The sequence below is a fragment of the Parasteatoda tepidariorum genome, chromosome 5, assembly GCF_982258835.1.
Source record: "Parasteatoda tepidariorum strain Cologne lab strain chromosome 5, Ptep-v5.0, whole genome shotgun sequence".
NCBI classification, from domain to species: Eukaryota; Metazoa; Arthropoda; class Arachnida; order Araneae; family Theridiidae; genus Parasteatoda; species Parasteatoda tepidariorum.
The window spans coordinates 107,420,654-107,481,601 of NC_141759.1; the positions used below are offsets into that span (position 1 = coordinate 107,420,654).

The following is a 60,948-nucleotide window of genomic DNA, read 5'->3' on the forward strand; positions in this document are numbered from 1 at the left end:
CTTTGAAGAGTTAATATGAGAAGGTATCTCTGGCCGGCCATCCGTAATCATTACCTACAGAAGCTGTCAAAAGGGAAGTTGCGTAATCAATATAAATATGCCATTTGAGGGGGGGAATCCATAATTTCTATTAACTTTATGCTCAGGGACCATCTTTTAGACATTAATTAAACGGCTTGAGAAAGGTAAGGACGGAAAGTAATTGAGATAAATGGACATTTGGGTTTTGTTGGGAAACCATAATGAAAACGCATTCGGCCTGTCTTTCTCGTAGAGAAGAATATCCAATTTTATACAGAAAAATAAAATTGATTTTAATTTGTATTTCAATGCGGTAAAATAAATCAATCCTTTAAATAAGATCCAAAGATATTTAAAAAAAATTTCTAGAATGATTTTTTTGCGTGTTATAATGCACATAAATTGTGTCATAACTCTTTTTCATTAAAGTGAGAAAAAAAATTTCGAAGAAAATTTTCAACAAATAAGTAAATCAAATCAATCCAACATAATTTTGACAAATTATTTTAGATTGAACAAATGAATGTATACAGGTCCAGGCCAAATTATTTGACGTACTCTAAGATTCTATATAAAATCTTAATTATCACGTGATACTCTATACAGCTGTATTGTTTATACGAGACTGTTTGCACTTACTCACATTCGTGTATCGTATTAGTTAAATGAAACGATATAGAATCTAAATTCGATCATTGGATATATTAGATGATATATTATATAAATAGAGAACATATATTATGTCAGGTTTTATATTAGTATATAATAATAATTAGATCAAATGATTATACTCATCCTAGTGCATGAGTCGCCAAACTTTTTCGATCATAGACCCCTATATAATTTTTCGAAATCTCCATCGACCCCCATAAAAGTAATTTTCTGTTAATTAAAATAAAACTATTAGATACTGTGTTTGTAATTCTTTTTTTTTTATGATTTTAAACATTTATTAAAGTAATAGTACATTGTGTAACAATAGTTTTATGAAAAATATACTAATGTTGAAATTTAATGTCTTTAATATTTATTAAATAATAAGCAATTATAAGTAAGTAGAAATAATAAGTAAAGTAACTACAGATTTATTGCTTCTTAATCAATGAGATATGTGTGCCTGGTGTTTTATTTACAAGATTTGCTATATTGGGTTCAAAATTTGTCAATTTTAATCTCAAATCCCCTCGAAACTCCACATTTAATTTATTTCTGTTCTTAGTTAAGATTGAATTTACGTGACTGAAACCGGCTTCAACCATATCGGAACTTGGAAATGCTATCATAAATGGCTGAGCTATTTCGTAAAGTTTACATATTTTTGCATTACATTTATATTTGTCCAAAATTTGCTTATTGTTAAATTTTTAAAAAGCGTCTTTGCTTCAAGATCCGATAATAAAATTTAGCAAGCTCGGATCGACCCCCGGGGGTCTATATAGACCACTTTGGCGACCTCTGCCCTAGTGCTTTAATAATAGCATGTAATGCACGAGTTTATATACAATACTTTTATATTTACATTCACATGAATGGGTTTTTATTCAAGAGAGATTTTTCATATACTTCCTATTTCTATTTAACGTATTGCATTATAATATTAGCCAACTGATGCAGGATAATTTTACGTAGAATCTTATAGTGCGCCTAATAATATAGCTTTATATTTATGAGCTCTTTTTTCAACATGCAATTTAAACAGAGGGTAACTAACTGTTATTTTAAACAAATCCTCTCTTTTTCCCCCTGTTACGAAATCATTCTGCTGAAATTGGAAATGTTTCACCAACATAGGATGCGCATTTCGTAAATATGAAGAAAAATATAAACACACAAATAAGAACGCACTTCGTAAATCTTAATGGTTTACTAAGGGAGAGTTGGATAATACCTGTGGCATGTTTGACTTCACTACTGCTGCTATTTTTCTGAATTCTCATGACACCAACTCCCTTCTATTTAGTGTTAAATGAAGAACAGAATTTGTTTATCGAATAGCCCTTTTTTTGTTGTTAAATGGTGCTATTGAATAAAACTGAAATCGTTTCAGTCGAACACAATACTTTAAGTTAAAATTCTTGGAAGGTTTGCGTGTCTCAACATGAATCTTGTAGCATTGATCGGAGTTTTATTTGCGATTTCTAGCCTTAAATCTCCTCAACAAACTTAAATATTCCTCTTTAATAGCTCACCTAATTCAAAGAATGACTTTATTTCATTAAAGGGCATAAGAATAATGTAAGTTAAGTTTGCGATGGTTTCTGAAGTAAACTCAACTTTTGAGAAGGTTTTGAGTGCTTTTTCAGTTTTTGTTTAATGACATCTAAAAGATGAACATAAGTAAAATTTAATATAAGCTGTCTTAAGATCTATTCTGAATCGAATTCAATCTTTAACCCTTTCGAGCCGACTGACACAAATACGTGCTATTATAAAACCGTATCAACCAGGGAAAAAATATAAAACTGGTAATCAAAGTAATTCTTTAGCAGTTTATTTGTGGGCGGAGTTATAATTGTTTGATTTATTTAATTCACCATTACTTTGTTCAAAATAAAACTATTTAGTTATACTTTGAATTCACATTGATTATATATATGATTAAACTAACAATAATTAAAGTAAAAGCAAAGTAAGTCTGTCAAATTAGAAACGACTACATTTAAGTTATCGTTTTTTATTTAATGCTACAGTAATATAATATTATATCATATCTGATACTCACAGCCTTTTTCGCAAAATAACACACTCTCGCTCACAAACTCCCTCACACACTCACCTGATCAGTATATATTTTTCACACATTATTATTATCTTGATCCTGATTTTATACGAATGCTTTTCTGAATCACCCGTTCCCAAGGGGTTAAGTCCCGCAGTGCATACTTGCACTTATTCATTATAAAATGGTCCCGCAGTGGACTGATCGTTAAGACACGGTTCCAGCAGATCACCGAAGTCAAGCATCACTGACTGCGGTCAGTGTGCGGGTGGGTGACCACTTGGATCAGTCTGTGTAGGGACCGAGGTTGTGCGGTATTGGTCCTCGTTAAACTGTTCTACCGTAAAGTGCTCGACTTCGCATGCAGGTCGTCGGGCTACCGAAGCGGAGGTGCCATCCCCTCTGCAGAGGATCAAAATTGTGATGGCATGTCTTCGGATCATCCTCAGGGATGTTTCCCAGACCGTCGCCAATAGCCCATTGTGCAGCTCTAGTGCGACGTAAATGAACAAATCAAATCAATCAACCAAGGGGTTAAACATTTCATTTGCTTCAAAGGTTTGGTCGAAATCAATTCGTTACAGATGAGCAAAATTGTTCCTTTCCCCTGAAATAAAGCGTTACATCCATTCTCAAATGTTTGTGATCCACAGAAACTATTAAAAAAATTGTAGGTTTGAACGTTTCTACCATTTTTTCAGAAAAAAAAATTACAATAGTACAGAACTTAAGAAAAAATTTAATTCTGCCTTCAGGGAGGACCCGATTTTACATTTTTGTTCGTTCCTGAAAGATAAAAAAAAAGAGATTCTTTTCCACAATGGGGGAATGGTATTGCTGTCAATTTGGTTCTTTACTTTAGATATGGGAAAACTATACACATTCACAGTATTGTTTGATTGGGGACAATTTTCATTTTATATACAGTTGAGCTAATCAACAATTATAAAACAATCTTGTTTCCGTTTCGCTGTGTATCATAGACGAACTTCTCCCGTTAAAAGATATGGTGGACAATCCCAGACTAATAATTGTTCCGGAATTCTAAGAGATATCTGAGGAGTGCATAGCCAAATGATTTTAACAAAAAATAAGCACCTTTTAAGCACTATATACATCATCAAAATGCAAAATAATTTTCAAAGACTTTACATGATCATGATAAAATAACTAGTTTCAGACAAAGAATTTTTTTCTTGATTATATTAGCCATTATAAAAAGGTCAAGAGATGTTTCGGTTCGATATCAGAGGGTGGAAAATGAAGCTCGGCAATAATCTCACCGAACCCAACTCAGTAGACGGACATGCGAACTATCAAGTATTTCATTCAACATGTAAAATGATCGGCACTTTCATACGCTATATTAACCGACGGCACGCCGAAATGGATTGCGCTTGAATGAATTGTTAAAACATTGAATAGAACAAAGTGAAAAGGACGCTTTTGCTTAATACGTGGCGAAAATCGAAACGTAAGTGACGACGTGGTAAAATAAAAATAAAAACCTCATTTTTGAAAAGGGAAAATGAAGCACTTTTTAAAAACACCCAATAAAAAAAGCACCTTTAAGGGCTTTTAAAAAACGAAACTAAGCACTTTTTAAAAAAGCTACACATCGATGTTTGGGAGGAGGGAAATTTTATTGAATGAAATTTCTCATTTGATGTCGATGTAGTTCATTTATGTAGCACGACAGCTGCACAATGGGAGCCGCGATAGCTTAGGGGATAAATCGTTCGCCTTCCAATGAGGTGGCTCGTCGATACGAATTCGGCATCCGGTTCGCACCACAGTGCTGACGTGAAATATCCTCAGTGGTAGACGGATCATGGGTAGGAGCAGAGGTCGCCAAAGTGGTCTATATAGAGCCCCAGGGGTCTATTTAACATAAGCAGGGGTCGATCTGAGCCAGGGGGTCGATTAGTCGAAGGATTATCAGTATTTTTCAGATATGTGACAATTAGAAATACAAGAAGAAGACTTGGAAATATATACAGGTAATCTTAAAAAAATTGAGCGACGATTTTAAACTGCGTTTTGTTGATTTGTAAAACATTGACATCCCTGATTGGATTATTGTGCCATTTTCTGCTCAAATTGAAAACGTGGACATCAACCTGCAAGATGAGCTTGCTGAATTATTGTGGGGATTTGAAGCAAAGACGCTTTTTAAAGATTTAACAATAAGCAAATTTTGGACAAATATAAATATAATGCAAAAATAAGTAAGACTTTACGAAATAGCTCAGCCATTTATAATAAATAGCTCAGCCATAAGCTATAATTAAATAGCTCAGCCATTTCCAAGTTCCTATAGGGTTGAAGCCGGTTTCAGTCACGTAAATTCAATCTTAACTAAGAACAGAAATAAATTAAATGTGGAGTTTCGAGGGGATTTAAGATTAAAATTGACCAATTTTAAACCCAATATAACTAACCTTGCAAAAAAAAAAAAAACACCAGGCACACCCATGTCATTGATTAAGAAGCAATAAATCCGTAGTTACTTTACTTATTATTTCTACTTACTTATAATTACTTATTATTTCATAAATATTAAGGTATTTATATTTCAACATTAATATATTTTTAAAAAAAACTATTGTTATACTATGTACTATTACTTTTATAAATGTTCAAAATCATAAAATAAATGTACAAACACAGTATCTAATAGAGTTTTATTTTAATTAACAGAAAATTACTTTTATGGGGGTCGATGGAGATTTCGAAAAATTATGTAGGGGTCGATGATCGGGTCTGGCAACCCCTGGGTTAGACTCTTCTTATCGTCAGGCAAACTGTGGGAGGTTCTCATAGTCTTCCTCTCCATGTAACGCTAATGCGGGTAATTTCTATCCAAAAGTCCTCCACGAAGGCAAATTTCTCCCAATACTTGATCCAGGAGTTCCCTTGTCTTCTGGATTGGGTTCAAAATGACAAGGCTACAGAGTTGAACAATGGTAGTCATAAATCCAAACATTGGGTCGGCTGTTCAACGACGGTTATAATGGGCTATTGGCGACGGTCTGGGAAACATCCCTGTGGATGATCCGAAGACATCCCATCATAATTTCGATACTCTGAAGAGGGAATAGCACCCTCTCTTCGGTAGCCTGACGACCTGCACGCGAAGTCAAGCACTTTACAGAAGAGCAGTTTAACGAGGACCCATACCGCACACCCTCGATCCCTACGCAGACTAATCCATGTAGTCACCCACTCACAGACTGGCCGCAGCCAGTGATGCTTTACTTCGGTAATCTGCGGGGAGCCGTGTCTTAACGATCAGTCCACTGCGGGACATTTCTCATTTGACGAAAGCAGAAACAATAATCCTTCCATAAAATGGTGATTACATTTCTGACTTTATACGTGCTTAGAAATATATACATATTGTTGGCCACCTAATTAGTTCACAATTATTTCCTTTGTAGTATATTATAATATGAAATCTCACAGAGTTTCAAAATTAGATATATAATAATATTATAACCGTCGTTGAACAGCCGACCCAATTTTGGGTTTACGACCATTAATGTTAAACTCCGTAGCCTTGTCATTTTGAAACAATCCAGAAGACAAGGAAACTCCTCGATCAGAACCCCCAGAGGTATTGATTAGGGATGTAACGAATATTCGGCCTAGCAGAATATTGAAGTTATTCGGCCGAATAATGAAGTATATGCTATTATTAATTATGCTGCTATTATTAATTATTTAGATTTGTGAAAGCCTTATTGTTGGCATCAAAATATTTAAAATATCACAAAAAATACATCAAGCTGTTAAATTTTTTTTAAAATATAGAAAGTTTAAAAAAGAAATTTGTTAATATTTATTTCATTTTTAATTTAAAATTTGAAAATTATTTAATTACAAAATAAAAATTTCAAAAGTGAAACTTTTTAAAAAGTTCTTAATTTTCTGAGTTTTAATAATTTTTCTGACAAAAAAGAAAGTTAAGAATACATTTAACAGTAGTAAGTAATGAGTTCTTATCTTAAATAAAATAGCATATAAATTACAAGTATAGCTATAACTAAAATATGCTATTATTAATTATTTAGATTTATAAAAGCCATATTGCCTTGTTATTGGCATCAAGATATTTAAATTATTACAAAAAATAAATCAAGTTGTTAAATTTTTTTTAAATATACAAAGATTAAAAAAGCAATTTTGTTAATATTTATTTCATTTTCAATTTAAAAATTACTTTAATTACAATCAAAAGAGAAATTTTTAAAAAGTAAGTATTAGGCCACCGAATATTCGGTATTCGGCCTAAAATTTGGCCGAATATTCGGTATTCGGCCCCATCACTATTCGTTACATCACTAGTATTGATTTGTTATGGGAACATGGAGGACTTTGTGACTCGACAGATTTACTGTGTATAAATCGCCATTTACTACAAGGGGAGTCTTCGGCCGATGGGGATTAAACACATAATCTCTTGGACATGGGCCCAGCGCCCTACCAATCAGTCTATCCTGGCCCTAAGGAGAGATATAGACAGGGTCGAACTGGCCGTAAACCTGAAAAAGCGATCAACTTCTGGGCCCCAGCCAAAGTGGTGGGCCTTCCTTAAAGGTGTGGCCATCTGACCCTATGTCCTTAGAAACAAAATAAATCACTGTGGCACAATATTTGATTTATATTATAAATCACATAAAAATGTCGCCAAAATTATTGAAACTACGAATTGTTTTTTCTAATGGTAATTTTAATTCTTTAAAGCCTATATTATAACTATTCGATTTATATTGTGGGTAATAACAATGAGTTGTTTATTATTATCAATCTAAATATTGATTTCGCTTTTTTTATGTTACAATTTAGACAATTTTTTTAGATTAAGTAAAATTTAAGTCTTCGCCAAAAATTACCCGATCTCAGCATATAGTTTTTTTGATTCTCAATATTGGTTGTTATTAATTGCATCAAGCAGCTTTGGGCATAATTTTGTTGCACGCAAAAAAAAAAAAAAAAAAAAAACCTACAAAGTGTTTGCTAAAAAATGTCTCGCTTTGCAAATATTTTTCGTGTTAAAAAAAGACATAGTCAATTCCTGTGCTTAAATATTTGAATTCCTTAAGTTAACAAGTGGAACCTTAAATATAAATTATTACTATTTCAATATACTTTGATTCCCATTATTTAATAAAATATATGCTCGTTAGTTCAAAAACTGTGTAAAATCGAATAACAATTTTTCTTATATAAACTTAATATTCAAAATATTATTATACAGAAAGAAGGCGCTTCTTTTCTTCGCTGGCAACAGTTTTCATTTTTAATTGATTGGATTCGGCGCGCAAGTGAGCAACCAGATAACAATAACCAGAGTGAGCATTATCAGGTTGTTCAATTCAGATTCATGCACTAAAAACATGACAATATTTAATTTAAACTCAATTAGGAATAAATTAATTAATTGAAGTGAGAATGCTTTAAAAGGCCGCTGTTTAATTGATATTTTTCTACTGGGAGCTACCTAAACGTCTAAAAAACGTTTAAGTGTTTGTATTGAATGCATTGAATTTTTTTATATTTCGCGTTTATTTATGCATTGAATTTTCACGCTTTAAAATGCAGAATATTAGTGAAGCAATATTTGATAATTTATTTTGCTAATATGTTTCTTATTTAGCTAATGTTTTGATTTTTTCACCATGTACAATCTAAATAGCTAATATACTTTTTTAAAAGCCAATAAAAACATTGGTAGAATTCATCTACATAAGTACAATACTATGTCTTTGATGATAAATACTATGTCTTTGATGATAATATATTATGTTTTTGTGCTAGAACATTGTGTTCATTGGCGAGCGAACGCAGCGAGCCATGGTTCACGGCGTGAACCACATAGGATTGCGTAGCAATTCTCGGTGGTTGGCGAGCGTTAACGAGCAGGGGGCGGAGCCTTCTAGTATTATAAAAAACGCTAATACGTACGTATGTATCAATAAAACCGATGATATTTCCTTTCTCGCGCTGGCAACAGTTTTCATTTTTAATTGATTGAATTCGGCGCGCAAGAGCACGTAGTGAGCATGGCTAATCTATATTATATAAAACGCTAATACGTTTTAATTGATAGGCTTCGGCGCGCAAGAGCACGTAGTGAGCATCATATGTCTAATCGGGTGAATTCTCACCGAATTATCAAAAAAATTCTCACAAAATTATCTTCATTGAAGCCGTGCTTTACATCCGGCGTTCAGTACAATCATTGGCGGATGGTGAATTTGTGGGGTCCGGGGCTGAAACTACTAAGGGGCCCTAATAGCCATTTTATCAAAAAACTATTTTCTATAGTGATGTAGATAAGTATATAGAAAAAAATAGGACAATAAAATAATTTTATGTCACTGTAGTCTATTCCCACACTAGTACTTAATTTTTTAGCTTTCTCTTCGTATTCCTTTAGCGTCTGATCTGATTGGTGCCTTATGTTGTTCACGAAGTCTTTTAATGACACAATTAACTTGTTACCTTCACAAATATCTAAACAAGGGCTCTGTATTTTTTTTATTAACTAAATTAAATCTCCCCAATATTTCTTCCCAAAAAATAATCAAAATTGCACTATTGAGTTTCGCCATTTTATGAATAAATTTCGTACCTCTTTCCGCAAATCAACTTTCTCATCCTCATTTTCGCTGAAACTTTCGAAAATTTTCATAATGTCATCATAATTATTTTTCAAAGCTTTGACAGCATCATAGTGACAAGACCATCTGGTCTGGCTTAAACTTTTTAACGTAAATTTGAGTTTTGCTTCACGATTTAACAGTTTCCACCTACGAGTCGAAGTAGAAAAGAAAACGTATATTTTTTGCACTACAATAATGAGTGCAGTAATTCACAAATTATCATTAAAAATCTATTAAAAAGTTCATTTATAATTGAAAAAATATATTAAAAACAAAAAAAAAACATGATTTACAATTCTTATTACTTACCAACTAAGAGAGGGAAATCTTTTCTTATACTGATTATGTACTTTCAATTATAAGTAATATAAGAGAAAGGTTCAGTCTTTATAACTTTTAAGTTATCATTTATTAGTAAACTGAACAAGTTTGTCACTTTGACGACGAGAACAGAAGTGCGGGGGAAAAAACAAAATTACGATGGGAGTTAAACGGCGCGGCGGGAAGTCCCCAGTAATAGACGCGAAAAAATACACTGATCAAAAAGCAAGCGAAGGGGAAATCCCCGTTCCGTTCGATAGACGAGCAGGGTTGATTGATCTCAGAGTTGCCAACCTTATAATATTTTTTGTTTTTTTTAATATTAGATATTTTTTTAAACTTAAAATATCACCTATTGTTTTCATTGGGGACTGGGGCCCTGGGCTGCAGCCCAAAAAGCCCTTAAGTAGATCCGCCCCTGAGTACAATTAAGAAAAATTTGTGAACGGTTTGCAATTTCAAATTAATATTGAAATGCACAGGTTTAGAATTTTCTATAGTTAAAGTTTTCGGAACTTCAGTGTTCAAAAAAGTATACAAAAGCTAGACGTTAGGAACGTATCCAATGAGAGAGCAAAGCGAGCATCGGATTGCGAAGCAATCCGAAATGAACTGCGAAAGCAGTTTCGGAGGTTGGCGAGCGCCAGCGAGCAGGGGGCGAAGCCTCCTAGTATTATATAAAACGCTAATACGTACGTATGTATCAATAAAACCGATATTTCGTTTCTCGCGTTGGCAACGGTTTTCATTTTTAATTTATAGGCTTCGGCGCGCAAGAGCACGTAGTGAGCATCATATGGCTAATCTATATTATATAAAACGTTAATACGTTTTAATTGATAGGCTTCGGCGCGCAAGAGCACATAGTAAGCATATCATATGTCTAATCGGGTGAATTCTCATATCAAAAAAATTCTCACAAAATTATCTTCATCGAAGCCGATGCTTTACATCCGGCGTTCAGTACTATTTCATATTGTTTTACAACACATGGTTTCAGCCCTCTGGTGGGAAAGACTTTAAAACAAAACTTACAAAAGTTACTTTTCTCAACAACTGAAATTTAGAATAGTGTGATTAAGAAAAATATGTGAAGTGTTTGCAATTTCAAATTAATATTGAAATGCACAGGTTTAGAATTTTCTATAGTTAAAGTTTTCGGAACTTCAGTGTTCAAAAAAGTATACAAAAGCTAGACGTTAGGAACGTATCAAATGCGCGAGCAAAGTGAGCATCGGATTGCGATGCAATCCGAAATGAACTGCGAAAGCAGTTCCGGGGGTTGGCGAGCGCCAGCGATCAGGGGGGAAGCCTCCTAGTAATAGATAATCCTTACAACAAAATTTTCGATTTTTGACAATTTTAAAAAAGGTTTTTTTTTGCATGACAGATAAAACTAAGGTTAAAACCGGATAAAACCATCATAGTCAAAAACTTGCCAACACTGGACATAATTTTAAATCAAAATTAATTACTTCCTCTTTTAAGGCATGTTTTTAGTTTGCTTGATAGATATATGTAGTTAGTTTCATTGAATTTTTCTTTTTCGCTTGCCTATTTTCCTCCATTCACTACAAAAGATTTCACTAGGCCGGGATAGCCTCATTGGTAGGGCACCGGGCCCATATCCAAGAGTTCGTAGGTTCAATCCCAGGCCGGGCGAAGACTCCCTGTGTGACTGATGCATGTAAAATCTGTCGAGTCGCAAAGTCCTCCATGTTACCATAACAAATCAAAACCTCTGGGAGTTTCCTTGTCTTTTGGATTGGTTCAAAATTTCAAGGCTACGGAGTTGAACATAAATACAGTCGTAAACCCGAAATTGGGTCGACTGTTCAACGACGGATATAAAATAGCTTGCACTAGAGCCCTGATGGCTCAGGGGATTGAGCGTTGTCTTCCAATGAGGTGAACCGGTTTGGAATCCCGCTTGCACCGACCACAGGGCTGACATAAAATATTCTCAGTGTTAGGCGGAGTCTCTTTGACGTCACCGTGGGATGTTTGTAGCTCCATGTGACGCAAATGCGGGTTAGCTCAATCTAAAAAACCTCCATTATGGGAAATTTCACCCATTACTTGATCCAGGAGTTCCCTTGCATTCTGGATCACGTTCTAAATGACAAGGCCATGTGAACATTAGTAGCTGTAAACTCAAAATCGAGTCGTCTGTTCAATGACGCTTTTAAAAAAAAAAAAGCTTGCACTCATTCATTTCTTTTGATTTTATCCAAAGGTTATCTCAGTTACTCACCTAACTCCAGTAACTCAATAAAAGATAACACAACATATCCACACACTCACCATAGATATTTATTAAAAAAATATTGAGAAAAAAAAAGGAAAATAATAAAGATTAAAAAGTAGAAGTAAAATTAAGTAGAAGAAAAATTATTAAACTAAAATTATTTAAATTTTTTTTATTTAGCTAAAAAAAAAATTATAAATCCGGAAAACAAAATAAAGAAAAGATATAATCGCTTCATCAGCTCACATTATTATATCCTCAAAAAAGAGTGCTTTCTGATATTGTATCAATATAGCCAAAGCAAAATATATCAACATAATAGTGTGAGGAGCACTCAAAAAAATTTGTTTACTTTTCAGTGCTCCCCACACTATTGTATTTATATATTTTGCTTTGGTTTTATTGATACAATATTAGAAAGCACTCTTTTTTGAGGATATATTAATGTGAGCTGATGAAGCGATTATATCTTTTCTTTATTTTGTTTTCCGGATTTTTAATAAGTTTTTCTTAAATTAATAAAAAAAAATATTTTTTAAAAATAATTTTATTTTAATAATTTTCTTCTCCTCTTGTTGTTAATCTTTATTATTTTCTATATTTTCTCAATATTTTAACTTGTTTTATGAGTTCCATATACTTACGACTAATGCGCAGCTAAGTGGTAGAGCTTCGCGCTCCCGTGCCACAGGTCCTGGGTTTGATCCTCGGGCCAGGCAAGATTGACTCCTCCCTTCAGTGGGTCGATAAATGAGTACCAAGCATGCTTGGGAACTAAACACTGGGGATTCCGCGTTCGGCTGACCACCTGACCGGAACATCTACTCCTGCACCCCAGAGCCCAAAAAAACTGAGATTGGCAAAGTAGGCCTTGGCCCTCTATAGGCTGTCGCGCTACTGAGTTTAGTTTAGTATAGATATATATTGTTCATATTATTTTTAGTTAAAAAAAAAAAGAATGTAAATGAATTAATAAAGCATGATTTTTTTTGCTTTTATTAAATTATTAAAATTGTTTGCAAAATTTCGGATACAGACATGCATATTTTTTTAAACTACCAAGTTTTTTTTTCTTGAATATTTCTAGACTTTACTAGTCCTAGTCCTCTCTTGCACTTCCTTATGAAAATATCTGTGAGCACTCTCTTGTATAGTTATATATTTTTTTTTTATATAACATATGATTCCTAAAAAATCACATTTATAATGAGACATTAATATTTATTTGACAATTGCAATCTAATCCTTTTAAAATTTCTTGAAAATACAGTTCATAATTTCCAGGAGAAAAAGTATGTTGTTTGTCTCTGAAGTGAGCTCTAAGAAACAGTTCACTATTTTAATTGACATGACATTTAAATATAGCATTATGTGAAATATTTATTGATAAAATAAAAATATATCTGTATACAAAAGTTTGTAAATATTAACATTTTCTTTTAAGCTGAATCAAGACCTGGTAAGATGACTCATTGGTTCTTGGCTCGGTTCAAGCTTCTTACTATATTTACGACGCAAGACCTAAAATTAAGTTTGCAAATTGAATATATTTCAGTGGAATTTGAGAACAAGGATAGTTCTGTAACAACTAGATACAGGGTGCATAGCCAAATCTTTCAACAAAAAATAAGCACCTTTTAAGTACTTTTTAAGCACTCAAAAAATATTTTAAGCACTATATACCAGGGCTCGAAAGAACTCAGAAATTTTACCCGTCCCCGAGGACGGCTTGTCCAACAATGTACCCGTCCTCCTTTGAAACTAACCCGTAGCTTCTAAATAAATAAAAATATAATTTTCTCTTATTTATTACAAACATATATATAAATTGCGCAACGAATTAGTAGTTACTAGGATTACATTACACAATAATAAAAGAAATACTGGGTTACTAATAGTAACCTAGTATTTCTTTTATGAAATAATTTATTTCTTTTATGAAATAATTTAAATGACAAATGTCAAGTTATCTGGAATGTCAATTTATCCGAGGTTACTGCGTTTTTTTAAACGAAACAAATATGACGTATTTTGCAGCATTAGGTCTTTATAAATAGCTTGGGTTCTGAGGGCTAAAGTTTTCTGGTCTTTAACGATGTTATGTATCTTAAATTTTAATGACATCCATTCTTGAGAAAAATTTTCTTTATCTACTCCTTCAAAAAAGATTGTAAGATAACAAAAATTGAAAATGCATCACGAACATTAATGGGAAAATGGCCATCCATGCGGAAGTCGGAATCGAGAAATTTGTTGTCCTCTGGGAATTTTTGACAGCTGAGGACGGGTGGTTTTTCGAGCCCTGCTATATACATTATCAAAATGCAAAATAATTTTCAAAGACTTTACACGATCATGATAAAATAACTAGTTTCTGACAAAGAACTCTTTTCTTGATTATATTAGCCGTTATAAAATAATCGAGAGATTTTCAGGTTCGATATCAGAGGGAGGAAAATGAAGCCTGAAATGCAGAATATCTTGCAAACTGCAGCAGAGTTGCACATAAAAGTGCTATAATTTCACTGAACCCAGCTCAGTAGACGCACCTGCGGAGTCCAAAGGATTTTATCAAACATGTAAAATGATAGGCGCTTTTAAACGCTACGGATGGAATGTAAGCCAAAATGAATTGCGGAAAATTTAATTGTTAAAACGTTGAATAGAACAATGTGAAAAGAATGTTGTATAATAAGTGGTGAAAATTGACATGGTAAAGAAAAAAATCTAATTTTCGAAAAGGAAAAACTAAGCACTTTTTAATAACACTTAATAAAAAAAAGCACCCTTAAGGGCTTTTAAAAAACGAAAATATGTACCTTTAAACACTTTCTAAAAACGCTATGCACCATGTAGATAGCTTATCGAAGTTAATCTACAGTTAAAAGTAATAAAAAAAATCAAAAGCTGTTTGCACTAACAGATATATATTATCATATATTTTCTATACAACAAAACACAATAGAATAAGTTAGTAGCCATTGGAGATAAAAGTTAAATTGTCTTTCTCTTTGGAGGAAAGGGAACTGACTTTAGTGGTTCCCAAACTCTTGTGGTATATCACTTCCCTTTAAGGGTTGTCTGACGTGCATTACTTATCCTTTTCGCTCAAAAGAAGAAAAAAAAACATAGATTGTTGCTAGTGAGCATTAATAAATTATATCTGATTTTAATTCAAAATAAAATGCAAATAATGTGGCAATTTTAACCAGTCACTTTCAAAATTTAAAAATTTTTTCTGTACCTTTTTAATTTTTTTTTTTTAAAAAAAAACGTGATATTTGAAGCAAAATAATCAAAACAAGAATACATTGCTTTTAATTAAATTTTTGAATGCAATCTAGAAGAATTGATAAAATGAACAACTAAAATTTAAGGAAAAAAAAATTTAAACTGAATTTGTTTATTTTTACCTCTTCAATGACAGCCTTGTGGGATTTCAGTTAAAGCTTGAATGCCAGGCTTTATGTTCGTTCGATTTAAGCACGGGTCTCCGTTGAAGCAACATCATACTTAGCCAAATAGAAATTTAGTATGAGGATCAACCCCTTTTGGGCTAGAATGTCTATTTCTAGTTGTACAAATTGAATGCAATCAGGGCAAGAACTCTTAATTTCTAGAGCCATGTTTCTCAATCTGATCTCAATTCAAATTTCTGGTAAGGTAAATAATTTGGACTATTGACATAATTTTTACAAATACAAAATACGTATATGGCCAGGGTTGACACTCAGATCTGGAAAAAGAAATTCCCTGCACATATTATACACAATATATTAAGAGGAAACACACAATAACTGCGCTCTTGTATGAGCTGTATAGGGCTAACTATATGTATTAGTTTTAATTGCTGAAAAAAACAGCTGAACATACTTAAATGATGCAATACAAAATATGAAATAGTTTAGTATAGCTGAAATATCATGGTGAAATATCAAGACAGAAATAAGAAACAAAATTACCTGTATTTTCCCACTTTGTAAAGAAAAAAAAATCAAAATTTTCTGCATTTTCCCTGTTATTTTAAATGATTTTTAAATTCGCTGTATTTTCCAGGTTTTCCCCTGTTCTCCCTGTGGAGTGGCAACCTTGATGGCATAAAAAGGTCCACAAAAAAAAAATAACTCAGAAACAATTGCCAGAAGGATACAAGCTGTATGTTTATGTAGCATTCTCGGGGTGTGGAAGGCAGGATAGATATATGCAAATTGTTTTTCCTGAGTATGGTGACATCTAACAACAGAACAATGTGACATCATACTCCTGGGACAAATTGAATCTCTGGGACCGCCCATTCATCAATTTATTTGTGCAACAGATCCAGACAACATTAGAGAAATAAAATAATGGAGATTTTAATAATTGACCAAATTTTGGGTTTACAACTACTAGTATTCAACTTCCATAGCCTTGTAATTTTGAACCCAATCCAGAAGACAAGGGAACTCCTGGATCAAGTATCGGAAGACATTTGCCTTTGTGGAGGACTATTTCATAGAACTAACCCGCATTTGAGTTACGCGGAGAGGAAAACCACAAAAACTTCCCACAGTTAGTCTGATGAGAAGGGGACTCTAACCGGTGATCTATCTACCACTGAGGATATTTCCAGACAGTACTGTGGTCGGTGCAAGCTGGATGCGGAATGCAAACACCGTATTCAATGAGCCATCATGGCTTGACTTAAATAATTCAATACTGGTATTACCACCATTGTTTTTTGCCATCAGTGGATATTTTAACCCCTTATTATAATTTTTTTAAAAAATTTCTTCAACAAGCATGAAGAAATGTGAGAATATTCAGATAAACAGGAGATAATCGTAAAAAAACAGGAGACTTGGCAGGTATGATTAATCAAGTACCCTAGCGACACTGGAGTCAGAAAGACTCGATATTTAATTGAACTTCATTTCTCGAAACTGTCTGCTACACATAAACAAAATTATGAAACAATATTAAATTTGCTAATCAAATAGCGAGACTAAATTATGTAACCATGATTAGGTAGCAAAAGAATGCATGTACATAAAAAAAATGAATACAGCATATCTGGAATTGTTAGGAATTCTGCAAATGCAGAAAATAAATTTTACCGGATAACAGGTCTTTAAGGTAAACAAACATCAAAACATGCAATATTCAATAACAAATTGACAATAACTACTGTCATAAACATACTATAACATATTCTTATAGTTTGAATGAAATTAAAGCCTGTCTAGTACAATAAAATACACTGGTGTAACAAATTAAGAGAATTTGCAGACTTAGTCTCTAGAACTACTGGACTGTACATACATTGATACAATAGAAAACAAATAATAATTGTAATACACATGCATGATCGTGTGTAACACTGGTTGGAGTTGGAAGGTATGAAACAGCGGTTGCCGAATAAACAAAAAAAAATAGAGTTAATAGAGGGTATGGTCCCCTCTTACAGATATACAGGCAATTTATCATGACAATTGTCCTGCGACAATTTCATACCTTCCGACACCAACGAGTGGTACACACGATCATGCATGTGTATTACAATTGTTATTTGTTTTGTACTGTATCAATGTATGTACAGATCATTAAAATCACTCCAGTAGTTCTAATGATAATCTACCAAGTTTGCAAACTCTCTTAATTTCTTACCCCAGTGTATATACATAAAAAAATAAATGCATAAAAGTGAGAATCAGATAAACTCACCTGTCCACTAAGAGGGTATCACAGCAATCACAACAATGGCGATAAAAAGTAAAACAATTATGACCCAATAACCTATAATCAAATAAACATCTTATAAGTTTTGACAAGGCAAGGTTTTAATTTAAAACTGTACTTATTTTATTTTTCTGAAAAAAAGTTGTTTGTGCCCAAAAATAGAAAAATTGCTTCAGCATTTAAGAAATTATGAGACCATTAAAAAAAAGTCACCACTGTGACAAGATTTTTGATGCTAGATAAAAATCATTTAAACTAAAAAATTAATTCTCAATTTTTACACTTTTTTTAACACTAGGTTGCCTAAAGGAAGTCATTCTGAATGCTTTTTAATTGCTTTTTCATTTGCAAAAAATGTACAAATAATAATGCATAAATACTCAATTTTTGCACTTTTTTTAACACTTGGTTGCCTAACGGAAGTCATATTGACTGCTTTTTAACTGCTTTTTCATTTGCAAAAAATTTACAGATAATAATGCATAAATTACTATTTTCTTTCAAATTTTTTTATTGTTAATATTTACTAATAACTTGTTATATAACTGTTAATAATAAAAAAAATATTAAAAATTTATTTTAAGCAAATTTCGTTACACATTAGTCATCCTTTCACAATGTAGTCATTTTGACTGCCTTTGGGCAATATAGGTATATATACTAAGTTTCAATCTTTCTAGCGTTAAAAAGTCCAAATGTAGTAAAGCTGGAATAATTTCTCAAACTTTCAATTTTTAATTCCAAGCTTTTTCTTCATACGGACATTTTGAGAAATTATCATAAGTGCAGACGGATAAAACAGCGAATATTATCCATTCACAACAGTTATATACACTGAAAAGCATACGGCAATGAAGTCTTCAAAAATCAACCTTAAGTAAATAATAATTTGTACAAAGTGATGGGATTTTATTCGATTAGCAGATTTCCTTAAAATTTCCATACCATTACTTGTTCCTAATCTATTAACATCTATGTATATTACAAAAAAATTGTGCCTCAAATTTTTGTTAAAAATCAAAAATTAGTCAAATTTTGTCACATAATGCAAAATGTCCATGATAAGAAGAAAAAACAATTATTCTTGCTATAGTACTTACAAAAATATGTTTCAGATAAAAATTAATCAATTTATATTAAAAAAAATTTAAAAAAATCAAGAAGTATTTATGGAATCTCTCTAGTCCCATATCTTAAAAATAAACTCACCAGCTTAATGTGTAACAAAATTGAAAGTGAAAAAAAAAAATTCTAAAAAAATTATAAAACAGCAGCAGTCCCCATAACGCATGCAATGACGGTGTATGCGCACTGTTTACTATTACTCTTGAACACAGTTGAAAAGCGTGATGATGTTCAAATAAGGTGCGCACGCCATCAAACCCAAAACAACACCCATTTTGCCAATGGGTAATATTTGTTTTAAATAACACTGGAACAAAAAACTATTTTTATATATGATTTTGAAGGATCCATTTTAACACTCGAAATGTGCTCTTATTGAAAAAGTTTAAAAGAAGAAGGTGCTTGAAAATAATTGACATTGAGTTTAGATTCATTTTCTCCCTTCAGCTAGCAGTTCTCCTGCACCAAAAGACTTGTTTTATCCACACAGGTTTAATACTCCAGATAAAAATTCTCTGAGTATTCACACACACATCATTGGTGGAAGAAAAAAAAACAGCAACAAAATTTTAAAAAGCTTCCTAACCAGATTTTAAACATTTATTACAATAAAAGACATCACAGAAAAAAAATTGTATTAAATTCTTACACAATAAATACAGTTTGTCTAAAGTAAACACTCCCCTAACCATTTGCCTGGACCCATGGCAGTTACTATGGTAACGAAGTATAACTATTTCAAATAGGGGTGTGGGGTCACTGTTTTGGGTCTGATCAGCAAGAGAAAGGGAATCTTTTTCTTCAGTCTACTGTGTTTGCCCTAGAGTGAAAAGAAGCTACCCTCCCTGAAATGAGCTTTTCTTGTTTCCATAGCAGCAGAGGATCTCAAACTTTGTGGCGGGGGGAGTTCTTACTGTAGACAAACTATATCTAAACAAGATTGTTTCACAAACAGTGAATATGTACAAAGCCAAAGATTTTTGATAGAAAAGTTATTGAAATTTTTGTTTAAAATTTTGTCACACATAATTTTCAGAGTTCTTAGATATGCTTTTTAAATTCCTTATGTTGCAGTAGCTAAAATTATTTTAGATTAAATTTTTGAAACCCAGAGTAATATATTAAAGCATAACATTGGCGATTTCTATCGTACATAAGAATCATAATAGTTGACACAAAGCAAGTAAATCACACAGCTGTCGATTCTTCTGGATTTTCCGAAATATTTTATTTTTATACTCAAAATGGTAACAAAATGTATGTTTTTTTATTTTATTACTGGCAATTTTATGTTGGAAAAGAAAGAATTTTGGCCAATTAAAAGACTTTTAAAAAAAAAGCTTCATTTTAATTTTTTTTTCATTTTTTAACCGAATAGATGTAATAACTTGAATAGATGTGGAGAAAATAACATATTTAGTTTGTAGAATAATTTTTTTTTAAAGTGTTAATTAGTTTAAGCACAAAATGTACCAAATAGCAAATATAGAGTAACCCAAAAAAAATCTTGGATAAGTACTGTTTAATATATTTTCCTTATGCAAAGGCAAATAATTAATTCCAGCTGATTATGCACTAATAAATTTTCACACTTATTTACATTTCAATATAGAGCCATTTTATACTGTATTTTATCCAAATAGTGCTCTTTATAAAATTCATTGATATAATTTTCTTTAAACCAATATCTAAAGTCAAATTATTATTTTAGGAGACATTCAGTATTCACAAAGGCAAAACTGTCAAATTTCTTGTTGCATATTCTACAGAAAAAAACTAGATAAAATTCTTTAAATTTCATTATTTTTTTCTCATTAGAATATTTAAAGAATTCGCTAACTACATGGTTTCTTAGTTTAGATTAGTTAATTGTTTTTACAACTGAGCAATTCCATGGTGCCAGACGTAAAAAAATTAAAGTAAATTTCTTAGAACTATCTTATAAAACATAGGCTTATAATCATCAAATTTTTATATTAAGTTAGTACATCATAACCTATCAAAAAACAATTTCTTTTATAGAAACTAATAGCAATAAGTTCAAATTAAATTGTTGGTGTTAGATGTAAATTGCAAGAAAGCAAAAAATTATTACTCATTTACAAATTGTCTAAACTCTGTGAATTTGTTTGTAATTTAAATGTAATCTTGACTAAATTTTGAAGCTGATATTTAAATAAAAAGTTCTTTGCAGTTCTTAACTAAAATATGATATATAATTAATTTGAACTTTTTTTACTTTCATGTCAGATGCAATTTTTCAAGTTGGACATAAATATAGGTTAATGGTAACCATTATAATGTCTGAAAATTACTTTAATTTGAATACTATAAACAATATTTTTCACTTGAATAGCATCTTTAAATTTAAATGGTCTTCCATTTATAATGACTGAAAATTATTTTAATCTTAATACTATAAACCATGGATTCTCAACCTTTTTTTTTGTGGTGGCACACTTTTAACGATTTCGAAATTTGACGGCACACAATGAAAAAAAATTAGTTTAAAAGTTGTTTACTTACCTATAATACACTGTGTTAAATAGTTTGTGATAATAATTTTGAATGTGAAATAAAATAATATGTACTACAAAAGCACGTTTATTAAGAGATTAATTGTTAGCTTGTTTTCTAAAGTTATTATCTGTTAGTTTTTTTTACATTAATTCTTATTTTTTTGTGATTTCATGTTAACTAGTGTTTTGCTAATTATTATTTGTTAGCTTATTTTTTGTTAGTTATCTATTGTTAATTTGTTTTTATAACTATGTATTGCACAGCTTACTTTAATGATTAACTTTCCTTTCCATACATGTACACACACGCACAGTGGTTGAGAATCACTGCGATAAATATTATTTTTCAATTTATCAGCTTCTTTGAATTTAAATTGTCTTCTATTTATTGTTGTAATATGGTTTATCAATGGATTTTATAAAATTTTCCATCTTGTAAAAAAATTTTGCCGAAAAATCACTCATTTTAATTTTAACTGTGCAATATATATTAACAACAATGTAAATAAAACTCATATTTAAGCAATATTACCTTAAATTTAGTAATTTTAAAAAAATCCTGGAATAAATAAACTGCTAAATATTTCTTTCTTTTTTTTTTAAAAAAAAAAGGATGCAAAAAAGTTTTATTTTTACATACAATAAAAAAAAAAAATATTGAAAAAATAGTCACTTTGCATTAAAAGGGAAAAGAAAAAACAATTTTTTACAACAATGACGATTTTTATACATATTTATATAAAATATTTATAGATTTAATGTAATTATAAATGCTTAATATAATCTACACACAAATACATACATAGATTTTATATAATTATGTACCCAGAAAAAATTGGAAAAATGACAATTTAATAGCTTTATTTAATTCTTGCATTAAATTAAATGATAGTTTTGCATAGTTCTCACAATCTATTGTATTTGATGTTTCAAAGCAGACGGTATTAACCGATATACCTTTTACTTGTATTTATTGGCATAACTAGTGCTGAACAAGAAAGAGCATATGCCCCCAGTTATAGCATTAGAGATGAGCTAAATTTATGAAATAAAACTTAATGGGATTTTCACAATCAATTTTTATCTACTTTTAGTATCCCTCTCTCCAGTTTTATTTACCAATAACTACTAACAATTTTTATCCCATTTATCTAAAAATTTAAGAGGATGAGTATTATTATAGTAGTAGTTTACCATGCAAGTAGGTTTATTATTTTTTTCAATTTTTTTTCCTTTATTAAAAAATAAATAATTAAATAAATAACTACAGAATGTTTTGAAATATTTTTTTTATTTTTATTTTTTATAATAAATACATTTTATAAGCTATAATTAAAATACTGATTTAAAATGTTCTAAATAAAGTTAAATTGTTTCGTAAAAAATTAAAACTGAGTTGCTTACGTCAAATAATAAATAAATAAATAAATAAAAACTTCATTGAACAATTTTAAGTTAGATTATAAATAACTTTCAGTATGGCATAAACAAATTTTATTTTTGTTACTGAGGTGAAATACAATGTTGTAAATTAACCTAAAGGAATATTTAGATGGTTTCTATTTACATTTCATTTTATTTTATGAAGAAAAAGTAAAACAAGAGATGGAAATAAATAAAAACAAATGTAATGAAAAGAAAAGCAGTGGTGTCTCAGGTAAAAGTAATTGATCATTAATTAACAATAAAAATATTTATTATTATCAAAATCTTGCTATAAACAGAAAAAATAATTTAATTATGTTAAATCCTAGTGGCACAGTACAATTAATTATATATTTTGGTGTCGCACATAAAATATCTGTAAAAGTGTAAAAGTCTATCTTGCGAAAAAAAATTTAAAATCGTAATTTGAAATGATTCTATACATTTGTTCAAGATATCATGTTGTGTTAAAATTCATTTCAATTACTATTTTTTCCATTTTTAATTATTAGTGTGAATTTTTTTTTAAAAAAACTGTACTTAGTTTGAGATTCACTTATCATGGTAAAATTTTTTAAATGATGTAGCCCTTCATTTAACAGCCTATAACTTATTGAAAACTGATATTTATAAGTTAAAGTCATTATTTCTAAATCTTTAATTTTTTACCTTGGAAATGATAGCTTGTTTACTTGATATTGAGTTTAAAATTGTGGTCAACTGGTTGTGCAACTTAAAACCTATACCTGTACAGTGCAGAGCAACAAAAAAAAGTTTCGTTTTTCTTCTTTCTAATGAACAAATATAAATATATTAATTTAATATTCTAAGTTTTTACATCATTCAACATGTTTTCCATACATTCCTTGGTTTTTGCTAGTTTTTCAGGGTAAAAGAAGAAACAGTTTTGGAAATATCATCTCTGGAATATAAGCAACATTTACGAACTTTCAACATGGTGATCAATACACAATTCGAATTTTGAATCAAAAATAAAATATTTACCAACAAAACAGTAAAATTTAAGGTAAACATCTAGTTGGTTTAAAATAAATAAAATATGTTATAAAAGGTTAAAATGAAATCCAGAAAATTAACATTAATGGAACAATTCTAACAATTTTAGTGCTAGCAATTCAACAAAATGAGTGACTAGTTGGCTTTGCTGAGCAAAAATAATTCATTGGATGAGAGTACAAAAGCTTTCAGAAAAAGAGTGCAAGAAAAAATCTATTAAATTATAAAAAAATTACCTTTTGTAGAATTTTATACAGTTAAAAATGCTAAAACATTTCAAATAATTTTGTTAAAAACAAAAAATACCCTCAAAGCAATGGAACAAACTTGAACAATAAATGAAATAAGCCCACAGACTAGAAGAAAAAAAAATTTTTATAAAAAAAAACTAATTTTAAAAACCGAAGCAAATATCCGAACTAAAGAACTAATATCTTCCACCTCCACCACAATGCTTGTCTTTCCTAAACTGCATAGTCCCATAACCTCCAAAGAGGTCAAAGGTTTCTCCATTCATTTAGCAACCATGGGTGAGTTTAATATGGCATTCTAGTTTAGCAGGGTAATAATGGAGAGAATTTTAATGCAAGCAAAATATTGCCAAGTTAATGATATTTCAACTGTTTGACGATAAATTTCAGTCTAAATAAAGTGGATATAACGGATAGTAGAGTATTTTAAATTAAGAAAAAAAATCCCAGCTTTTCCTTAAAATTTTCTGATTTTTTCAAGTTTTCATCCAAATTTCCCAGACTTTTCCAGGTTTTTTTCCAGTGTAAAAAAATTCCCTGATAATTCCAGATAGGTGGCGACTCTGATAAAAACTATTTGGGGAAACAGGAGTTAGTTGACACATTCTCTAGCTTCTAATTTCTTTTATTTCATTAAAAAAATTATCAATAAATTTTGAATATTTTCCCCCTACGAGACCATCTCTACACACCATTCATGATTTTAAAAAAATTAATAAAAAAATAAAAAACGTTCGATTTGTAATCCCCCCCCACAGAGCCTTTAAATGTGGGTGAATGTACTCCAACAGTGGGGTACTTTTAGCATTTTTATGTATATACAAAGCTGCCAACATAGATAAGAAAAAAATCCAGTAGAATTTCCGAAATATAAAATAAATTTCATGATAATTTTTGCATAATGTACTAAATATTTTACACATAGGGAATTTCAGGGATTGTTATAGTCATCAAAAAAGAAAAACTGCAATACTTTCCAGTCATGAGTGGCATTAAATATGTTTGAAATATAATGTATTATGTTTACTCATAATTTTGAATAGTAGTAGGCATTTAAATTCATAAAAAATAATTGAAATTTTTTAATTAATTTAGAAAGGTAGTTGTGAATAAAAATTACCTGAACATTTTAGAACAAAAAAAAAAAAAGTTTTTAACAGATTTCTATAAATGAAGCTCATTTCTATATATATTAGTAATATTTATTTACAAATTCAAGCAAGCAACAATCCATGCAAAAATTCTATTTCAATAAGGATTTTTTTAAGAAACTTTCTCAATTTTAGGGAATTTTCGAAAGTGTACAAAAACCGTGAGAATATTTATTAAACTAGTAGACCAAGAGAAACTAGCAAAATCCTGTAGTCTACTGGAAAATCCACTGTTGAGAGCTATGGCAAAAGAGTTGGCAGCTATGTGGATATATGTAGTGTCTACTTCATTGGGTGCATTGGACACAATATAGTTAGAACTCCAAATTTTGAGTGCGATTTTTAGACAATTTTTAAAAAAGGCAAACATACAGATAAGTTTTTAGATATTTTCTCTCATTCCATATGAATGGTAAATAGTTTTAAGTTGTGTTTCTTATGGGATAATTTAAATTGAAAAAAGGGTTATTTTCTAATGAAGACATTGCATTCCACTTTAATCATCTGTCACAATGAAAATACAGGGTCTGTCTAGGTTTTTTTAAGAGGTACCTATTTTGCGAAAATTTAGACATAATTTGTGTAAAATTAAAAATTATATAAAAAAATCAACACAAAAATATGGTAAGATAAAAAAATATTTTCAAAAATTGACACTACAAATGAAAATTATTTATGACTTGTAAATTTCTATTTCTATTTTCCCCATATGTTCAAAAAGAGAATTTTGCTATTGCAAAATTTTAGGCTTAAAATTGTATCCAATTTTAAAATTCCATAAAAAGCATTGTTTATAGTTAAATTTCAACCAGAATTTAATAAAAACATATATTTAATAGTATTAGCACTAAAAGTTATCTTCATTATGAGAATATTTTCGACTGGGTCAAACAGAAAAAAGTTTCAGAGAAAAAAAATGTTTCATAAAAAATAAAGGTCTATTAGAATAAGGTTTAAAATAATAGTTTGAATTTTGACTTCCTGTAAACTTCACAGGGTGCCAGCCTCATTATTTCATTTTTAAAAACTCTGTGGGGGAAAAAAGATCGCTATAATATGGTGTGAGTAACTGGTTAAGCTTGTCATACCGTACTATCTGACCGAACATGTGCTACCTATTCAGAGAAGAGCTCCTTTTTTCCAGAGATTGCAAAGAGAATGGGGCTTGCATTGTTTTCTTCATGTAAATTAAGAAACGGACTGGCTGACGGTCCTTTTCTCCCACAGTGTTTTGAGATCCTGACACGCTTTCAGCTAGGCATGTGGAGTAACAGTGCTCTTCTTACAATTCTCTCAAATGAGTCAGGACTTGGTAATGAAGACTTAAACTCTAATTTAATTAACCAACTAATTAACTGTTGTGATGTTGAATGATTTATTGAATAAATTTATAAATGAGTTTAGTAAGTTTAGGCATTATTGCAGATGTGCACATACTTAGCATGAATGTACAAAGAATATCTCAGATTTAATTCATTGAGATTGTGTTATTGGTTCGATAATTTGGTAGTGTTGAATATTTGGGAGTACAGTCAAACTCCGCTATAGTGAACCGACAATTCTGTTCACTATAACCGGGAGTTCACTATATCCGTTACGCAGGCAATTTAAGTAATGGTTCCCAAACTCCACCCTTTTATTTCACATTATTCAAATAAATGACTGAAAAATATTATGTAGTAGCAAAAAAATGTGTTATTTTTCATTACTCTCTGTCTTGCGTACAAAAAAAAATTAGTAATCTTTAGCTAATGAGCAATCTTCAACGTCAGATATGGAAACACTTCCTGACTCTCAGATAATTTTTCATGAATTTCTGTTATTCCGCTATTTAAACCTGTCTAACCTGCCATTCGAGCACATAAAAGTAGTCTCATAAAATTGCTTAGCAAATTCATCGACATTTGTCCAGATACTGGAAGATTGCGGCTTCTTCGGTTGGTGAACCACTTCAGTAATGCTTCTTCAACATCCTTGTGATCTGCTTTTCTCAACTTTTTCTGCCATCCAAATTTTTTTCATGAGCAGAAATTATTAATTGCCCATTTCTCCATACGTTACAAACTGCAGATTTGGATAGTTTATATTCCCTGCAAATATCAGCTTGATTGCATCCATTTTCAATTTTTCTGATTATGCCCATTTTATCATCAATGGAGAACGTTTTACGTTTACTGGTCGCCTTAGTCAAATTTGAGACACTTGTTTTCAGACTTCTTTTTAACTGAACTGAGAGGAAAAAGTTGAAATGAGGTCCTTATTGACACGTATCCAACCCTTTATCACATATCCAACACATTATTAACACATATCCAACCCATTATCCAACCCTTTGACCAATAATGAGTATTTATCCTCATTCCCTCTGACAGAAAATGCATATTGATCCCACTGACACCTTACAGGTGCATCATTTGCCTGGGTTGGAAACATCTGCTTGGTTTGTTTAAAGAAAGGAGGAAAGTGAGATAAAAGAAGCAAACAAGAAAAAATACTTATTGCTACATTCCCCTCAATAGATGGTCTTAAAAATCGGTATATGTATTTATTTCGAAGTAGAAATTTCAAAATTATTACAAAAACAAATTTTTAAAAAAATTAGTCAAAGACATAAAAAAGTTCATTACATCCAACTTCCTCACTTTTCTGGTTCACTATTTGAATATTTGGTAGTAATTTGGCACCAATAATTTGGTAGTATTGAGCCATGAGAAAAATACAGAAAACTTCTAAACCACTTTGAGATATGTATGCAGAAATATGTATATAGATTATTTTCAACAAATTTAATGTATATAATATAGAATTTATATCGTTAAACTAAATGAATATCTAAAGATGAATTTAAAAAGAGAAATCTAATGAAACCCTGAAAAATCTTTCCAAAAAAAAAATCTTAATAGTTAACGGCTATGCAACACAAAAGGACAAGAAGAGAAAAAATAATAAAAATTTACAGCAAAATATAACACAATATAAAATTTAAAAAGTAGAGAAGTTTTTTTTTTTTTAAAAAAAAAAAAATCCAGTAAAAGATAATAAAACTCTAATACCTAAATGTTAATTTATATATATTGCTGCTGGTTAACATTTCCCATTTGTAATAGACATCAAATATACTTGAATATAAATTTAAAACTTTGAATAGAATTTAGAATTTAATTCATTATTAGATAATTGCTACTTATTTTTATAATAAGTTACAGTGAATAGATGTTAAAAAATTTCCAAATAAAAGCTAAATATTTGAATTAATTTTTAAATGAAAATTAATATTCATTTAAAAAATATGTATATATGTACCATGTAGTATTTCCATGAATTTTTCCAGATCATACAAATTTACTAAAATAAACAGAAGAAACTTTCATTGAAATCAAGAGAAATTGATATAAATAAATTTAAAAACTCACAACATTCTCCAGACTTTCGATCGACAATGGCAACGTGTCTAGTTTCTTTGATGAGACGTTCCCTGGTATTATCAGCATGGTCCACAATGTCATCAATTATTTCTAAGACATCAAAATGTTTTATATTAAAAGAAAATAATTTAAAATATTAAATTCTTTTCAAATTCTTGAAAAGTTAACTAAAATATTTTCCAAAAGATACCAAAATTCAATTACATGCAAAAAAGATACACTGTAGTTTGTGTTTTGCAGGGTTTTTTTTTTTTTTTTTTTTTTTTTGCAGAATTGATAAAGGTTTGGTCAAAATTATAAAACCTGCAATAAAAACTATGATTCTGTCCAAAACCACTCAATTCAAAATTCTCATTTAAATTATCAAAAACCATATCTGTCTACAGTTGCCTTTTTATAGAAGTTTCATCTAAGCAATTCTAAAATATTAAAAAATTAACAATTAATAACAGCATTAAATTAACTTAAATTATTAAACTTTCTTAAAATATGGATAAGGAATAGATTAAATAGATAATGGATGGAGGGTTCTGAAGACATCTATAAAATATTAGTAATTCAATCAGTGTAAACACTTTCTGTTAAGAAATTTTTAAACTACTCCAGATTATTAATTTAAAGCGGTTATTAAGAAAGGAATTTTTTTTAAATGTATAATTACTCCTTTTGAGATTTATCATAGGTTTTTATCATATATATAAAAGTTGCAAGTTAGTAAATAAGAAACAAAAACAAATTTCATAAAAAAACAAGCGATAAACTAAATGGTATACTAGTAAATGGTGCTTATTATATGTACCATTTTATTTCTTCTATTTAAGAAATAAAATGGCACATATAAGCACCATTCATTAAATTCAGGAACAAATCACTTAGTTGAATGCTCTTTTTTATGAAATTTGTCTTTTTAATTTTATTGACTGATATAATTTTTCATACATGAAATTTTTTTGTGTCTTGATGAATGCAATGCAAGCGTATTTCAATTAAAATAACACCACATTTCATAAAATTTCTATGCTTGGCCTAAAATGGGTTAAATTAGAAGATACTGCAGTGTTACACAAAAAGAGAATGGCATTAAAGATAATTTCTAATTGGGATTCTCACAGTTGTAAACTTTTGTTGTAATAATTCAAAGCAATAACGTTAAGTAGAAAGTTTTACGGATATTATTTAAGCTCATGCAATATATCTTTGATATATAGTCAAATATAAATCATTCAAATTTTTGCCTGTGATTCTGTATCAAAATTATGATAAAAAGTTGTCTCTAACAATAAAAAAATAAGTCATCGAAAGATTTTCTGAGAAAAGATCTAATTCATAACAGCCTCAAAAGGATCCCTCTTTGGAAATGAAGTTAGGACTCATTTCTTCGTGTCTTTTCTATATATTGTTTAAGCATTGTTAAAAGCTTCTTATAAAACATTTTATTATAAACATTGAGTGTTTTATTTTCGAGCGATGAATATTTAAACTTGTAAAATAGGGAAGCACAACCTTTTGAGTGAAGGGCCACTTGCACAGCAGGTAAATTAACAAAGGGTCGCACGCATATTTAGTCATATTAGCAGCAAATATGATAATTTTTATATTACACTAGTGTCCTAAGCATTAAATATTTTAGTCAGTAAACTTAATAACATAGTTGCAGAAAATTCAATACTTTTAATTATTTGAATTTATTTGAAACTAAAAAAAATTAATACTTTTTTAAAAAAACTTTTCCCATTTTTCTCAATAATTAATTTATTAAATATAAATATTATTAAATATAAATTCTAACCAAAAGGAGGCTTACAAAATGAAAGTACAAAAAAATATATGCATTTTATTGAGTAATATAAACTTGAATTAAATATTTTAATTAAAGAAAATTTGTAATACTTAAAAAAAAATGAAAAGTGAATTTTTTTTTATTGCGTTCAGAAGATCTTGTGGGCCGCACGTCAACAGTCGGAAGGGCCGCATGTGGCTGGCGGGACACAGGTTGTACACCCCTATTGTTAAACAATAATTGAATTCATGAAAAAAAATATTGCAAAATTCTTAGATAAAGTTAATGAGTAAAATTTTTGATGATAGAATTGAGGTTTTTGATGTTATCTTTTCTGTTTGAAAAAATACATATGCATCATTCAAAGTTTTAAATATTTCAAACTTATTTTTTTACTTTGAATGATACAAGCTATAAAATTTATAACATAGTTATAAAAATACAATAAATTGTGAGATTTCAATGGGTAATGTAGATACATGTAAAATTCAATATCAGCAAAATATTATAGTTAGATATTTATTATTTATATGCAATAAATGTTAACAATACAAGTAGAAATATTTTAGCCATTTTAAGAATATAGGTTTAATACTTTTTAGAACAAACAATGTTTTATTTAGGATGCATAAAATCCAAACCTTGCCTCATTGATTAACAACATTTATTTATCAACCATCAATTACAATGTATTAAATATAAATAAAATATTTTTGCATTTTTTATTTAACTATTATTGTCCTGTACCAAACTAACTAAATTTAAGCATTTATAATTTTGCCCAACAAATCTAAAAAAACATACCATTCTTAAGGCTTCTTAACAGAAGTACGGGAAATTTTTTAAGCCTAATATTTCCTTGGAACACAATTGTTTTATTTTGAAACTTTCCCAAACATCTTTTTTAAAAAAAAAAAAAAATTACAATGACTTCTTCAAAACATTTTTATAAAGTAAAATTTTTGCATAGCATATCGTTAATTTTTTTTCCTTTACAAAAAATCATTTAGTTTATTTAGACTCTTTTTAAATAAACTAGCAAGAGTGTAAAAATAACAGAAATCAAAATATATTGAAGTAGTAATAATTTATAAAACTAATTTATAAACTTAAGGAATTCAAACTAATAAATAAATAAATTGGCATGCAAAGTTATTTTTGTTATAACACTTTTTTACAGTAAAAATTTTTTGTTGCATTCTTTTTAATCAGAATAATAATTTCCCTAGGGCTGTCTGAATTATCAAGAGATACTCAGTACCATTCAGAACATTTGACAAACAATATAGATAAGTAGTTTTCTGTTACCTGAAGAGGAATTAAGAAAATGATTGTTTGTATCACTCTTGGTATGACCAGTATGTTTTATAGTCTTAAAAAAAATAAATATTAATCTACGAAGTTTTATAACAATATTCAGCATAAAAGAAAAATAAAAACAAATTAACCGTCTTTCCAATCAAAGTTTTGCAAGACAAATTTTTTATGCAGAAAAAAAACATGGGTGCCACTATAAAAAAATTTCAAGACTTAACTTATTTTTTGACCAACTAACATGGTCTCGAGTTATTTAGCAGAATTTTTCAGCAATTTATAGCTCAATTTGTACAAGAATGGCCCACATATTATATCAATGACTAGATTATTTTTCTAAAATGATACATTTATATTCCTTATTTTTAACAGCAAACAAAACAAAAATAACAGCTAACCTCATATCTTTTTAACACTAATATCTGAATTACAGCGCTAATTTTTTTCTTGGAGCTATTCATATCTCCACTTATTTTTCACTTTATCATCATAAAGTTTTGTCCCATTTCTAAAAATTTTATTTTTTTAAAAAAATAATCATAAATTCACTTTACCCAACAAATCAAAATCTTAGGGGGGTGGGGGGATGCAAACTCAAGGAAATTCAGATTCAACAATACAAATTTTGGTTATAAAAGCAAATGTTGATGTTCAGATAATCCCATTCTTTCAATGTGTTAATAAATTATTCTTTGCCATGATTCATTTTGCAATGAATATGAAAAATAATACTGATTTCATAAAAAGTGAGAAAAAAAATTCATCAGAAAATAATAGTTTCATGTTTTTAAGAGAAAAAGAGAAATTAAAATTTTTTGGAAAACTTAGTTTACAAAACAAACCAGAAATAAATATTAATTGGAGGATAGAATTCAGTCCCAGGGCTAAAAAAAAGATATAGAAGGGCTGGTTTTATACATACTCAAAACTGAAGCTACAATTCTCCACCACATGACGTCATGCCACACACAAATCTCAAAACTCACAATTAAAGGATATGAAAACTTTGCTGCTTATACTTTCAGTAAGAAATGAGTTGAAGTAAGGACACTTTTCTGATGTTCAAACTTTACGCTGCACACAAATTATTTCTATTCAAAAATATAGTATTCATACATTTTTTGGCATTCCTTAATAGTATTAAAACAAATTTAAGTAGTAAAAATATCTCAATTTTTTGTCGTCATCATTTTCTTATTATTTTCTAATTTTAGTTTTTAACTTTCATTGTTAAATAAATGAAAGCATATAAGAACAGTTTTATAGTAACATATTGTCTGATAATATGAAACTATAAGAATGTCCTTATATTTTATCAATTGGGATGCCTAATTTTAATATATTTTCTTATTTATAATTGTAATTTTTTTGTATATATCATCACTAGGAAACAAAAATCTTAAATGATAATTACTAAAAAAATAATCTTTCAGTATATAATAATGAAAATATTACACTTGCTCATAAATATTTAAAATTAAGGCGTTATAATTAAAAAAAATATTTTGAATAATTACATTAAGAAATATCTTATTAAATTGGAAGAATTTTTAAGCATTAACTACTTTTATTTTTAAGTTCAGGATTTTATTTTCTTTGACCTCGTACATTTTTTTCTTCTTTTCTGTTTAAAGTTATGACACTGTATAATTTTTGATGGCAAAATTAAAAGTTCTTAAATGTCTAAACAAAAAACGTGAAACATAATGCTTTTATTCACAGCAGGATAAATTTTTCTAGTACATTTTATGATTCCTTTGATGTCACCTTTATATTTTCTGAAGTAAAACATAGAAAATTACGTTTTCCCATTTTGTGTTTTATAATAATTCTTGCCAGTGATATTTGACTACTATGTTAAATTTTTGGAATCAGATGAGAACAAAATCCCCTCAAAATACAGATAAAAGTATAGAAAACAATGAATGTATTGAAATAAGTTTAAAAAAAGAATGCTAGTTACATGCCAAACAATTCATTTTTAAAGCAAGAAGTTGATGCTGCGCCGCCGTGACGATATTGGCGGAAATCAGAAGCTCGGAGTGGCAGGAGACTACAAGGAGTGACCTAGCCCTTCTATTGTCTCCAGTCCACTGATCTTTTCTCAAGACTGATTTCAGTCCACGGGACTGAAGAGTGGCAACCATGAAAAAAATATTGCACGGCTAGACCACCCATAATCAAGACCATTCTATGTAATCATTATAAATTAACACACAAAAATATATCGAACCATTCTGCAAATCCAGCTCCTGGCCAATATTTGCTGCCATGTGCTTCTGCCGAACCACAACATCATGTAATGTGTCCAATCCTTTGTCTTGTTCTGCGAAGAAGAGAAACATTTTTACTCTAAGATCAATCACAATGATAATTTATTGGAAATTTAAACACATTTTAAATTTAAATGACAATTTTCTAATCACATCTTATTTATTCCCTCTCTATTCTTTACTATATTAGACACTTTTGAAATTTCATTAATTTCAGTTATTCTTTATTGGTTTTCTCCTTTTTCAGTCAAATTTAATATTCCATGCTTTATACCAATTGAAAGTTCAACTAGTTTTCTTTTTAACTATTTTACGTAAAAGTTTATCTCAAACTGTTTCTAAAATTGCCTAGCTCAGAAACTCAGTTTGAACTGCTCAGCATACTTTAAAGAATTTCTTTACTGATTTAGAGCAGTGGTTCTAAACCTTATTATTATCATAGCACACTTTTAGCGATTTCAGAATTTGATGACACACAAAGAAAAAAATATGCTTAAAATTTGTTTACTTTCCTATAATACACTGTGCAAAATAGTTGATGATAATAATTTTGAATATAAAATAAAATAAACTGTACTACAAAACACGTTTTATTAAGGAATTAATTAGCTCTTTCCACTTGTGAAGCTCTAATTTCACCTTCCTTCCCTCACATAGCTTAATGGTTCTTTCGTTTTTTATTTAGCTATTAACTGTCATTTATTTTTTTCCTAGTTATTAATTGTCAGTTTTTTTACATTAATTGTTACATTTTTGTGATTCCTTGTTAACTTGCTATTTTGCTAATTACTAACTGTTAGCTTTTTCTTTTGTTAGTTATCATTTTTTAATTTATTTTAATAACTATTAATTACACAGCATATTTTAATTGTTGGTTTTTATTTCTTTGTTAATTAATAATTTTAATAGTCATTAAATTTCCTACTTATTTTAAGATTGTCAGAGACAAGATTATCACCAACAAAGATATTCACGCCATTAAAGAATTGAAAAATTATAAAAAGTATATATATATATAAAAGATTATACATATATATATACTTTTTTTTAATTTAAACTCAACTCATAATAAGAAAAGCTTTATAATTTTTACTATATCATTTCGAAAATTTGGCGACACACAAAAGTGCCACGGCACAGTGGTTGAGAATCACTGATTTAGAGAAAGATCAAATCATAATTCAAGGAATTTATTTATTGAGATAACAACTATATTAACAGAAAGAAATGCTTTTCAATTCACACACGAAAGAAAGGGTGTTAAAAGATAAGGATGTTATTTGAAAATAGATAAGCCTTTTCTAGTTTCCCCAGGTGGTTAACTTACCAATGTTAGCTTTTCACACTATTTAGGGAAATTCAAAACGGGATAGAAAATTAACCGGAAAAAAAATTATCTTCCCTAATAAACGTAAGAAAATTTATTAATATTTCATAACAGTGTTGGACAATTTTAATTTATTTTAGTGGTGAACATACAAGATAGATAGGTGGTCAACAAAGGTGGTTATCTAGGACATTTCTTAATAACTAAGGTCAACTTAAACAATTAGTTAACTTACAAGGATGGTCAACTTGAGAGATGTCACTGTTGTAACAAATCAATCAATCAACAGATAGACTTCAATGATATTGATAAGAAGATTTTGAGAAGGTCAGAGGAATTATTTTCTAACTTCTTGTTTTTGTTTCTAAATGATATCAATAAAGTTTTCTTCTAAATGAAAACTTACTTTAGACGGGGGCTGATTTGGGCATGCAGTTTATGGGCTGTTTATTTATCAGGGAAATAAATAGGAAATTTTTTAACACACACATGCACGCAGATATATATACAGTGGTGGCCAAAAGTGTGGACACTTTTTGAAAGTTTCAAGGTTTTTCAACTTTGTGTGCTTGTAGAATATATTAATTTTCACTTAAATATAAATGTTTATATATCAAATTGAAGGTAATTTAATGTAGAATTTAATAATAAATACATATTACAATATCTGTATTACAAAAAAAGTTATGCAATTAATAGTAAGATCTATCTTAGATTTGCATTTTTTTAAAGTGATACTTACACAATACTTAGTAGGATAACCCTTAATTTTTAAGACAGCTTCACAGCGTCTTTTCAATGAGTGAACGAGTGTTTGGAGTTCATCTTTTGTAATCACATGGTGCCAAGAATCAATTATAGCTTCAATAAGTTGTCTTTTATTGGATGGACGTTTTTTTCGTACAAGAATTTTCAAACGTCGCCACAAATTTTCAATTGGATTGAGATCAGAGCTGTTTCCTGGCCATGGTAATATATCTATGCCTTTATTTTGAAACCATGCTTTGCATACTTTTGCTGTGTGGCATGGAGCTGAATCCTGCTGAAAAATAAATGGTTCGTTGTTGGGGAAGAGATCCCTGATGGAAGGTATCAATTTTGGTTTCAGGACAGTTTCGATGTATTTTTTGGCATTCAGGATGCCAAATCAGGCCGAAAAAAAATGCACAAGTGCTACTACCGATAGAAAAATTAAATGGCTATGCCTTCAAGATAGAAAAATGTCGTCAAATGCCATTAGATGTGAAATGAATACAGCTGGTATTGCAGTAAGTTCAAGAGCAATAAGGAGAAGCTTATCAGGATTTGGACTACAAGCTAGAATTCCAAGAAAAAAACACTCGTATCACTAAGTATCACTTTAAAAAAATGCAAATCTAAGATAGATATTACTATTAATAGCATAACTTTTTTTGAAATACAGATATTGTAACACTGCATTTATTATTAAATTCTACATTAAATTACCTTCAATTTGATAGATAAGCGTTTGTATTTAAGTGAAAATTAATATATTCTACAAGCACACAAAGTTGAAAAACATGAAACTTTCAAAAAGTGTCCACACTTTTGGCCACCACTGTATATATATCAATGGTATCATCAGAACGCAAATAAACCACAACAAAAGCAATTCTTTTAATTTTTTACATTCATTCCTCATTTTTATGTCAAGACTTTGGTAATCAGGAGTTTTCGTGTGATTAATTGCAATTGCTGTAACCTTGAATTGATTGAGACTATATTACTTCAACCTTTAATTTTTGATTAAAATATTACTGAAATGGGCTAAAGTTAGATTTTTAAAAAATGAGAAATACTTTTGATGCTTCTAATTTTTATACACAGAGACTTGCAAATTTTTAAGTTAAAGGAATGGGTAAGAACTCATTTAAATGACCTATTTATCGTACAAAAACAGGAAATTAATTTTTATCATTATTGTTTTGTTTCTTTTAAATTTCAGTTTGGCTAAGTGAATGCTGTTTGTTTATCACACACTATTTGCAGTTGACAAGTAACACTGACATTGTAATTCCATTCATTGAATCCTAATAAAGTTTTCATTGATTTAGGTTTCTGAAATGTTGTTTAAGAAATAAATTTTAATTTAAAAATGTATGTGTTAACATTTTTTTAATAAATAATTTGCACAATTTAAGAAAGAATAAAAAATAAAATTAAATTACAAACTTTGAAAAGCCTTGTTAATATGTAATGTATTTCTAATAATATGTTAATATTTTTAATATGTAACATAGATCCAATACGAAATTTAATAATTTATGATATGTTTTAGAAACTGATTATTTATTTACTTTTTAAAAAAAATCAAAATATTGTATTTTATTTTATTTCAAAATAAGATAAAGAATCAGATTTATTAAAAGATATATATACTCATTAAAAAAGTAAAAGGTATTTCAAAATCATTTTTTATTTTAAACCTCATAGCATTTAAATAACTTTAATAATTGATAATTTTGCCAATATATTAAAAGACTCAATGTAAAATAATTCAAACTAAGTGGCATGTTACATGAATATTTGAATTATTTAAATGTAGTGATGGGCAACTTTAACTTTAAATGAAATTTACTAATGCAGGAGAAATTTTTCAATACATATAAATTTTTCTATCACTACCAAAAATATTTACACAAATTGGAGTAATAAATGAAAATAGTTCAAAACAAGTCTAAATCCTGTCTTTCTAATAATCCTAAATCGATAAGACTCCCTAAAGTACAAAAAAAAAATATTAAAAAAATCAGGAAATAAAAATGAAATGAGGTAGTATTTAGGTTAAAAATTTTTTGTTTAATCTATTTTCAGGTTCTGTCTGGGTTTTTTTTCGAGGTACCTATTTTGTGAAAATTAAACATTATATTAAAAAATCAACACAGAAATATGGTAAAGTAAAAAAATATTTTCAAAAAATGTCACTTCAAATAAAAATCATTTATGACAGGTAAATTTCTGTATATTTTTCCCCATTTAAAAAAGATAATTTTGCTATTGTAAAATTGTGGGCTTAAAATTGCATCCAAATTTAAAATTCCATAAAAGTCATGGTCCATAGTTAAATTTCAACTAGAATTTATTAAAAACACGCATTTAACAGTTCTAGCACAAAAAGTTATTTTCATTATGAGAACATTTTCGACTAGATCATACAGAAAAAAGTTTCACAGAGAAAAAAAATGTTTCATAAAAAATAAAGGTCTGTTAGAATAAATTTACAATAGTGTTTAAGATAATGATTGAATGTTGACTTCCTGTAAAGTTTACAGAGGGACACCCTCGTTGTTTCATTTTAAAAAAACTAGCTTTGATATGGTGTGAGCGGCCGGTTAGGTTTACCATATTGCACTATCTGACCAAACATGTGCTACCATTTCATAAAAAACATATGGCAAAAAAACTACTCTTTTCCCTAGATTGCAATGAGAAAGGGGTTTGCATGAGAACTTGCTCTATTAAAAGCATTTTCCTAAAATTGAATTTGTGAAGGTACTGCTAAACAGTAGTAAATATACCCTGGACAGATCCCTGATTTTAAATACTTCATTATTGTGTTAGGGAGAAATTTTCACGAGAATCTGCTGTGAATATGATAACTTTTGTCTTGCAACGTGACATACCCTGAATAGCCATTAACTGTTGCTCTTTTATTTCATTGAAACTCAAATCCCTGGTTCTCTCGTCCTCTTCCATTCCCCAAACATTCGTGGAAGGAGTCACCATTTCAGCACCCAGAAGAGCTTGCCTGCAACAATTATTCAGAATTTTTAGTCTCAAGAGAATTTCATTCTAGTCTAGAAATTTTCCAACAACAATTGGACACATGTGACAGAAAAAATCAGAAAACAGTGTGTTAACAGAAAAAAAATATTATGCAGCTGCGACAACAATGCCACCATTCAAGTTGATCAAAAAAGGTTAAATTTATTAAAGGTTTATGAAACCTTTAACATATACTGAGTGCTTTGACACTTGCACATACCTGCCAACATGGATAGGAAAAAATCCAGTAGATTTTACGAAATAATACTAATTTCATGATAATTGTTGCATAATGTAGGCAAAGGAAAATTTTATACTCATCAAAATAGAAAAACTGCAATATTTTCCAGTTATGATTGACATTAAACATATTTGATATGTTATGTATTATGTTTACTTATAATTTTAAATATCAATAGGCATTTAATTAATCAAAGATAGTTAAAAGATTTTTTAAAATTAATTTTAAAAGAGAGTTCTGAATAAAAATAAACTGAACATTTTAGAACAAAAAAAGTTTGGAACTCATTTCCATAAATGAGATTCGCTTCATTATGTATTAGTAATATTTAATTTAAAATATTCAAGCTAGCAAGCAATAATCTGTACAAAAATTCTATTTCAGTGTTTGTTTGTTTTGTGATAATAGTGCTGCTATTGATTTTTCTTAATCTGAAATTGAGAACTCTCAAAGTAAACATAATGATGTATGTTCACAGTTGATGATACAAAAAGTTAACAATAAATTCTTTAAACTGAAATATGTTACAAATTTGAAAAATACAGCAGATCTATCCACAAAACCTGTAGTTAAGAAACATAATAAAATATATTTAAGGACTCAGAGTCAAATTGTATTTCTTTAATTCTAAAAACATACTTTTTCCGAATAAACATACCTTTTTTCAACTGATTGTGATTTCTTAACCTCAAAATGAAAGAAGTGAGCACAATCCGTGAAATATGGTCCAGGGGAGCTGTCTAACCTACAGAGGTTTGAACCTTTATTTATTTTTTGCATATTTTGCCAACCATTAGAAAATTTTATATTCGATAATAATTTTTAATAATTATTTATTGTTTTTTTTTTTATTCTATTTGATAATAGTTGGCTAAAAGTGTCAGTTATTTAAAATTGGAATTGTCAGGAACTATTTCCACCAATTTTGAAAAAATATTGCGATATAAAATTGCATTCTTTAAAAGGATGTAGAAATTTCTAAACATACATTCAAATATTTTTTGATTATTTTTATATCAGGGGTCTGTCTAGGTTCTTCTGAGAGGTACCTATTTTGTGAAAATTTAGACATAACTTGTGAAAATTTAGGCGTAATTTGTGAAAATTAAAAATTATATTAAAAAATAAACACAAAAATATGGTAAAAATATGGATTTATCCTTTTTTTCGAGATACAAAAATTAAATTTTAAGAAAAAGTATTTTGTGAAATTACCGTTTTTCCTAAAGTTAAATTTGTGAAGGTACCGCTAAATGGTGGTAAATTTATCCTAGACAGAACCCTGTATATAAATTAATAAAATTATTAAAAATTGTTTTTTGTATGAAATTATTTTTGCATAAATGAAATGTGTACAAAAACTTTTCAATTCACCTTAACAGTTCTCCAGGTATGGCAAAATACACAAGTAAAATTAACATTAAGGGATACAAACTTTTGGGACCATATTTTTTCAGACTACGGCTACCTTCCATATTTTGAGGGTCAGATGTCCAATTTGGTCAAAAAAGTATTTTTTACATTTGATTTTGTAACTTATATTATTGTCTACACTACCTGATTACTATATTTCAGGTCACCCCTTTGAAATCTTAAGTTTAAGTGCCAGTACATCATTAGATCAAAAGTTATTCAGGGTGATTCGTTTTTTCTTCCGCATCCTATACACAATAACTTTATTCAAATTTTAGGTTTTGTTTTGTAATTCCATAAGTTTCAAATAGCTTTTTCAAAAATAATGATGAAACACATGAATGAATAAATGAAATCTTCGCATGTTAAGATCCCTTGAAAAATTTTATTTCATACCATACTTTCTCTATAAATCAGTGATTTTACATGACATCCTAAACTTGATTAGAATTATGTAGGTTTGGTAAGATTTAAATCATCTTATTTATTTTTTAAAAAAAAGAATCATTAGTTCAAACACTTAAAAAAAATCATTGAATGTGTCAAAAACATTTATATAAAGTATAATTTTATATCTACAGTGATTCCGCTAGACTCTGGAAACTACCAATCCTTCAGACTTCTGAATTTCTGGATCCACCAACAATGGTTCTGGATCCACTAACAATTATTCTACTAACAACGGTTCCTATCTAAATTATAAATTCTCTCTTCATTCATCCAGTAATAGGCACATTCATATTATAATTTTACCTATTGATGGTCAAATCAAAGAATAAAAGAGTTATATTTAAACATTCAAGACTTTTATTTAGACTGATCAAACACCCGCATCAAGGAAAAACAAATTATGCAATGTAACACTGAGAATTATTCCAATATTTTTTAGCTGCTAATAAACAAGAAAAATTTTTTTTACATGAGTATGCCATTCTTCCTTCAATAACTTCCTTTTTTGCAATATGATTTTCGGTATATTTCATTAATAATGAATGCTTCATCAAGTGATAAAAGTTGGCTGAATTGATTGTTAAACTTTTCATATATTCACACTAAATTAGAAAATAGACTAGGAGTACAGAAAAGCTGCAAAACTTGCATTTAGTTGTAGAATGTTCAGAGATCACAAATTGGAAGATTGTAGACTGTTAAAAAATTTCTAAAAAATGAATTATTCGTTCAAGAGAAATTAAAGTTTACAAATTTCAAATATTTTCAAAATATTTAAAAAAAAATTGACATCCAGTGGCTGAGTGATCACGTGCCACAGATCCTGGGTTGGATCCTTGGAACCGGGTAAAGTTGATCCACCCTTTCTTCCCTTCAATGGGTCAATAAAATGAGTACCAAGCACGCTTGGGGACTAAGCACTGGGGGATTCCGTGATAGGCTGACTGTGACTACTTAACCAGAACATCTGCTCCTGCATCCCAGAGCCCAAGGTAGCTGAGAACTAAGATGAGCAAAGTAGGCCCTGGCCCTCTATGGGCTGTAGCGCCACTGAGTTTAGTTAATAAATATTTTTAAATTCATAAAAAAAAAACAAATATGAGTATTGATAATGTATACATCAGAAATCAAGATTAAAAAAGTTATATCTAAAGTTTTCGTGATTATATAAAACCAGACTGCAAAAAAATATATTATAAAAAAAAAAAATTTGACCAAAAGTTAGGCAAATATTTTATTTATTCATCTGTAAGTGATGAACAATATGTCTATGCCAAAAATCTAAAGAGCATTAATTTCTAAACTGACCATTCATCAATGAGATATCACTAATATTCTTAATTTGGTATTTTTCTTCATTTAAGGATTTTTTTTATTATTATTAAAAGATGTACACAGTAAATAATAATAAAAAATAGTAATATTTTTCTTAAAATTGTAAAAATCAAGAGGAAAATTATGTTTCTTTCCCAAGTGATAAAAAAAAGAAAAGGAAAACATCTTTAGAAAAAAAAAACAATGAAAAAGCATGTAAAACCATAAAAAACACCAGTAAAAACAATGTGCAAAATAGGTTTATGGAAAGGAGGTATAAAGGAATTACTGTAAAAGGTGTGTAGATTAATATTGCAAATAAAACATTATTTATTTCCTCTGTGGTTTCTATTGTGTTCTGGTTGAGAAAAAAAGTAGCCCTCCTATTATAAAGTCAATATTTAATTTTAGTTATTTCAAAAATAAATTAAATTAACATTTATGTGCAAAAAATATAAATAGAAATAAATACTAAATGCAAAAAATATGCAAAACAAAGCAAATAAATACCTGTTTCCACCCTCTTCTCTGCCACTGAAGGCGTCATTGATTTGAGTATTCTTATTGTTTAGGCCATCAATGAGTCTCTCTCGTCTTTCAAACTCCCCTTCCGTCCTTTTAAAAAATAATCAGTTAAAAATTACTTTACCAATATAAATAATTAAATTCATTCAATAAATTTTAATATAATTTTATAAACAGCCTGCCTTACATGTAAATTTCAATTTTGAATTTTTTGCATAATCTGAAAGAAATATTTGTTCAAGATTATTGAGTCAAAATGACAAGTTAATTTGACAAGTGAATACTATTTCGAATAAAACTTTACTTCTGAAAAACACACGTTCTTTAAAAGTTCTCAAACTTCTACTCATATTATTTCACCAAATTTTTGCCTCTTTACACCCGATATTTTCCTGAGTACTTTTCAATTTAAATTTGATTTATCACAGTTAATCAAAAGCCAAGAGAAAAAAATTTATATAAAAAATTTAGCTAGATCACCATTTAGTTAATAAAGTCTAGCTTGCTTATTATAAGTGCAAGGCAAAGCAATATTTGCTCGCTATAACCCTGGCGCCAGAATTGCAGGCGACATTGTCGCAAAACTTTACAGCTCTCGCAGAAAGATTTTTCTTTTGAAAAGTAGAAAGAAGAAAAAATTATTTTCTTTTCTACAGAAATTTACACACAATATTTGAACCATGCAATAGCTTAAATTTGAACACATCAAATTTAATATAGTACTAAAAAGTTTTTCACTTTGAAAAAACTTACTGTTTCCATATAATTTATTTTAGTTATATACAGAAGTTTAAAGTCGGTATACATTATTCAAATATTAATTTGAATCTTCACAGCATTTGAATAAATTAGAGAGCTATTTGTAATTGTGAATTTAATATGTGATTTGTGATAATGTATACATTTAGTTTGTGATTTGTTAATTTAGTGGTATTAATGAAGACTGGTTAAGATATTTTAAAAGTTCTTCATATAATTATTAAATAATTATATAATATAATTTATTATTCATCTTTTTTCTAATTAATTCCACACAGTTTATAATAACATATTAAATAGCTCGAAAATCAATAATATTGCTTAAACTAGACGTACTTAAATAATGCTATAGCAAATAGCTTAGTATAGCTGAAATATCATAGTTAAATATCCCATAGATCAGGGGTTTCCAACTTACACGAAGTCGGGGGCTACAATTAAAAACACAAATCAAATGGCGGGCAGCAAATTTACCAAAATTTTATATAGGACTCTTTTTATGTTTGAAGGAGCATTAAATATTACTTCAGATTTTTACCAGGTTATACAAAACAAAAGTATTGAATTACAAATTAAAATATGAAGTTGATTTTTAAAAATATTTAATTGCATATTAAAAAATTTAGGCTACAATAACTTTAATGTGCACCTATGTATTAAACAATTAATGTGCAACAGATATCTAATCTTTAAGATATAAAATTTTAAAAAGGTAGGTATTAAAACTTACATAGTAGCACACAAAATGTTCAATGAAAAAATTGAGGTTTGTCTGCTACAACCACCAGAGAATAGATATTTACATTTTAAATTTAAAATTTACAAATGTGTGTTCAAATATTTTCATCCAAAATGAGTGGTTTCAAAAAGTTAAATTAGAGAATTTCTTTGAGAAAATTTCTGATACGCATATGCTAAATTATATTGACAAAATACCAAAAAAAAAAATAATAAATAAATAAAAAAGAGTAACATACACGATTATTTTTGTATTTGAATAAATATTTTCTTGGATGCAAAACATGAGAAATAAAATTTTTTTTATACCGTTGGTATGTTAAATTTCACAGAAATGAAGAAATTAGGTTTTTATTAACGAGAAAAGTATTTTAAACCCATATAGATTTTTTATGAAAATTGTCTGCAAAAAAATGACAACTAATATATTTTAGTTCGTGGGCCGGATGCCGCCCTCAGGCCGCCAGTTGGAAACTACTGTCATAGAATACGCTTTGAGTTGTCACCATTTTTTAAAAGACAAAAATAAGAAACAAATTCCTGCATTACCTCTGTTGTTTTAGGTGAATTCCCTGTATTTTCCCTATTCTCTCTGTGGAGTGGCAACCCTATAGTGGGTTAGAAGAAACCTATTTCTTCCATGACTAATTCCTAAAGGGAATTTTTTTTTTTTACAGTACGTGCTATCCCTGTTTTATTACAAGCATGGAATGCACAAATTAATTTCATCAATGTAATTGTTCTTTTATATGATAGAAATAGATTTTAATAAAAAGTTATTTTGAGGAATCAAATAAAACCTTTAGTGTGATTGATGGTAAAATTGCAAACATTCTGCAATAACTATAGAAATTCTTTAAAGGAAGATTTCAAAATATTGTTTTAATAATTTCATTATCTTAAGCACAAACAAACTACTTGTAAATATCTGTGTTTCTTTTTCTCCAAATAATTTAAAGATTAATATTATCTTAAAATTATTTATTTCTCATCAATATCTAAAAATTACTTCAAGGGGAATAAACGATACTGCTAATTTAATAAAAAAAATATCTACGTGAAGTAAATATCTATGTGAATGATGTAAAAATATCTATATTCTATTTTGATAACTTATGGGAAACATATTTATGATACAAAACATATTGAATTTATAAAAGAAAAATTGTAAGATTGCTAAGAACTCTCTGAACTAAGTGCTCTCTTGAAAATTAGAATTTTTTTTTCTTCCTAAGACCAAGTAGGTGCTGCTACATAACAGCACTATTTTAGAGTGCAGAACAATTTAAACAAATCAGAACAATTATACATTTTTTAAATTTTTGAAAACTAAAAATAAGCCACAAAAATAAATAAATGAACTTATTCAAACAAGCTTAAGGGGTCACAGTACCTTTGAAACACTTTTTTTAAATAAAGGTATAATCACTCATTTTGCGGATGCTTTACATGCTCATTTAATTTATAATCAATAATTTATCTTCAGTCTTAAAAAAATAATTAAATTGTTTTATTTTTTTCAAATTTAAAAAAAATTTGAAAAAATTAACAATTTTTAAATCCCTAAGGCTTTTTTATTTTAACATATTTTCAGAAATTTTTTTTTCTTCGTGCTTACAATATTCATCTCAACAATTTTGTGCATTCAGTTGTTAATATATCAATTAGAATATTTTTATAGATTATTTTGTAAGAGAGTAGAAAAAAAAAAATTCCGGTTAGATATATATAACATGATGTAAAAATTCAATACCTCCTAAAATGCTTATTCCATGCACAGTTTAAATAAGTGTATTATACTTAAGATAATAAACTTTACTTCAAAGCTTTACCTTAAATAGAAAAAATTCCTGAGGGATTTGATTAAGATTAAAACACAAAATTATCATCTATGAGAAAAATCACTTTAAAATCCGTCTGCTAAGCAAGTTTCCGTATTAGGACAATTTAAAATCATTCATAACTTTTTTAAAAATTTAGATTGAGAGATGATTTTTTTTTCCAGTGCATTTGAAATCATTTGAAGTTTTATTATAAGCAATAAAAAAAATCGATATTTTGGTCATTTTTATTATACTGTGACCCCTTAAAATATATTATTCTATTATTTGGTTTATAACTTAATAACAAAAATATTTACACTAAACATACCATAACCAGTCAAAAGTTATTGTAAGATGTATTGTATTGTATTGTAAAGTGTTGGTATGCTTAGCGTTAAGAAAGCACAAAGTCAATTTAAATTCGAGTCTTGTTCTGTCTGGTTATTTTATTTCATTCAAATAATTAATTTGTACACTCAGAAAGTTCACATTTTATAAGTAAAAAAGTTGTTAATTTCAATTCACTTTAATATTATGGAAATAATGTTTGATTAAAATAAAACATCTAAGCATTCAATGTAACCATGTATTGAATTACATCATACTAAATACTAGAAGCCAGACATTGATGATCTTAAAATCACTAAATGCCTTAAATAGAGATTTAAAAGAAAAAGAAATATATGCCTTAAAATCAAACAAGAACTTAAATCTCAAACATTATTTCCTTTTTTTAAACTTACATAAGATTGCATTAAAACATTATTGATATTCTTGAAAAGTTTGAAACTAATGTGAAATGTGAGAAGGAAAAAAAAAGTCTTGTATGGAGAAATCAATATCGTGAACGATATTGAGATTTACAGCATCAGGTTGCCTAGCTAATTCCTTCAACAAAAAATAAACACCTTTTAAGTACTTTTTAAGCACTCAAACTATATTTTTAAGCACTATATACATTAACAAAATGCAAACTAATTTTCAAAGATTTTACGTGATCATGATAAAATAACTAGTTTCTGACAAAGAACTATTATTAAATGCTCGAGAGATTTTTCGGTTTGATATCAGAGGGTGGAAAATGAAGCCTGAAATTGAGAATATCTTGCGAAATGCAGCAGAGTTGCATTTCGCAATTGCAATGCAGCAGAGTTGCATAAAAGTGCAATAATCTCGCCGAACCCAGCCCGGTAGACACACGTGCAGACTTCCAAGTATTTCATTAAACTTGTAAAATGATTGGCACTTTCCTACACTATGGACTGACGGTAAGCCGAAAGAGATTGTGGCTGAATAAATTGTGAAAACGTTGAATAGAACAATGTGAATAGCACGCTTTTGCATAATACATGCAGAAAAAATCTCATTTTAGAAAAGGGAAAATGAAGCACTTTTTAAAAACACCCAATGAAAAAAGCACCTTTAAGTGCTTTTATAAAAGGAAAAAGGAGATAATAAAAAAATTTATTAGAAAAATTTCATTAAAAATGATGTATTAGCAAATAAATCTTAACATTTAAAAGAAAGGTACTCCTAAGTTTTAGTGCCATTCAAGAGAAAGAGTAAAAAAAATTTAAAAAAAAAATAAAAGTGAAAAATTATCAAAATCCGGGCCTTTACTATTTACATTACATCCTTATATTAGTCAAGAAAAAAATGAAGAATTATTGCAAGATTAATTGATTAGATTATTAGATATTAAGTAATCAATTAAAAGTAACACTAATAAAATCTGTTGCACAATACAATTTAATACAATAAACATTAAAAATATAGATAAAAAGTTATTAATAACTCATTCATTAGCAGAAATAAAACCAAAAAGAAATAAAACATACAGTAAATCTTTTGAGGCAAGCAATGTTTGCTTTAAGCTTGATAAATTGTCACTGAATTTCTTCATTAATTTCCTGGCCTGAGCACTCGCCTAGACAGTAAAAATAATTATTATTATTTATAACAATAAGTATGAATTAGAAGTAGCAGGTTGTTGGCCCGCGACTCCCAAAGCCTATATGGTAAAATGAGCATTACAGCCCCTCGCTATATTATTAGATGCACTATAAGATTCTATGTTAAAATCTTAATTATCAGTTGGTGCTATACAGCTTTAGTGTTCTTACGGGACTGTTTACACTTGTTTATGATCGTGTAATAATTGGTTAACATTGTCATGCAATAAGTTAAAAATAAATACAGATATTAAGTATATAAAAAATCTCCGGAATAAAAACCCATCACATGTATGTTTAAATATGAAAGTATTGTATATAAACTCGTGGAAAACATGCAATTATTAAAACATTACAAGTGTGTCTAATAACTTGGTCTAATTATTATAATATACTAATATAATGCTTGATATTATAAATGATTCTATATTTATAGAATATATCGTGTAATTTATCCAATCATCGAATTAATATTACATATCGTCTAATTTAACCCATTGATACACAAATGCAAGCAAGCGCAAACAGTCGCATAAAGCTGTATAGTATCACCTGATAATTAAGATTTAGCATAGAATCTTAGAGTGTGTCTAATAATTTAGCCAGGGACTGTATGTAGTCCATTTACTGACTTATTGATTTGATAGACTTGCCAAGTTCAGCTAATGTTTGGCTTTACCGGCTACATAGATACAATTATCAGTGTTTTCACTACAGCGCGAGAACGCGAGAATCTCGCATATTTTTTAATATTCTCGCATTAAAAAATGATTACCGCGAGAAATTCGCGCATTCTATAAACCAATTTCAAAATTCGCGAATTTCTCGCATTTTGAAAAAAATTTCTCATTTGCGCCATTTTGAATAAAATCCGTTTCACTTTTCTTCCTGGATCTTTTATTATTTTCAACATCTGCCCCATTATCTAGCTTCCCTATTTACCAGCATTGTTCAGAACCTTTAAGAACAACAGAACACCATCCTTCCGAACCACGGAACCTCTTTCAGAACGCATTTCTCTGCAACCACTTGTTTACTGTAGGTAAGGTTTCTTCATGTAAGACGTTCAAATTTTTTGCTCGTTAATGTAAGATGGATAAATACCTCGTAAAGCCAATATCTTCTACTCCGAAACGGACAAATGAAAATGAAACAAATGTGGGTAGAAACGATCAAAACGAAACAAATACGCAATTGAGCAACCAACCTAATGAGAATAGCTGATGAAAAAGTAGATGTAGAACATTTTCCATATGATGATGCAGCAAAAATATTCAATGCTTTAAAAATTAGAAGATGTTAAAAATGCATTATAATTAAAGAAATGATTTTTTTTTCCAAGTCTCTTTGTGTTTTTTTTTTAATTTCTGAAATCTCACTTAACTTTTTGAAATCTCACCCTGTTTTTGAGAAAGGGTGAGAAATTCTCACCCATTTTTTTTCTGAGATGAAAACACTGATTATTACACACCCTCACTTCTATATGCACCATCTTGTTTAAAATTATTTGTCCTTTGCCTGATCACTCACTTTTTTCAGACTATTTGTCAGCACAAACTTCAAACGACAAATAATCTTGAATGAGGACTAGGTATGCCGTTAGTGTACACGCAATTTCAAATAATGAGTCATATTTAACGTAATTAGAGAACCTTAATATTAACCCAGCTGAATCACCGTGCCAGTCATTAAGTCAGTAAACAAACGGTACAATGTTCATTTCCCCATGTAGTCTTCTAGAGCGGTAGACCCAACGTATACTAATTGTTCCTTTATGAAATGATCATCCAGAGTGTATGTATGTATATATATATATCAGGGGTCTGTCTAGGTTTTTCTGAAAGGTACCTTTTTGTGAAAATTTAGACATAATTTGTGAAAAATAAATATTATATTAAAAAATGAACACAAAAACATGGTAAAAATAAAATTTTAAGAAAAAGTATTTTGTGAAACTACCGTTTTCCCTAAAGTTGAATTTGTGAAGGTAGTGCTAAACGGTAGTAAATTCGGCTCAGAGAGACCCCTGTATGTATATATATACAGTGCAACCATCAGGAAAGACCACCTCTGTGTAGCAATCACTTTTGGGAGGCACGTAACAAACAAAACAAACCAGATTCAGTAAGAATGTCCCATAAAAGAACCCTCTATTTACTCTTATTTTTTCATATTTTGTAATCCGGCAATCTTATTAAACTAAACTAAACTCAGTAGCGCGACAGCCCTTCGAGGGCTATGGCCTACTCTACCCCTCTCAGTTTTCTTGACCTAGGGGTCTGGGGAGCAGATGTTCCGGTTAGGTGGTCAGAGGAACGCGAAACCCCCAGTGTTTAGTTCCAAAGCATGCTTGGTACTCATTTATTGACCCATGGAAGGGATGATAGACTGAGTCAATCTTGCCCGGCCCGAGGATCGAACCCGGATCTGTGGCATGGGAGAGTGGAGCACTACCACTCAGCCACCGGGCGTTGGCAATCAATCGTTGGCATTTTGCAGATACAATCGTGCAATACTCATACAATCCTGCAATATGCATTGTACAATACTCACAACTAAAAATTAATAAGTTTATTCAATAAATTTACTAATTTTATTATTAAATATGTAAAAATAAATACTGTATAAAAAATATTTATGTATAAATATCTTTAGTATATTAATTCACAGATGTTTTAAAAATTCATACCGAATAGATGATTATCGAAGTTAGTATGCTATTAGAATTAGAACAGGTAGAGCTGATTATGATGCGTTGTTAATTCAATTGTATTATTAAATTAAGTTCTGCTAAAGTTCTTAATAAAAAGCATTGAAAAAAAACAGTTGTTTTTATTTCTTAAGAATCAATTTATTCTTCTTTCCAATTGTTGTTTGTAATTTTTACTTATTTCTAAATGATGTATTAAAAGCTAGTAAATAGGAACAATTATTTAAATTAGATTGTAATTATATAAGAGTTTCTTCGACAAGAACTTTCGGGACGGTTTTTACCAATATGAAAGAAAATAACCATTCAGGATCTGGAAGTTTATCTACTTTTCAATTTGAACAAACAGCTGTTTAATGAAAAAAAAAACACTCAAATTTTTTGTTGATACTCCAATGGACAATAATGACCATCACTACACTTTAAAACTCTGTGAATATAAAAATCTTCATTGTTCAAATATAAGCATTAGTGGTCATAACTGTCCAATCAACAATAAGAGAGAAATTACAACAAAAACATATTTTAGTCACATGGGTTAAAAATTACATCAAATATTAGCTCTTTCAGATTTTTAGTTGGATAACCACTTTTTCTATTTTCTTAGTAAGTCAGAAAATTCCCGAAAAATTTCACTTTATTTTGTTTTAAAGGAGATATTAAAAAGTTTGAAATAAAACAGTTACTAGTGGTAATAATTACCCTCAACCAATCTTAGTCAATGGATACGTAGAGCAATCCCATGTGACTAAAGGAATTTTCAACAAGAACAACAACAACAAAAAAAATAGATAAAATTTTGAAAGGAACTAACCTTACCACTGGCTACGCTATTTTTAGGTTGCTGATTACGATAAGATATCTTTTCCATAATTTCTCTAGCAAGACTTTCACAAGAATTATATGAAGTCATCCTAAATAAAATATACAATAATGAATAGATATTTAGAATCCAAAGCGTTGTTTGATAAAAAAAAAACTTTTTTTTACACTTCATGACATTTCATCAAAAGAATCTTCTCTTAGTACAGGGTGGATACTAAATACTGTGAAAAAATAGAAATCAATTTTAATTCTTCAGTAAAATAGCTGCTGAAGTGAGTTGGAGAACTATGCAAGTTATATTAAATGAAGACCTGGTTTTAGCCCTGATCGCAAAAGAAAAGTTCAAGGTTTGACAACACAAAAATTTAAAAAGGAAGGTTACAAAAATGTAAGAAATTGCTGAACCGGCACAGTAACAAATGTGTTGACAGAATTATCTTTTCTGAGAAAATATTTTGCACAGAGCAAAGTCATAATGCTAAGAATAATGTTGCACGCTCAACAACCTTTGATGAAATACCTGAAAGTGCACGAACTGTGCAACACTTTCAGAATAAGAATTCTGTAATGTAAGAAAATTTCCTCTGAAATTCATTGATGAAGGGGTAAAAATCAACGCTGAACATTACAAAAAGGAAGCATTGACTACACATTTATTGCCACATGCTGCATTCAAAACCTGATAGAATATTTCAGCAAGATTCTGCACCGTAACACCGAGCCATATGGCTTGGCTCAATCTTTTGAAATTTATTAAGGCAGAACAGTGACCCCCATCTTCACTGGATCTAAATCTTTTACATTATAGTGTTAGGGGGATTCTAGATTCTATAATTAATGATAAGCAGCACAGAAGTTAGGACACTCTCAGAGCTTTTTAATTGCGTGATGGGACAAATAACCCCTGAAAATAATTGGTGGCGGCATCAGACAATGACATAAAAGATTATCTTTAGTAATTAATGAAGACGTGGTCGAATTGAATAACAGTTTTTTAAAGTAAACTTCCACTTGTAGTGTTCATCATAGTTGTGTATTTATTATTTTCTATTTAATATCAGCACAATAAAATTATTCAATATTTTTAACAGTATTTTGTAGCAATTAACATAACAATAATGAACATAACAATTTTAACTAGCTTTTAACCATTTTTAGACTAGCTGATGTTTTAAAATTTCAACTATAGCTTTGCAATTACAAATTACATCGTTCTAAACAAATTTAATTGCTATTTTATCGCCTAATCAAAATTTTGATTATTTTCTGACATAAATAATGTACAAGGCACAAAACCTAAAAGAGACATGGCATGAAGTTTAAAAAAAGTATGTTCTTAAGGCAGTAGAATATTTTCTTATCAGCACCAGTTTGCACCAACTACCATGATAAAGGAGTAAAAGAATTTTTGTTCTTGCAAGAATTTCAAAATTAACAATAAGTCGTGATTTGGCTATGAGCCTTTCTGTAATCATTAAAAGACTCTCGTTGTCCCCAAAATTTGCAACTTTTTTGGTTAAGATAAGGATATCTTCCTACAAAAAGACTACAGTATGTGATATTAGTCATATATCACAGCACCAAATGTACTCCCAAGTAATTCGAAAAACATTCTGCCAAAATAATATTATTTTTTCTTTTTCAGTCTACTTGAAAGACTTTTTTTTTCACCCTTCCTAATGAGAAAAATTAGATGAGTGATCTTGCTTTTATATATTAATAAAAAAACCTATAAAAGTGGGTATATATAAAAGAAATAACATTTAGAATTACGCAATTTGTAATGATCCGTTAGAAATGCATATAATATATAAAGTAAAGAAACTGAGAAATTTACATGGACATGCCACTTATATCGTACATATTTAAGAATAAAAAAAGAAATTGGCACATTCTCACCAAGAATCTTGTCTGAAAGCCATTTTAGATTAATATTTTAGTTCAGAGAGAAAATTAATAACTAGATATTATGTACAAACATCATCTAAGAAAAAGATTTTAACACTCATCATATGACAATTGAAAATGACCAAAAAAATTATCAACAAATTTCAATCAATTAACCAATTATAGAGAAACTATTTCGACTTTAGCTGCCTATTTCTGTATTTTCGTTTATCGTAAGTGACTGATCGTAAAGAATTGTTGCAGAAGAACACCGAAGTAAAACCTAAGAAAAAAATGTTGTCATAGTTGTTGTTCACATTCATTTATGTCGCACTAGAGCTGCACAATGGGTTATTAGCGACGGTCTGAAAAACATCCATGAGGATGATCCGAAAACATGCCATCACAATTTTGATCCTCTGCAGAGGGGATGGCACCTCCGCCTCGGTAGCTTGACGACATGCGCGCAAAGTTGAACACTTTACAGTAGAACAGTTCAACTAGGATCAATACCGCACACCCTTGGTCCCTATACAGACTGATCAAGGAGATCACCCACCCACATACTTACCGCATCCGTTGATGCTTGACTTAGGTGATCTGCTGAGAACCGTGTCTAAACGATCAGTCCACTGCGGGACTAAAAGAAAATAAATAATACTTTATCTTTTGACAATACTAATCATATTTATAACTAGCATACACTCGCAACACGTGAGACATGTTGTGTTTTTTAAGAGTCCCTGAATTATATAGGCTAACTTCACAGCCATTTCGCCGCCAAAACTTTCCTTAAAGCAGAACTACAAGATTTGACAACTTATTGCGGAAAATGACGCTAACCTGACCAGAAAAGCGTGCTTGCATACATCGATTTACATTGTTTTTCGGAAACTTTTGTTTATACTTGCACTTATTCATTATAAAATGGTCCCGCAGTGGACTGATCGTTAAGACACGGTTCCCAGCGGATCACCGAAGTCAAGCATCAGTGGCTGCGGTCAGTGCACGGGCGGGTGATCAGTTAGCGTAGGGACCTGTGGTGTAACTACCACTATAAATATTAAATACCAATTTACTAGTATATAAGACATCTTAACTTGATTTTATCTTGAGGTACCATTTGATAGATAAAAGCTGACATAGTCCATAATTACAATTCCCACAATGGTGACCCGGACGTGATAAGAACTTGCCAATATTGATGGATGATCCATATTAAACAGTTGATTTGCTTAAAAAAAATAAAATAGCCATACGAATCTTTATGGTCACCATTGGCCTATGGTATATTGCCATACAAATTTCTATGATTGCCATAGACCAGAGGTCGCCAAAGTGGTCTATATAGACCCCCAGGGGTCTATTTAACAAAAGCGAGGGTCGATCTAACCCAGGGGGTCGAATGGGGGTCGATCCGAATCGGAAGGGTAGATTGGGGGTCGAAGAAAAAACAGTCCTTAATACGCAAATCACACATACTTAATTGAGTTTGTGAAATTTGTGAATTTTTTTATAATTGACTTAATATCAGTTTCTTTAGAGAACATAAATTAATAAACGTATATTTATTGCTGTGAAACAAGTATTTACGTATTTAAAATTGCAAGTTCTCTATTCAACTTGATGAATCTGTTTTTGGCATTTCTGCTATTCTTATGATGTACGTTAGATATTTCAGTAAAATTAAAAGACAAGTCATTGATGAATTTTTATTTGCTAAATATTTTGAAACTGATGGAGAAGGAGAGACAATTTTTAGATGCTTACAAGAATATTTAAATAAATTAATAAATATGATATTCCGCTTGAAAAGCGGTAGCCACAGATGGGGCACCTGCTATATGATAGGGCGTTACCGAGGTTTTGCTACATTTCTCAAAGAAAAAGTGCCCGGTATACGTACTATTCATTGTGTGTTGCATAGGAACAACTTAGTAGCAAACTATCTGAGGCCAGAGTTACCTAAATCTTTACAGTTTCGTATTAAGTATATCAATCAAATTAAAGTCCAACCTCTTAAGTCAAGAATATTTTCCAAACTTTGTGAAGAAAACGACGAGTTTTTTTAACCAATTACGTCTGCACACCGAAGTTAGATGGTTGTCTAGAGGTGTATGCTTGCAAAGGCTCGTTGAGTTATTTGACTCCACGACCGAATTTCTCAGCGAAATAAACACTGTTCTGAGTGATGAACTCCAAAACAATAAGAACCATATTTTTTATTTAGCGGACTTATTTGGAGAATTTAATGATGTCCAAACAAAGCTGCAAGGAAAAGATGTAACAATTATCGAAGCTCGAACAATACTGTTAGGCTTCCAAATAAAATTAAATTTATTTAGATCTTCATTGCTACGTAAGGATTATCAGCATTTCTCAAATCTGCGACGTACGGAATAAAAGAAGAAGACTTGGAAATATATGCAGATCATCTTCAAAAATTGAGCAACGATTTTAAACTGCGCTTTTGTTGGTTTGGAAAACATTGACATCCCTGATTGGATTATTGCGCTATTTTCTGCTCAAATTGCAAGCGTGGATATCAACCTGCAAGATGAGCTTGCTGAATTATTATCGGATCTTGATGCAAAGACGCCTTTTGAAAATTTACCAAAACAAATTTTGGACGAATATAAATATAATGCGAAAATATGTAAAACTTTACGAAATAGCTCAGCCATTTATGCTAGCATTTCCAAGTTCCTATAGGGTTGAAGCCGGTTTCAGTCACGTAAATTCAATCTTAACTAAGAACAGAAATAAATTAAATGTGGAGTTTCGAGGGGCTTTAAGATTAAAATTGACCAATTTTGAACCCAATATAGTGAACCTTTAAAAAAAAAACACCAGGAGCACCCATCTCATTGATTAAGAAGCAATAAATCTGCAGTTACTTTGTTTATTATTTCTACTTATTTATAATTACTTATTATTTAATAAATATTAAGGTATTTAAATTTCAGCATTAATATATTTTTCATTAAACTATTGTTATACACAATGTGCTATTACTTTAATAAATGTTTAAAATCATAAAATAAATGTACAAACACAGTATCTAATGGAGTTTTATTTTAATTAACAGAAAATAACTTTTTATGGGGGTCGATGGAGATTTCGAAAAATTATACTGGGGTCGATGATCAAAAAAGTTTGGTGACCTATGCCATAGACCAATGGTGACGTGTCATACAAATCCTTATGGTTACCATTGGCCTATGGTACACTGCCATACAAATCTTTATGGTTACCATTGGTCTATGGCAGAGGTGGGGAACCTTTTTACCATTAGAGGCCACATTTACATTAGGCAGCAATAAGAGAGGCCGCATAAGCTGATTGACCTAAGAAAGTGACTTTTGTGAAATTATTATAGTTTTTCTATAGATTTAACAAATTATTGCATTATATAGAAAAAATAAAATATAATACTACAAAATTTTAAATATAATATACATATAAAATAATATAAAAATATTATAAAAAATACAATAAAAATAATAGCTGAAAAACGGATAAATTTCGACTACGGAGCTACTCACACGACTCACTCCGTAACTCCCTTTAATATTAACTTATAATTTTCAAATCCTGCCAGAAATTAGAGTTTTATATACTAAACAATCGTACGAAAGGAAATTTTTATACACTAATTAGGGGGCACATAATGGGCCAAAATAGATTTTGTTAATTAACCGGAAGTAAATTCTTTAAGCTATATATTCGTGGAAGCAACGTGTGAGTCGTGGTGTTGTTGTTAGCGCCATGAGTAAAGAAGTTTGTAGATTCGGTGGTCAGGGGTTCTGTCCTGGTCACGGATAAAATTTAAATTTTTTTTTTCTATTTACTTTATTTTATTTTTTAAAATTTATTTTTCGATATTTCAACGTGAATAAAGTGTTATATTTATAGAAATAATTATTTTTCTTTGGGAAAGAGGGAATAATAGCTTAAAAACAGATAAATTTCGACTCTGGAGCTTCGCACACGACTCACTCCGTAACTCCCTTTAATATTAACTTATAATTTTCAAACTCTGCCAGAAATTAGAGTTTTATATACCAAACAATCGTACCAAAGGAGATTTTTATACACTAATTAGAGGGCACATAATGGGCCAAAATAGATTTTGTTAATTAACCGGAAGGAAGTTCTTTAAGCTATATATTCGAGGAAGAAACGTGTGAGTCGTGGTGTGGTTGTTAGCGCCGTGGGTAAAGAAGTTTGTAGATTCCGTGGTCAGGGGTTTGGTCCTGGTCACGGATTAATTTTTAATTTTTTTTTTATTTTCTTTATTTTATTTTTTAAAATTTATTTTTCGATATTCCAGCATGAATAAAGTGTTGTATTTATAAAAATAATTTTTTTTCTTTAGGAAAGAGGGAATAATAGCTGAAAAACGGATAAATTTCGACTACGGAGCTACGCACACGACTCACTCCGTAACTCCTTTTAATATTAACTTATAATTTTCAAACTCTGCCAGAAATTAGAGTTTTATATACTAAACAATCGTACCAAAGGAAATTTTTATACACTAATTAGGGGGCAGATAATGGGCCAAAATAGATTTTGTTAATTAACCGGAAGGAAGTTCTTTAAGCTATATATTCGTGGAAGCAACGAGTGAGTCGTGGTGAGGTTTTTAGCGCAATGGGTAAAGAAGTTTGTAGATTCGGTGGTCAGGGGTTCGGTCCTGGTCAAGGATTTATTTTTAATTTTTTTTTCTATTTACTTTATTTTATTTTTTAAAATTTATTTTTCGATATTTCAACGTGAATAAAGTGTTATATTTATAGAAATAATTATTTTTCTTTGGGAAAGAGGGAATAATAGCTTAAAAACGGATAAATTTCGACTCTGGAGCTTCGCACACGACTCACTCCGTAACTCCCTTTAATATTAACTTATAATTTTCAAACTCTTTCAGAAATTAGAGTTTTATATACTAAACAATCGTACCAAAGGAAATTTTTATACAGTAATTAGGGGGCACATAATTGGCCAAAATAGATTTTGTTAATTAACCAGAAGGAAGTTCTTTAAGCTATATATTCGTGGAAGCAACGAGAGAGTCGTGGTGTGGTTGTTAGCGCCGTGGGTAAAGAAGTTTGTAGATTCGGTGGTCAGGGGTACTGTCCTGGTCACGGATAAATTCGTAGTTTTTTTTTCTATTTACTTTATTTTATTTTTTAAAATTTATTTTTCGATATTTCAACGTGAATAAAGTGTTATATATATAAAAATAATTATTTTTCTTTGGGAAAGAGGGAATAATAGCTGAAAAACGGATAAATTTCGACTGCGGAGCTACGCACACGACTCACTCCGTAACTCCCTTTAATATTAACTTATAATTTTCAAACTCTGCCAGAAATTAGAGTTTTATATACCAAACAATCGTACCGAAGGGAATTTTTATACACTACTTAGGGGGCACATAATGGGCCAAAATAGATTTTGTTAATTAACCGGAAGGAAGTTCTTTAAGCTATATATTCGTGGAAGCAACGTGTGAGTCGTGGAGTGGTTGTCAGCGCCGTGGGTAAAGAAGTTTGTAGACTAGGTGGTCAGGTGTTCGGTCCTGGTCACGGATTAATTTTTAATTTTTTTTCTATTTACTTTATTTTTTTTAAATTTATTTTTCTATATTTCAGCGTGAATAAAGTGTTATATTTATAAAAATAATTATTTTTCTTTGAGAAAGAGGGAATAATAGCTGAAAAACGGATACATTTCGACTGCGGAGCTACGCACACGACTCACTCCGTAACTCCCTTTAATATTAACTTATAATTTTCAAACTCTGCCAGAAATTAGAGTTTTATATACCAAACAATTGTACCAAAGGAAATTTTTATACACTATTTAGGGGGCACATAATGGGCGAAAATAGATTTTGTTAATTAACCGGAAGGAAGGTCTTTAAACTATATATTCGTGGAAGCAACGTGTGAGTCGTGATGTGGTTGTTAGCGCCATGGGTGAAGAAGTTTGTGGACTAGGTCGTCAGGAGTTCGGTTCTGGTCACGGATTAATTTTTAATTTAGTGACTCGAATATGTGATCTCAAATATGCTAATTAATTAGTATAGGCGTTTCTTTAATTTACGAAATTATACACAAAAATGTGTTTTCTCTGACTAAACATACCTTTTTTTCAGATTTTGAACCCCCAAAATATAGGGGGTAGTCAAGATCTGGGGAATATTGTCCATATAGTTTGATCATGAGGGGGATCCAAAGTTTGGATGCCTCTATCTTAATTTTACATTTTGCATATTTCACCATACATAAAGACCTTTTTTAGCGATAATTTTAAAATTCGCTTATCCAAAGATAATTGCATGCAGAAAGAAAATTTTAGTAAATATTTATTATTTTTTATTGCGCTATTAAATATTAGCTGGAAAATTTTTGAATTATAAGGCAGACAGCTTTTTACAAAATTTTTATGTACGTAATTTTACATGGCAAAATACAAAATCGAGCTAAATCTATCGAATTGTTCCTGTGTATATTTAAAATTGGATTTCTCAGAAACTATTCAACCGATTATGCTCAAATTTTGCATTCTGTCATGTGAAATTTCATATTTTTAAAGAATGTAAAAATTTTATACCTCTCAATTTAAATTTTGTCACTGCTGTAAAAGATTTTCTCGAAAAAGTTCATAAGTAAGCGGGAATGTAAATGTTTTACCATTCCTGAAATTTTGCAGCAGTTTTTTCGTGTCACGAATTTTTTCTATAACTTATCGGCGAAACATTGTTGAAAATAAAAATTTAAAATAAGTAGTATTGGCTCCCAGTGGCGCCAATATATATATATATATATATATATATATATATATATATATATATATATATATATATATATATATATATATATATATATATATATATATATATATATATATATATATATATATATATAAAAAAAGCACATTAATTCTTTTAAATTTGGAATAAATAGGTAGAATGGTTATTGCCTATAGATACTATATAAATGATCAACAAATTTTTGTTTATTGAAATTTATCTTAATACAGTTACGTAAATAAAAATAAGACCTGATGTGTGAAGTACCAGCTTAACTATACAATATTAATTGTTTTCTATTAAAGCTAACTAAGATTGGGACAAAAATAAAATTTGAAAAATGCGATACTATGACGAGACAGCGAGTCGTTATAGCATGATGGGTTTTAAATAATTTAAG

The 60,948-nt window shown here is 29.6% G+C and overlaps 1 protein-coding gene across 2 annotated transcripts; it reads right to left on the reverse strand.

The window, feature by feature from the left end:
- Positions 1 to 12,942: 12,942 nt before the first annotated feature.
- On the reverse strand, positions 12,943 to 53,929 carry LOC107455209 (syntaxin-8). 2 transcript variants are annotated; one of them, XM_071185214.2, is made up of 9 exons: positions 53,738 to 53,929; positions 51,828 to 51,927; positions 48,190 to 48,278; positions 43,017 to 43,121; positions 38,947 to 39,071; positions 33,936 to 34,028; positions 28,597 to 28,698; positions 17,681 to 17,752; positions 12,943 to 13,164 (listed from the first exon to the last, which is right to left on the reverse strand). In XM_071185214.2, the coding sequence occupies exons 1-8, from the start codon at positions 53,758 to 53,760 to the stop codon at positions 17,688 to 17,690; spliced, it is 702 nt and encodes a 233-aa protein (XP_071041315.2). In that variant the 5' UTR covers positions 53,761 to 53,929; the 3' UTR covers positions 12,943 to 13,164; positions 17,681 to 17,687. The 2 variants fall into 2 exon arrangements, with proteins under 2 accessions (XP_071041315.2, XP_042908437.2); XM_043052503.3 differs by lacking the exon at positions 12,943 to 13,164 and adding an exon at positions 13,338 to 13,498.
- Positions 53,930 to 60,948: the final 7,019 nt, after the last annotated feature.

Coding starts and splice junctions, on each gene's coding strand:
- LOC107455209 (XM_071185214.2), bottom strand. CDS start 53,760: ATGGCTTTCAGACAAGATTCTTG. Junction 48,279..51,827: donor ATAGCGTAGCCAGTGGTAAG/GTTAGTTCCTTT, acceptor TTTACTGTCTAG/GCGAGTGCTCAGGCCAGGAA. Junction 43,122..48,189: donor CTTGCCTCAAAAGATTTACT/GTATGTTTTATT, acceptor ATTTTTTAAAAG/GACGGAAGGGGAGTTTGAAA.